The sequence below is a fragment of the Chaetura pelagica genome, unplaced genomic scaffold (genome assembly GCF_000747805.2).
Source record: "Chaetura pelagica isolate M959 unplaced genomic scaffold, ChaPel_1.0 scaffold222, whole genome shotgun sequence".
NCBI classification, from domain to species: Eukaryota; Metazoa; Chordata; class Aves; order Apodiformes; family Apodidae; genus Chaetura; species Chaetura pelagica.
Genome location: NW_009952711.1, coordinates 4,306,138 through 4,367,416, shown reverse-complemented (window position 1 = coordinate 4,367,416; position 61,279 = coordinate 4,306,138). Strand labels below are relative to the sequence as shown.

The window sequence follows — 61,279 nt, the reverse complement described above, 5'->3', positions numbered from 1 at the left end:
CTCCGCGGGCTTGCCAGCGCCGGGAGCCGCCGGGTAGGGACACGGGAGAGGGAGGGAGAGATGGGGATAGGGCAGCAAACTCCTTCAAGGCACTTAAATGATAGCTGCTTCAGGGTAGACACTATGATGGCTTTTTGCGGGGGAGAGTTCAGGACTAGAAAATAAGAGGGAAGAGGAATGTCCGTCTGGAGGGGGGCCGGGGAGGGCTGGCATCCAGAGGACCTGTTCCTTCCCTGACCCAGATTTCCTTCCATTCAGAAATTGCCTCTGTCCCTGGTCTACTCTGGTCCACCCAAGTGGACGTGCTCCCTTCTACCTCCCTAGAAAAACGGCAGAATAAAAACCCTTCCTGGACTTGAGGTGTAAAATGGACAGAAATCCCTGAATATTGTCACACATATTAATGCAGTGCCTACCCTCTCTGCCAGGAACCCCACACCCTGCTTTACTGGTAGCTGCATGAACACAGAATGAAGCAGAGTACTTGTCCCAAAGAGTTCTCAGTCTGAAGCAGTCTGAGAGCAGGACTCAGTCTAACCTGTGGCCATTTTTCTCCCATTGTCTTGCTGATGCCCTCCCCCATATCCATGTTCTGCTTTTCTGGTTATAGCTTTCCCAGGACAGGTGTCAAAATACAGGTGCTGTATTTCCTCTTCATCACTTCTTGCCTCTGGGCCAAAGGGTGCATGTGTTGACAAAGCATCATTAGCATTTAAAATTTATCACTCCTGGCCAGCCAAGAAATGATCAAAGAGGGAATCTCCCTTACAGACTCGGACGAAAAGGAAGTGATACATTTGTGGTAAGATTTTTGCTGTAGTAGCTAATGAACTATATTACTGTAGTCCATCACAGTGAAATTACAGTGACATTTTTCTGGGAATGCAGCAGGTAAAATAATAGGTATGTAATATCTGATAGCAGGAAAAGAGTATCTGTCCTAGCTTTACTTATCTATTTATTCCTGTGCTTAAAGAGTCCCTGCAAGGAGAGTTCCAAAGGAAGCTTTATAAAGAACTGCTGAAAAATTACAACCCTCTGGAGCGACCAGTTGCAAATGATTCCCAGCCGCTCACCGTCTATTTCACTCTCAGCCTCATGCAGATCATGGATGTGGTGAGTCTGTAACCTTCTAGGAAAGTATTTCTCTAAAAGGGTAAATTTTCTAAAAGAAGATTACAAGATACTGGAAAGCACAAATAATTTACGACCCAACACCAAACTTAGACTGCCTTTTTAAAGAAGTAAACTTAAAAGTAAAGTTACCTCTTTCTTAGATCTCACGTCAATATTTCCCAACCCTCTTAGAGGTATGAAATATTTAAAGTGAAGCTCAAACTGCAGACTTTGCCTTTTGAATCTTTAACTAAGAGCCAAGAATAAGTGTAGTTGAGGAGTTGGGGGGAGGGATTTGCAAACCCAAAGTTCTTGATTTCTGGTGGTAACTAAAGAACTTCTTATTTTTGGAGATGAGGGGGATGGAGAGAAAGGGGGTGTCCTGGCCAAAATCCAAGTTACATTATTTCTTATCTTACTTTTAAACAAGATGGCTACATTCTATATACTTAAATTTTAGCTGCTCTATTTGCAACCACAGTTGCTTGGTGTATCAATAGATACTCCTGTCCAGTGCTTGGCAGGCTTGTAAAATGTGCCATAGAATCTTTTGAGTTTGAATAAAAGTAATTTAAGCTTCACTCTGTCACAGAGATCAAACTCTACATATAAATAGGTTTAAAGTATTAATTTTTACTGAATTAAAATAGCTATGGCCACTAATAAAGAAGTTAATTACTTATAACTAGTGGTTAACCTCAAAATGCCATTATCTTTCCATCAGATCCTTAAAGTACAAGGCACAACAAAATTTAAAAAAATGAAAGATGGATTATTCCTGACAAATGGCTTGCTTCCTCTTCCCTTACAAGATGCTGAGTGCCAAAATCCAGACACTGTTATGTAGTATCTAAAGGTCAGCACACCACACACAGAACTCTGCAGGTTTAAATACTCATAGTTTCTGTGCACATTTTTGCAAGTTTTAGATTTATTAGACCTCAGGTGAAAATGGGTATGTGTATTAAACAGTGTGGTATTTACTGTTGGCTAATGTGAGAGCACGCAGTCATAGTCAGTGAGCTGTTTCAGTGTCAGTGCCAGTAAAGCCAACAGGCAAAATCTGTCAGCTCTATCCTTAAAGAACAACACAAAAGGAAGAAATTATACTGTGTTAATAAGGGGTATATTAATTTCATTATTAATTTTCTAATTTGATTCCTTTAGAATTTGTCAAGGTAACACTTAAAGAAAGAGGCATTCAAAGGGCAGTGGGGGTCACGAGGACAGAGCAGGTCAGATGAAAGTAAGAGAAGGAAGCTGTACTGAAGAGAATGAAGGACAGCATGGGACAGACAGTGTTTCAAAGGTCAACTGCCTGCAGGTCCCCACCTGGGCTACTGCTGCAGCAATTCTCTCTGGCTCAGATCTTCATGGGTTTCTTGCCATGTACGGCAGGGAATGTGGAGGACAGGGCAGAAATAACCACTCTGTTCTCTTGGCTCTGTATCATTTGTGCTGGCTGGAGTCTCTAGTTGTAGCTATCCATCCTGGGTATCTGGTTTTAATTAGATTTTTATCTTTGGTAGTAATAGGCCAGTATGTTCAGGAAAACCTAGCCAGTCTGCTCAGGGCCTGTTCAAACTGAGCACCTGAACAAAACTCCATATTGTAATTTATCTCGGCAGAACTTGGCACAGTACATGGTACTTGAACTGAATCTTAAACCAGGCTTCAGTAAAAGCATTTCCCAAACATGGACTTAGTTTACAAGTCCTTCTTCTGTACCTCCCTGTTGGGAAACAACCTCCTGCTGCCTACGTGCCTTCTCACAGCTTCTGGAGAAACTTTTGTTTTGCTACAGGACAGCACAGTCCCCTTCAAAGGATTTTTGTACAACTGTATGTACAGGAAACATTTCTCTAGTGCTTGGTTTATTTTGATAACCAGAATAAAAACCCTGATGCTGTGGGGGTTTTTGTAATTTGATTGCTTTTGTTACTGTTAGCACTACACTATATACAATTAATTTCAGAATTATTTCAGAACAGGAGAGCTCAAAAAAGCACTTTGATCCAAAATGAAACAGGGCGGTGAACAGACCAATTTTTTCCCTGGCTTTCAGAAACTGCACTTTTGGTGTCATTCAAGACAAACACATTTGGCCTGAATACGTTAAACTAATACATTTTTAAATATTAACCACTCTGGAAAAGGTTTGTTGTATGGCCAAACCCTTCTAGCGATGATGCAGCTTACAGAAGCCTTCTTTATGTCATAAAAATATATCCTGGATAGAGTAAGCTGAATGCCCATGAGACTTTTTTCCTACTATACCTAATCTATACTATAAAGCTTTCCTTGGTAATTCAAAGAGGTAATAGTCAGGCTCTCTCCTCCTCACACTCCTGACATAGCTGTAACCATGTCCTTGACTACTGTATGAACAGTTGGTTGTGGGAGATACAAATGGCTAAAGGCCAGCAGGCAGTCAGCGTCGAAGAGTTGGTTTCTTCCAGGGTTGTCAAGTTTAATTAAAAAAAAACCATACAAATTGAAGCGCAAAATATCCACAGATCACTAACTGGTCTAGGTATAGTCACTGACTGGTGGTCTTGGCTAATACAGTTCAAAAGGGAGTTTTTGATCCTGTGCCTTTTGAAAAAAATCCCTTCAGCATAAACAATAATAATAATCAGCAGCAGCAGCAGCAAGAAGCCATAGTTTTCATATTGGCAGTTTAGTTACAACTCATTCTGCTTGCTATGAAACTCACTGCGTTGCTTTCTCAGAGATCTGGGATTGACAGGCCAAGAAAGAAACCAACCATGAAGTAAATTAAGCTTCACACTATAAAACAAACAAGTTTTCTTCATTGTCAACAAGAAGCAAATGCTGGTGGGAATGAGCTATTTGTAATAACAATTAGTGGTTTAACAAGCTAGAAACAAACCATGTCACCATGATACTTTCCTGTAGTTTATATATTCACTTTAATGGCTTCTCTGCTGATACAAGCTGTACTGGGAGTTAGACCTATCCAGAGCAGATCTGTCAAATCCCTGCCAGAACAGACTGAGCCAGCTGGATCCTGGCTGCTGCTGTTTCTTACTTGAAATCTCTTCCATTCCACTCTGACTTTGCTGATAGGAAAGGGAAGACAGTACATGAAACCTTTTCCAAATACAGTGGATGCTTCCTACCTTACATTTTTAGTTTAACCCTTTCCTTCTAAAATTAGCAATTATTTCTATCCTATGCTTGCAGATAGGATTTTCTTTCTATCGGTATTGCATATTAATATGCAGGCCTACATATTAATATCAGGACTACATAATGAGGGATTTATAAGTGCTGACAGCCCAAAATTAGTTTAGTCCAGTAGAAAATAGAGTTAATGAACTGTCTAATGAGAACGCAAGCTGGCATAATAAATTATAGGAAGTGTTGCTAAATGGGGAGGGAAAAGATGCACTTTGGGGACACATGAATGAAGAGGAGAGCTAGGAAAGTGAAGGAGTGCTTAGAGAAGTGGGAGTGCATGTAAGACCCCAGAGACAGCAAAGGAATTCGGAAGAAAGGTGGAAGTTAGGTGGAAGAGGATGGGGGGCAAAGTGGAAAGAAATAGGTTTGAAAGGGGCAGATTTTTAAAAAGCTTCTGTGTCAAGAACTTTAAAGAGAGAGATCCGAGGTATCTTTCAGTTCACGTTATTCCTGTATTCCTTAGTAGAAAAGTCACTGCTCATAAACCTTTGCAAACAATCTTGCAATTAAATCATCCAAAAGTGAAAGTAAAGTGGAGACAGCCCACTGGCCAGAAGTGCTCTTCAAGGACACTTGAGTTGCTATAATACCAGAAGATGGAATAAGAGGTTTATTTTGCTTTTTATAGATATTTATTTCAATTTTTTTGAAATGAGAAATGCCAAACAATTTGATGAAATAAATGAAAAAACCTACATCTCTCTGATTTGCTGAAATCTTGTTTCAAAACTTCTTGCAGGAAAACAGTGTCTACTGAATGAGTAGGCTGATGCTAAACATCTCCCTGGATCTGAATCAGAAAATGTTTAGAAATATCTGACTTGAAAAAACTAAGCAAAGTTTAAGAATAAGCACAAAATGTTCACTGTCAAAATGGTGAATTTAGTTACATCATGAGATTCCCCAGGAATCTCTCTTTCAATTTCATTTCACCTGGAAGCCAGAATAAGTAATATTTTCATTAAACTTGCAGATGACATAATTATGAGAGGGGCTTAAAGAATTCTGAGAGCAAAACTAGAATTTAACATTATGTTGTTAAAGGACTCGTTTGACCCAATTTGATGCATGTTTTTTTCAAAGCCTGAATTACATTAAATTTTGGGTACAGTATTTTAAGAACTATTTGGATGCACTGGAAATAATGCACCCACTGGATGCTTTAGTTGAATGAGTTTGATTTTATGCCTAAGTGCTTTTTTTAAACTGGAACCAAAGACAGGTTAGTACTGCCTCTGTGTGAGGACAGGTAATTATATTTTTTTTTATCATTCCATCAACTATAACTGATGTCCAGTCCAGACTATCCCTGTGGTAGATGATATGTAAAGACAGCTGAAAATATAATTTTTGTTCCAAAAACTTTTACAAATTAATTATGTTTTGATAGACTAGATTATTTTAACATCAGAATTGTTGATATCATAACTATTAAAGTATCCAAAACAGTGTTAAAATGCTGAAGTTAAGACTAGAAGAATTATTGCATTGGGATATGCATCAGAAATGGCTTTCTGATAGTGATTTTTGTTAATATGTCTTCTTAGATTTTTCTAAGAAGGTTCAACAATTTTACTCTGCAACTGTTGAAAACATTACTGTGTTCTGGGGCTTTCTGGTATGAATCTAGAACTTTATATGTGGACCACAAAACACCATTTGTGAGTCTCCTAAGCTGATCTCCACACTGCTGGCCACCTGTTCCCAACCCAGGGGCTTGCACCAGTCCCCCTGGGACTGAACTGGCTGGGCCTATTTTTTGAGTAGTTATTTTTCTAGATGACCTGTACTTAGTTTGTATTTAGATTAGCTTAAGCTGCTCACAAACCTCTACCCATGGTTCTTTGTTTAAAATCTGACACATACTTAGCAAAATCCCAAGCCAATTCCATCTCTATCTGACCCTCTTTGCTAGAAATGGGGAAAATGCTGGATCAATACTATCTTAGCTTGTGAATTCTGTAGCAAGACTTGCAGAGACAAACATTTTGGTGGGTATGAAAGTGTCCATTTTGGTCAACTCTGATCATAAATTATTTTATTTTCTTTCTAATAGGAGAATAATAAATATTTAATAATTTCAGTTGCATTTAGTCATTCACCTATGTGCATATTCAAGTTCTTACTCCTGATGTGTAACATCATCTGGACAGGAATCTTGCATGGTTCCTCTAGACATTTGCTAGCTAATTAAATAATTTACTGCAGAATGATTTTTGCATATTTTCCAGTTTCTCCTGTTCCTTTCTTTTTTTTAAATTTCTAGTTAAGAAAAAGAAAAGTGCTGAATAGTTGTTTGAATGCAGTGAGCAGCAGCAGAATCTCAAGAGAAATCCTGTTTCTTTAGGCTATCCAACTCACTTGTGCAGACCAAAGGAAGTATGAAACCATGCAAACTTTTTTATGTTTATCTGAACTCAGTCAAAGTTTGCTCATCCTACATTGCCCTTGGTTACTTGTATGACTTGACAAAAGCCTTGGATATATAAAGCTTTGTTTCATTTTACACAGTCTAAGTTACACAGTTAACTTCAATGACTTACATACAGTGCTTAGCAAAGCCTCTGCAACTCACTATTTGCAACCAAATACTCTGGACCCACTGGGCAAGACAGTAATGTGAAATACTCTTAAATTTTAAAAAAGAAAAATATGCTGTCATTCAAAGGAGCAGAACAGCTTCTGTAAAGAAACAGATTATAAAACAAACATCACCCCTGCCAAAAAAAACCCCCAACAAACACCCAAATAATATGTTTATATCTGGAAAGACAAGTAAAACAATCAAATCCAGAGGCTTGTTGTAGAATGGTGCTAAAGAAGTTCCTAAGCTGTTTATCAAACCTCAGCAGCCTCTTGGCAAACAATGGTTGTGGCAGAAGCCTCAAATCTGCATTATTATTTTAATTTTTAGCATTCATTTGTGTACATTAGAAAAAGTCTCTCCAAGCTTTATTTTCCTCTCACTTAGCTGCTTGATCTTTATTCCCTCCAAGCTAAACGGAGAACTATTTTCACTTTCATCTTGCAGGCATTTCCATTCTACCATGATTTATTCCTGAGAGTTTAGAAAACTGGAACAGTGCTGGAATATGCTTTCTGGTATTTTTGTTAGTTTAATATCTGTAAAAGTTACTGGATTTGAACAGAAACCAGAGTATTCTGCTACCCCATGAAATACAAGAAATAGATAATTTCAAATAACCATCTAAAATATTCTAATAATCGATCTATTTAAACAAGCAAACAACACCTCTACCTTACTGTGGTGAGCATAGCAGGTTACCAGAGGTGGTTTATAATTTTTAAATGGCTTTCCTGATGGGCTGTGGCTCCTGAACAAGGGCGTAGGTGGTGGTGTGTTTCTGTTCTCTGTTTCATTTGAGGGCTGTATTCTCAGATCTGTGCAGATACAGTGCCTGCTTTCCTCTCAGAAAAGCACACACTAAAAAGTTTTCAGTAATTTACAAATGGAATAGTGCTGACAGCAGTTGAACAAAGTATTGCCAATGGATTCCAAGCAAATGCTTTTCTATCTACGAACACCATATTAACATAGAAACATTCAGATGTTAATTACTTCAAATTTAGATGATACCAAGTTGAATTCTTCAGTTTCCCCATAACTCCTCACCACGTTTGCCTGAATGGACTACTAAACAATCCAACTGTTCCCAGTCTAAATATATCTGTGAGTTACAAAAAAGGCAAAGAAAAAAAAGGAAGATCTCACAATGGGTTGGCAGCAGGGAGCACATATGTACAAACACTTATATAGAAAAAGAAATCTTTTAAAGTTCAATTACTTAAATAATTTATTTTTAATGTGCTAACTATTTTTAATTTTTAATTCATTAAAAATTAAAAGAATTATTTTCCAAGAATAACCAGAAGAAGTCTGAAGTAAATTTATGGTCAGATTTAACCTTCATCTGTGCTTCTATGTCTATGCCTGTTATCTGAAACTGGAATTTGATTTGTAAAAGGAAAGGCTGTTAACAGTGGCCTCAGCAACAGCCAACTGGAAAGTGTGAAAAGCATGGGATGAAGCTACAAGAATATGATATTTATCCAGTTCCTTTTCTATAAAATCCTCTTGTAGTGATGTGAAGCTGTATTTGCATAGCCTGTTATCCCATCTCGATATTGCTTCTATGATCCTCATAATGGAGTAGCCTGAAAGGAAGACAGTTGGTAACTACATGCAGAGCTGGGGGACCCAACACATGTTTAATTATACAGCACTACTATCCTGGACTTGTTTTTTGTGTTCATCCCTGAGTACTATATTTCTGTGGCTGGCATCTCCATAATTACTCTCAAGAACTACACAGTTGTATCAGTTAAGTATTTGAGAGGAAAGAAGGAGGCCTTTTATTCACTACCACCAATGCCATGAAATGCAAGACTGAAGACCAAAAAAATAATGAGCACTGGAAGGTTGACAGAACCAGTCACTGAACTCAAGAAATTAAAATTAGCATTTTTTTCTGGATTTTGGAGTGTTCACTCCATCTCTGACTCCACCAGACAGAAGTACAGAAGTGCTCTGTTCACAGGAGAGTTTGCCCTTTTGTGTTGCAGAAAACAGCAGCCTGAAGGGTTCTGTAGGTGGTCTGACATTTCAATCATGACTCTTGTTGCATTTGTGAGGAGACACACAGTTGATTTTCAACAATATATTCCTCTCAGCCAAGCTCCGTTTCTCAGTACCTTTGTCAGAGATTCTTTACAGGCATTAAAGAGAAGTGGGGACCATATTAATTTTTAGGGAAAGTTGAAAATGAAGAACATGTAAAAGAGGACTCAAACCTCTCCCTCAGAGGATGTAAAGAATAACTAGAATTTCTGTTATACTGATTCATCTTCTCTTCCTGAGTTACTAAGGTGTCTTTGTAATACATCTGTGCTGTATCCTAGATTGAATGGAAACCCAAGACATCAAGGATAATGGATTATCTCACATATCATAGGAATTTTGGAGCTACTCCTTCTTGCTTAATTTGCCTATGCTTGGAAAGATAGAGATAAGATAGAACAGTTACAAAGACTGTCTGGGATGAGTAATGGTACTTTGCTAACTGATCCTGTGAAGCCAGCTCTAACTATGTCCATTTGTAGTGGACAGAACTATTCCTTGTGGTTGTGTCCTAGTCAGATGCCTCTATCTCTGCAGCTCTCATGTTCCTCAACAGTTATGCAGTTTCAGCATGTGAACTGATGCTAAACCATGGAAAACGTGCTTTGGTCAGGTGTGGAAATTTCTGCTGCTGATACTCGAAAAATGAAAAAATGCCAGCAGCAGGTGCTGTAGCTGTGTGCTCTGATCACACAAAGGGAGAGGAAGAGACAGCGCCTTGTGTTCAGCTCCTTGTTCTCCCATAATTTTCTCTTGTCTCCTTGAAGAAATCACCTGCTTTCGTCCCACTTTAGCTTGCAAAATGTACATGCTATAACAGTATTTCCATATGACATATTGAGAAAGGCTAAATAAAAAGTCAAATATGTCTTAAAGGTGATTAACAAGAATAAAAATAGAGTCAAATCCTTTGATATAATGCTGTCCTGGGATTACACCTGGGTGTAACAACCTGACCTTTCAACTTCTACATTTTGCATCTAACCTCTAGGAAAATAAATCAACTTTCAAAGTGCTGATTCCCTCTTGTTTTAATGCTGTCTAAGGAGTGGGCTACAAGGGCTCTATTATTCCATTTTAGCCTGTCGAACGGTTGGTAGTTCCCAGATCTCAGCATGTGTTCAGAGCTGGGATGCCTATGTGTGTCAGACTGACAGTGATAATCAGCACCTAGAGCCAGTATTTAATACTAAGTCAGGGTTCAGACCTCTCAATGGAAGACTACCATGGAATATAATGGAATCAAGAATGATTTGGAAATAAAGCAACAGAACACAGTTATTAGTTTGCCCTCTTGTGATGTATGTAACTGCACTTTATAATCTATGCTATATTTAATAATTCAACTGAAGCCTGCAATGAATCACAGGAATTAATAAGATAAATTGAAAAAATGCAACCTCCCCCTCTTGCTCTTCAAAAGAATATTTTTTTCACATAAGATATGTGAAAGTACGTTATTAGCTATGCTGTACTCTGTTTATTTCATATGCCTGCTCCTGGCTTGTCTTCTCAAAGATGAATGAGTTCAAATCAAATGCAATCTCTTGTTAACAATGATGTACCAAAACAACAACAAAAAAAGACTGCTATTACAATTATGTCCCCATGGTAACAGAAATGGTACACCATGAGGCTCTTAAATATATAATCTCTGCTTCTTCTCTGTGAAACTCAATGAAAATACATCTCAAGCCCACTGCCAGGACAAAGCCCTGTTACAGTCAATGGCAAGCATGACTATCATACCTTGTCAGAGTGTACATGGAACAGAAACACATTCCCATATTTTTGGGAGGCTTCTTGCACAAATACTCTGCCCAGAGTTAAAATAGCTCTTCTATGCTTTCTCCAGCAGCTTTTCTGCTGTGAAGATTTGCATCCATCTGGGAAGTTCAGTGTATGTTTTCAGCAAACTCGTCCTTTCTTTTAAAGCAAGATAAAAGTAGCTGGGGAGAGAGCAAATGCTTCTTGCAAAAGCATGTGAGGTTAGTTGGTGTGGAGAAACAAAGGGAGTTTTTCAGACTTGCAAAACAGAGCACTCATGACACAATTAATAAACAAGCAACTTCATAGCTGTACTGAAATCTGTAATGCTATGTAATACTGTGCAGCAGTACTGTATTAATTTGACACTGTTGCGTTGTTATTTGTAGCTAGGCACCACTTTCCATGTGTTTAATCTGCTGAATATAATGTGCTTGTAGATTAGGAGAAAGATTTAAAAGTCATTTTTTAAAAGGCCTTTGTAGATGTTCTACTGATTTAATCACATTTATAATAATTAGCTTAAAAAAACCCAACCCAACATGGTAAGTAGTCTGAATAGTTTTGCATGTTCCTGATGGAAGGAACACACAAATGGTGTGACAGGAAAATGCTATACAAATCCTAAGTATCATATGCTAAAGGAGTAACACCCAGAAGTTAGGCCCAGCACAGCATGGCTGGCCAGCTTCAAGTGCTGCTGGCGCTGCTTTACTCCATAGCCCAGTTAATACAGAAAATGGCATTACTCATATATACATAAGCCAGCCTGGATGTGTGCATTTCAAAGGAAGATGACAGAAGTAGATACTGCTTTGAAATAAATCTTCTGTAACTTAAACTTTAAACATTACACTCTAATTAAGTAAATATTTATGAAAATAGGTCGTATTTTGAAGGTGAGAAGCTGCAGAGAATTGAAGGAATAGCAAGATGAGTTCTTGGCTGTCACAGAACACTATCTGCTAAAGAGAGGCATCTTGAGCCAGAATGTTTGCATTTCCCAGCATTATTTCTACTAAGTGTGGCCCCCCTCTATTTTGTTAATGAGATAGTTCTAGTAAATGTAGTCAGACAGAGGAATCACTGAATGTAGGTCATGGTTCAAAAACAAAACAAGAACAGTAAATAAATAGAATAAGAGTGCAACATCAGATTTTAATCCCACCTGTCTCATGCAGGATTACTGGATTAGCAGTGGCCCTCTCCTACAAATATTTATAAACTTGTTTATAAAATTGGACCAATATATACAATAGGTTTTCTTTTAAAATGTAACTTTAGTAATTACTCACATTTGGTTTGCCTTAAGATTTTAATTCCTTTATTTAAAATAAAAGCAAAAAAAAAGCTACAAGAAGCTAAATCAAAGATCAAGAAGCACACAAAGCAAAGAAGAAATTTTCAGGCTGGATCTCAGAGATTTAACTGCAAAGCTTATCTTAATGCTACAGGAGATATTTAGCTAAATCCCAAGCACAGCTGCAACACCTTATCCCTAAAGGTCTGAAAGAACCTGAGGAGAGACTCAAAATTGGAAAGTGAGAAAGACACCGTCAGGTATCACCCTTGCAGTGAAGATACCTTGGGACTGAATTTGGCTTTGAAGTGGAATGTGGAAAAGAAGAAAGGGTGATGTTCTGAATAACTTTCAGCTTTCACTAAGGTCACTAGAAGCCTGGGGTGGCTGAGTAAAAAATAATGAAGACAACCTTCAGGAGGCTTTTAGCACCAACAGAATCCAGGCAAAGTAGCAACTGATGTAAAGGGAGCTGGCCTAAGGCAAGCACAAGGCCAGGGCTAAATCATGCAGAACTGGCATGCTGTGCTGACTGTGTAGTAAATACACACTATCATAAACTCTATTTAAACTGTTTGCAACAGGTGCTGTAATTTTGAAGGAACCTTGCTTCCCAGCAAGATTAAGTCATAGATGTCAGAGCTCTATTTTTATATAAAAATCTTACTGATGTAGCAAAAGTCAGAACACCAAATATAAATGTGTGTTGAAGTTTGAAGTGGACTTTAGAAAAACACAGTGAAATGGTGAAAATTTGTATTTTCCACTTCTGACATTTATTGAATAATTTTGCACTTTTTGCATCTACTTTCAAGAAATCAGAAACACTCTGTGGCCTGTTCCTGGTGTTAAGCTGGAGATCACAGAATATTCTTAATATTATTTACGCATTGGTAATGCCTGTTTATACATAATCTTCTGCAAAATTGGAAATACATGGTGTTAGCTGAGTCAAAAACATTTTACTCTGATAAAAAGGTGTATTGCTGACTACTGGAGAAGTAAAAGGTAATAGCACTAATCTATTCCTTTTGTGGAAAAAGGGAAGTCAGGTGAGGAAGAGGCATCAGGAGTTCAGATCTCTTTCATCTCATATATCCTGTACACTGCCTTTGTCTTTATGTTGCCTAAAAAACCTGTTTCACATTGCTAACTATATGTGTAGCTTTTTATTCCTATGCAAAACCCCCACACATTCCTTCATTCCACCTAAATTTGCTTTTTAATTAATCTTGCCTTTTGGCAGGTGCAATGTAGGTGATGCCTTAGGCTTCAGGGCTAATGAATGTGCAGCTATCATGAGGCAGGTGTCTCTGCATCCTCTACCACATTCTTCAAGATCAAGACTTGCTGCAGCTATAGCCCCTACATACGGGGGCTACTACAGGGTAGTCCTTGGCAAGCAGCTGTAGTTTTCACTTCAGTGTCCTTGCAGAAGCATCAGGCTGTTTTTTTCAAGGTTTTCGTCCTCACCCTGAGGATAGCAAAATTCAGTTTTGCCTGCACTATTAAGAAGTTTTGAGTCACCCTTAATACAAAAGTTTACTATTAACCTTGGCACGTGGGGAGAGGCTAATTGCAGTGGTCCCCCATGTTGACTTAGAGTTACAAAGAATATGAGGTCACTATGGTGTTTCCAGATGGGCTCCAGGTGTGTGAAGCTGGACCAGGAGACAATGAGTTAAGAGCTAATAGACTGATTAACATACTGGTTTCAGAAGGATGACATTCAAGCAAACAAAAGTAAAAATCTACATAGGGAATGCCCTACCTGTGTCTCACCGGCTGTCAGCCCATTTTTAACTTCAAACTACAATTATTAACTTCAGGCTTGCTATGAGGTCCCAATCAGGAACCTAGCATTATTGCTATAACAAGAGATGTCTTAAAATGTTTCTACAAACTCTTTTATTAGGTTCCTAGCAACTGAAGCCCAGTTCAAAGAGGCATTACTTTTTCTGTAATTTAGCTGAGATTCAACCACATTCAAAAAAAAAAAAAAAAAGAATCTGGATTTGAAGTGCAAGAATTACATCTGATAGATTTAAGTCAGGACATCACTTTATGCAACTCTTCTAGGAAGTATGTGTTTCCCACTAAGTGCTGCACATCCCTGTCTGCCCTGCCAATCTACAGGCATACATGCTTATTTTACTTCTTTTTCCCCATGTTTTTTGCTGCATAGCTTTTCTAGTGTGGATACTGGATATGCTGACATCCCATCGAAAATCAGCAGATAATCTGCCTTACAAAGTCTGTAATGTCCAGTCTAGTGCCCTTCACAAAGCACTGTCAAATGTTCATCTCATGTTGAACACAGAGTTAAAGAAGGATAATGTAAGAATCTGATACTGTGTTTCCAGAGATGATTGGTCTGACAGATTGTTTAAATTGAAAAGACAAACAAAACCAGTGACACGAACGTGGAGAATTAAGACGGTGCGATTCCCATCAAAACTTCCAGAAATTCTTACCTCTACCTTCAAAAATGACTAAAGGACCATTCACATCTTCCTGATGTCAGCTACTTTTCCTTCATTAGCTACGCTGCCATAAGAAATGTGATGGACAGTCCAGTAGCAATTTACTCTCTGCCCTCACAGACCATGACTATAGTTATGAATCAAGCAGACCAAAGTGGCCTCTCACCCACCTCCCACTGCGTGAATGGAACCAAACTCTTCATTAGCTGCACTACTTGGCCAGCACTGTCTGAACAGCAAGTAACCTAAAGTAGCTGGTACAAGCAAACCCTACACCAATCCAGCCAACATGATATAGCTTCTGGTCTCATTCTCTGACTAATTTTCCAAGCTTCTCAGAAGATACTGTTAAGTCCTTTTTCTTTGCTCCTTAATAGTTTAAGGTGTTTGCAATGTGAGCTGCCTTCCCTTTGTGTTCAGCACTTTTCTGAATGTGTTTACAAAATACTGAAAAGTGAAAAAACAGGTGAAGTTCTGCAAAGCATTTCAAGCCCATCCATCATTTTATGGGGAAGTACTGCATGATTCTGATGAAAAAGTGTTACAGCAGTTTGCTGTAAAGCTTTTGAAACAGTGAAGAGCTGAGAGAAACACTGCAGGATGTCTTCTGCCCCACCTCTCACCAGCTTCACTTGGGACCATGGAGAAGGACAAGCCCTCTAAAATCAGAACCTTTCCTGTAGTGAGTCAATCCCATAATGACTAAAACATTGGAAACCATTTGCTCCAACAAACACTATAAAAAACCTACAACTATAAACCAAGACTCAGCATGCGGCAAAGTTTTTCTAGCTCAGGAGCAATGATGGGATTTACAATTCAGACAATGATGTAACCTTAAATATAGTGATCCAAGTGGGAGTTATTTTGTTCAAATATACTGTTTTAGGCTCTAAATGCTTAAAGTAAGAAAAGAAACAGCAGGAAAACAGCATGGTCCATCTTCACTGAGACTAACACTGTACAAGTGACTTTTGAGTTAATACTCTCAGGATACCCTCTTTGAGTTAGGTTTGTGTGAAAGATCAGACCTCAGAATAACTCTTGGCTTTCAGAATATGTCTGCAGACTCTCCTGCGGGCATCCTGTGGTGGCTGTGCCATGTGCCTACTCTGCCTGGCAGAGTGGCAGGCAGCTGAGTCATTCTGCCAGCAGCACAGCTGGATTAAAACTCTCCCGTTCCCCTCAGCTCTGCTGGTTTGACTTCTCATTGATGGTTCCAGCCTGATTCTATGATTTGTGCTTGTTGATAGTAGAGCTTCTTTCTGGTACTCCTAAAATAGTTCATCTGACTATGCTGTGGGCTCAGGGCTTTAAAATAAATCCCCATGGTCTATCATTAGCTTAAGCATCAGCAGCACTCCAGCTTTTGTAAAATATTTTTCTGCTACTGAAAAGGGGATTTTTGAAACAGCACTGTCTAAGGCTGGGACATTTATGTGTAGAAAGAGATCACACTGGGAATGTGAGTTTAACTCAGAATTTAACCACACAGGAGTACATGCCATTCAGCTAAGTCAGGAAACAACATAATGGCTCTGAATTACTCTGCACCTTTGAGTGGTCAGTTATGCCTGTGCAAAGCAGCACAACTACTCTCTGCCCTGCAGAGAAACCACACAGCAATGGTGCTCTCAGCTTCGCTCAAACACAACAGATGGGACATTGCGTTAGAGGAACTTGTGTTCATATGGCACACAGAGCTTAGAGAAAAAGCTGTCAAATTAATGATAAGTTATCATTGGTGGTATTTACATCTGACCTAAAAATGGCTATGAGGAATAGAAACATATATAGGTTTTTCATGTCCTTAATTTGCAGCCCTTGTCTATAGACTTCAGTCCATGGTAATATGAGTGATCTCTTAAGGATTGTTTCTTCATTCATGAATTAAAGATCCCAGGTAAACTAGTTTTCTTGTGCTTTTATACTATAAGCAGGTTTTGAGAGAGGCACCAAACTAATTTTTATATGGCTAGAGAATAACAACTGCTATTGCAAATTACTGCTTTCTCTGGCTGCCACCTTTAGAGATGCTTTCAGCATCCTAATTCAATGCAGCTTAACAAAGTACTCCTGAAACAAAAAGGCTAGAGAGACCTGTTTCCCCATAATGCCATTTAAATGAGTTGTTCACTTGAGATAGTTTTGAAAAGTAAGGTTCATGGAAGGGATGAAGCAGAAAATAGAGGAAAAGTGCTGAACCACTACCTGTGTGTTCTGTGCTTCCTTATACTTTCCTATTTTACTTTTCATTTTACAGGATGGTAGGAAGGTGCAGACTTTATTCATACACAATACCAATCTTTACCTAAAACCTTTTCATTTGTCTGTATGTTGTATGTTTAATAGTGATTATACATGACCTAGTAACACTGGTATACTGATGCTGCTCTTCATAAGGCTTCATTTGCTTTACAAATACCATTGTCCCTTGCACTATATTTGATTTTACGTGCTGTGCAACTTTTTACTATTGTGCTGCTCTAAAATGGCTTCAATGAAAGGTCTCTCAGGACACCCCTGTTCAGTTAGAAGTCCACCAAACAACAACAAAAGAGTAAGGAGTATTGGCCTTTAGTAAAGAGTAGAATCAAAAAAAGAAATATTTTTTTGTATGAAATTATTAAACTTTTTTTAAAAAAGTTGAGCTTTTAGGAACAGTATTTCAGTTCAAGAGTGACAGGTTTAAGTTCAGAAGTCTGTATGTACGAGCAACTCTGACAGTTGCTGCTGTACAAGTGACTGAAACTTGCTATGATACATCCTTAGACTGCAGATGAAACTTTGACTGGTGCTGGTACAGGGATTGTGTACTCAGTTCAGAGAACATGTAATACTGACAGTAAAGATAGTATTTTCCATTAACTTCACACAATCCAGGTGGATACTGATACAGTAGCTCCACAGAATTAAGGTCACCCACATTTTCCTGGGTCTGAGGAGTGAAGAATTAAGCTCTTAATTAACTGCAGGAGTAAGATGCCTATTGTGTCACCTGAAGTTACATCAAGCAGTCACAGGAGGCAGGGAGGAAGGTCTTCAAATTGGAACTCTTCCCAGACAGAATAATAATATTCTGCTCTGATGACTGTTTACTGATAATGCTGACCAACACTTTTTGCATAGTTCCACTGATATCAGTGGTGCTACTTGCTTGTTAAGAAGCTGCTCAGTACAGCCTCAGCACACATAATCTGAGCTCAGTCACACTTTTATTGTTCAATAACTTCTTCTACTACCTGCCTGCATCTGCTGTGTAAGGTTAATTAGTGAGAGGGCTGCTCGTAGTGAAGGTGAAACAAGCAACCCCTACTGTAATCTGCTTTGCCTTTTGAGATCCTTTATTAAAGGAGGAGCCCCAGGGAAGAGTCTGGCAGAAGGACACCCTCAGGAAACAATAGGTTCGACTGTGGTAGTATGAAAGATATTAAAAAGTACCTGTGAAAACTTCTGTTGCAATAAGTTCAAGACACTGATTCCCTTTGCTACCCTAACCCTAACCTTAGCACCTGGCTATTTGGCTATTTCATAATAATCAAATATATTTACTGGTGTTGTTTTAACTATATGGTACTAAGCTGTGGTTTGTTTTTTCTTCTTACTCCCTTTCTCCTTTTTCCTAGGATGAAAAAAATCAAGTATTAACAACAAATATCTGGCTACAAATGGTGAGTTTTGAAACAAAGTATGTGTTTTTCCCCTTTGATCTTTTAGTGTATTCTGGCAAGGGGGTTGAATTTTAGGAAACTTTCAAGCGTCTGTTCTATACTTGCTACATAGTAGACGAAGTTGAACTAACTGGAAAATTGTTAGGCTGAGATTTAAATCTTGATATTGTTTCAGGTATTTCTGAAAACTTGTAAGAATTTGAGTCACTACATATACGTTAGTTACCAACTCACTCTACTCTTGATCATCGTAAGATACTGCTGTCTTAAGATTCCCAGGCAGTGTAAGTGCCTTATCACCCATTCCAACAAATCCATTATGCTGTGGTAAATTATTTGAAAGATGATTATACATGGAAGTTTCATCTGTAATCACCGTTCTGATCAGCACTCTAAAAATTGGCCAATGGTTCTTCTGATACAGGGAAAAAATTGTTCTAAAGAGGCTCATTATCTCCTGAGAGCTGCTGCCACTCTCCTAACTTAATATCTCTGTCATCCTACTTGCTTTGCCGTCTACCTGCATAAGAAATTGTAAGAGGATTTTAATTAAAATGGCCATACTATTCCCATGTTGTTCAAATTGTTGTTTAAACATAGATCATCATCAGAAGTTAATTATGAACATGAGAGATTTTTTTATGCCACTTCTCCAAATTTTGTATCTGTTAAATGACTAAAATGCATGTTGGAACATCAGTTCAGTTACTTGATGTTCAGCTGGGAACAGTCTACTTTTTCTGGCTTCCCAGTTTGTTTTGCCCTCGTAGGGTGTTCACTTTTCAAATAATACCTTTATTTTATTTTTTGTTGCAATGTTTAATTCTTATAGTTGACACACAACTTCGCATCCTCTCCTACTAGTTAACCATAACTATTGCTACCACTAGATACCACAGCAGAGAACTTTGCCCCCATTAACTCATTGCAGGCATTGCTGGGCAGGAGTAAGTTTCACTCTCTTTTTAATAAATGGAACAGATAATAGACCATTTGAGAACTTTGTGGGATTATTTCAAATTTATTTTCTCTTTAAGGTTAACTAGTGAGAGAGTTGCTTCTAAGCAAAGAAGCCCACACTGATTTATTCTGACTTGGTTATTCTTTTGCATTAGTTTAATACTAAAAGTTAAGAATTAACAAGATGCTTCCTTACCATGCTACTACTGTGGGCTCATAATGCTTCCACAAAACATTTCTACCATAAGTTTGTGCTTTACAAAGATGGGATGCTACAGGGAGCTTTCTCTGTACTATAGCAGCTAGACTGAGAATTTGCCATTGGTTTAATTCCCATCTGTATTATGGAAACTGAATTGTTTGGGTTAAGTCAAGGTTTACAGACCAGTTGTATTATTCAAGGTGAGCATGTTGCTACCACAGACACTTTACACTTTTCAGTGTCTTCAGCAGTTCATTCAGTTTAAAGGTATTCTTTTTTATTTTATTGTAACAGTTTTTTATAGAGTACTTCTCTTGCACTGTGGTAGGCCTTAGGAAACATACAAAAGACTGTCTTGGTGACCTACAAAGGGTATCATGGTTATTCCATTTATTCACAAAGAAAAGTTGGTATGGAAGAAAGAGTCAACTCATGTTATTTTACAGGCTTTTACAAGCTGTCAAATATAGTACATTTTTGGCTTTGAGCTACAATGACAATAGTTGCTATGATTTCTTACCAGGAAAACAGATGACAATTCATACTCAAGAAACTATCCTTATTTTCCTTCTCTTTTATCCCACAGCATCCTAATAATTTTCAAGATTTGTTTTCTTTTCCCCCTAAAGAAATTCCTGATTCTTTTATATATTTTATTATTTCTTTTGATTTATTTACCTTAGCATGTACTGTATGTGCAGCATGTTAAGACTGCAATGAGCAGATCACTTGCTACAAAAACTGTAGCCACTCTTCATGGCCTGTGCAAAGATTTAAAAAAGTAAGTTTGTGTATTAACTGTCTATTAATGATATATGAGATCAATTCAAAGCACATTTAAGGCCAGCAATACATAATTTTATTATGCTAAATAGTCTGAAGGAAGTTTTTCCCTAATTTTCTTTCTCTCTTCTACCTTTATTGATATATATGCATGTATAATCAGAGTTGTGTCATAAATATATTTTATCTAGCCATCACTGAAATACTTAAAAATAACCCAAAAAAACCAACAAAAAACCTAACCGGGGAAAAAGGGAAATATAAATTTAGTATTCATACATGTGGACTTTTTGATCCTGACCACTGTCTCTATGGAATACTGTTCAGTAACAAAATCTGGAACTAGATCTAAGTTATAGCAGAAGCCTCGCCTAGTCGCACAGATTAATACTAACTCAAGTACCCTGAGCAGTTTGCTATTCTAATCTGCATCTAATGTACTTCAGCTACAGTGAAGATGGTAGCTCTAAAGTTAAAACAAAATGAGGCAGCTCTTCTCCAGCTGGATGGGTAGGCACTTTGTAGACACAGCCAAACAGGGCAACCGTACAATCTACTTAACACTATCTCTAATACAGACTTGAATAGTAAGTTCTCTGTCACCCTTTGACTGTCTTCATACAGTGTCATCCTGTGCTACATTGTATCAACTGTGATAACTCCTAAAAGAAGTTAGAAAAATAAATCATTGGATATATTGATATAAATTATTGTAATGCAATTCAGATGTTGGTTTGACTGGGACAGACTCCCTGCCTGTCCTGGCAGTGAAGACCAGGTTGAAAGGAGCACAGCTAGCCCCCAGGGCAGATGCCCCCAGGAAGAAAGCTGGTAGGGCAGTGCTGTGCTGCTGGGCATCTGCCCCCATTGCTGCCCAGCTTAAGGGCACTGGAGTTGCTAAGACCTTCTATGCTTGTGTTAATCATTCTGCCATTTCAGTTGGTTTTCCTCTCAGCAGGGTCTGTTGGCTGCTCTCTCTCATGTCTGTAATCAAGTTATTACACCTGAGAATTTCCAACAGCTGAAAATAAAGTATTCTATGAAGATAAACATAACTGAAGTTAATGTATAAATTATAGAAGAAAATATATTCTGTCCCGAACTGGCACCTGAGGCAGCAGGAACAATAAAATACAAGCACCCCAAATATTCTTCTATGGGCTGTTATGTGCACTGCAGTGGGAATTGAAAATCAGATATTTATGCTTTTCATTGGGCTCTAGGTGGTCTAATTCACCCTTTTCAAACATTTCTCTGCCTGAACATAACAGTATCACTTTAACAAGAGAACAGCTATTGTTTCAGGCTATCCAGTCCCTAGAGTAAACCAGTGGCTGAAATTATATAACTTACTTTTTGTGTGTATGTCTTAGTACTGGACAGATCATTATCTACAGTGGAATGTGTCAGAATACCCGGGAGTGAAGAATGTCCGTTTTCCTGATGGACTGATTTGGAAGCCAGATATTCTGCTCTACAACAGGTAGAGACTTTTTTGTTGTTGTTGTGGTTTGGTTTTCTTTGTGTGGGTTTGTTGTTTGTTTTTTTTTTATTTTGTGGTTTGGTTTTGGGTTTTTTGTTTGTGTGTTTTTGGGTTTTGGTTTTTTTGCACAAGGGAAGGAGAGATCAGAGATTTCTAGAACCACCAAACAGTCTGGTTTGGCAGGGACTTGGAGAGAGCAACTGATCCAACCTTTAGTGGGAAAGGGGACCTAGATGAGATTATCTAGCACCCTTGCTAGATAAAGCAAGGTAAACGACAATTCTCTCATCAAAATGCCTCGGGTTTTAAATACTTTTCCAAGACATTAGAGGTCTGGAAAATTACCAGTCTCCTGTTCACACAACAGGAGGCCATAATTGCAAATACTTCATAAACAATGATGTTCTCCTTACCACCAATTCTAATTAGGTTTTGAGAGGTTATTAGAAAACGTAACTTTTCCAGCTTTGTTTAATGGCACAGGTAGTGATAATTTTGTCTTAAATTATTTGTTTGGTCTAAATGTTTACCAGTGAAATCAAATCTGAGTTTTGACTGCTCATCAGTTTTAGTTTGGATTTCACTAGAGGCAGGATAGGTAAATACTGTAAGTATGTTTGCATTTTCCCATGTCCACTTCTGGTATCACTCTTTCTTCCTGCTACAAAAGTAATTAAAACGTTTGCTGCTTTCCTTCAAACTATCTGTTCTGAGTTGAGCTTATTTTAGATTGCCATCAATCCACTGCAGAACCTTTGGCTGACATTGAGAGATTCTTTGGCTGCACCATTATATGCTATTTCCCAATGAAATTTATTTAGTTTATAAAGATAAAGCATTGAGAGCTCTCTGCTTTCTAATAGCTTGCCTTCTGCAGTTGGTGGAGGCCTGTGTACTGTTGCTCAGATACAGGAAGGACCTTGCATCTGCTTTGTGCATGTTACACTGTCTCTTTTGGGGTAGCCAGGGTATGTCCTTTTTTCTTTGCCTGTGCAGATGACATGAACGTATTGTCTTCCTGAGGGCTTTTTTCCTTTGTGTCTCTGCCATATGTCTGCAAAGACAACCATGTTGTGTTTTTCAATCTGATTCCCCCTCCCCACTTCAGGAGCTGCTTTGTGTGTTTCGACAAGACCTAGATAATAGCTGTACCCAATATGTCAGCTGCAGGGATGCTCCCCTTTATCATTTGATGACCACCTTTATGATCAATGTCACTGTCGCATGTATTGTTGAATGGCAATGATGAGACAACAGCCCCCAGTGACAGCATTTGCCAGCCACTTGGTACTTCTCTCCAGGGCCTAGGTTACTCCTTTGCTCGCAGCATGCAGCAATGCTTCTCTCAAAGGTACCGCTAACACTAAATCATTTGAGGTGATCTCCACTAGAGTTCACCATAATTATTAACTGCATTATTAACTGCCTGTCAAGATTACTTCTTGTTTCTGGTTTAAGGATTGCAATTAGCTCTTCAGTTGTCCTTATACCAGCCTAAAAAAAACTTTCAAATGCTCAGCACATGAAATGGAGCAACATACAACCTGGACAGGTATTTTTTGCAAAATTAATCTTGATTAATGTGTTTTTCAAACCAAATTTGTTCTTTTGAGCATTTATTCTGTAAATTACAGCATTCTAGGGAGAATCCAGCAAATCATGCATTCATTTCCATTTGGCTGAATAACACAGTGTATGCCATGAAATGGGTACTCTACAACAGCAGTTTAGAGGATTCCAAAATAATTAATTATGACTCTGAGGGCAAGTTTCAATGTATCTGAAGATTTATCCTTAAATATTTAAGTTATCCAAAATGAAAGGGTAATTTTTTTACAAGTTAGTAATATTAGTATATCCATGGTAACTGTAGCTGAAGTGCATCATAGAATGAGAAGAGTAACTTAACCTGAAAAACTGAAAAACCTATATTAACAGAAAACTATTGTTTTCAATTTTGGGACAGTTAATTATGGCACAGTCATGAGGCAATTATTCTACATTGTTTCTATTTCAAACACATATTTAATTCAAAATCTTATTCAGAATTTAGTTAGAGAACAAAGCTATTTAAAACAAATTCTTATTCCTGTATGAAATTGCATTGGGAATGTTATGATATTCTCTTAGAGTGACATGGTATTTTGAGATTGATGCTTTCAATTTCTATATGCTTAACTAGGGACATGCATCTGCAGTTACAAAGAAATTAATGAACTATAAATTCATTTTTCATTTTAATGAATGCATGTCTCCCTGTGTCTTGAGTCCTTACACATCTTGCTGCAGCCTAGTACAGAGAAACTCGTGGCAGCTGTATTAAATTTTACAACCAGCCTATTGTGAAAGGACTGGGGCCAGTTCATCTGTAGCTTTTTTGAGGGAAGAAAATGTTGGCCTATGTACAAATTGCAGGATTGATTATGTCAGTGACATGCACGGCTCTCTTCCACTTTGTTAATTTATTGAAACTGCTCATTTCTGGTGGTATTAATTTCCAAATGGACACACAGTATTCGGTACTTCATAAAATAACAAAAATTCTGGTAGTTATGTCTCATTTCTCTGGTTTTATAAACCTGAGACTTCCAGATAGGTTCCAGTGCTATTATATATGCTAGGTAGAGCATCATCATCTCAATGTACTGCAGTCAGTATCTACTTTCAAGTGGTTATATCCTGAAGAAGAAACGTAACAGAAATGTTTTTCTGTCATTACATTTGAGTGCAAATTCTCATCAAGAAAAAGCTTGCTGCATTCCCAACTTGGTGCATTCCCAGCTGAAGCAGTGCATTAAAAAAACAGTTAGAAGCAGCGTATAAAACCACCAATGCTCCTTTTTCAGAAAAAGAATCATATTTGAGTCTCATTACCTCTTGATACTCTTACGAAAGGCAGTCAGATGGCAGTGAAACCTAGGTTCCTTGATCACTTGTGTCCTTTTGAAATTTTTCTTTTTGTCAATTACCAGAAACAGCAGGAAGGTCTTAGAAGCAACCCTTTGGTGCTTGACTGTTAAGAATTGTATTTCTATTAATAGATATTTTTACATCCTGAATTTGACTTCTTGTTTGAGTTTCATCATGTAGCCCATATTAATTTCAAGTCAAAGCAAGTATTTGTCTATGTCTAATATGGAAATCTGTTGCAGAACTTTTAAGTCTGATTTTCTAAGGAAATAAGACATGCATGTGAGTGCACACCTGTGTGAATAAATGTTTGTGTATGATCTTTCTTGCTGTCCCTTTCCTCAATGTCCTCTGAGTCCACTTCTGCCAAATTTAGCAGTGCAATCAGTAGAGATCTTAGTAGTACAAGATGAGGAAAGAGAACAGTAAGGGCTACACACCTGGAAGAGAAGCTTCAACATGAACTCAGAGAATCCAGCCACGAGCTGAGAAGCTGAAGGAGAGCAGTCTATGTTAGTTCTAATGCCTTAGAATTGAATTGCCTTTTCCCCTAAAAGTACTAGAATCCATTCTTGCTGCATACACAATATTTAGACTTTTCTGCTTGTCTTAGACTTCAAATTAAATAGTTGCAAATATTTTCAACACTGTGAGAGCCTCCTGCTCATCACAAGAAAAAGTTCAGCTCCTGATGGGCAAGTGCATGTTTGGATTTAGTTTTTTCTTGTCTGCATATTTCACAGACCAGTCCAGAACTTTTAAAAATGTAATTTCTTCTAATACTGTCCTGGTTTGAGCCAGGATACATAAGGGGAAAATAAAATGCAAAGTAACTATGGCCAAAATAATGATGGCTGTACTGCAGCTTTTGAGATACAAAATTTGCATCAGAATAGATAAAATATTAAAGTCTCCCCTTTTTTAAAAAACAAAGAATATTTCAATACAAGTTTTCCTGCTGGAAAAAGGTACCATTTATTATACCCTGTTTTCTCCTAGAATTATGAATATTTCACTTCCCCCATCTCAAATTATTACTGTTTTCATTTTTTTCAGTGATGTTTTAGAAGGTAATTAGAAAATTATGGACACTAAATCACTAACAGGCAAAGAGACATCAGAGACTTGTCATGTTCATATCAACATAGAGACAACACAGGGTTTTATATCAATAAGAACAAACTGCAGCAAGAGACCAGACCTCAAAGCGTGTGCAACCTCTCTTGCTCTGCCCCCAAGCGGCTGGGCCTGTATTTGCCATGTGTGCCAACCCCACCCCTCAAGGCGACTGGAAAGTACAGACAATACATGGAAGTACGCTGGCCTGTGTCTCATTTTGCTTATCGACCCACAAATCAAAGCCCAAGCAAGGAGCCTACATCTATAACCAGGGCCAACAGCCATCAGATGGGAACACAACACAGCAGCTACTGAAAAGATCTGTGATGCAAAAATGATTCACTGCTAGTACCCTCCCACTACATTCTGTGCAATTTAATCTAGGCACCAGTTTAAATTAACTGTGACAATCTCTTGAATACCTTTACATCCCCTAAGGATGTATAGAGCAGAATCTGTAATACCTAATCAAAAAACCTGCAGTAGTAAATGGAACCATGAAATAGGGCACAATACTACATAAGGATATATCCATTGCAAGGCTAAATAATCTAAACATCTTCCATAAAGTGATTTAAGTTAGCAAACTTACTGAACTTCAAGAGTTAAACTTAGAATGCTTGTTTCATCTAAATATTTGAAAATAGGTTGCTTCTCAGCTAGAAGTTCTTAAAATTTTAATGCCTAGTAAATTCCTCTGTAAAATTGTCAGATGTGGCTGAGATATTCCTTGGCAGTAGCTGCCAATTCATAATTGGAAGCACTGTCCAAGTAACATTATGATTCTTTTCTAGAGACTTGTAAGAGTGGCACATGAGGGCAGTCCTGGTCAGCACCACTACACTGACATCTCTACTATGGTTTCTGTTTTTTGCTGGATCCAGTTTTTGGGTTACCAAGTAGATAATGAAAGCTGGAGCTGTATTAAACACTCTTATGTGAGATGTAAAATAACATTCAGCCATGAAAAGGGGTAAGATGAGACACTGGAGCATCCATCTCCTCTGTATTTATTAGCTGCTGTTAATGTAGATAGCACAGGAATAGCTTTCCCTGTACAGTTGCTTGAGAAGTTGTTACAAAGTGCTTACTTTCCAAATGGAAATCAATAGAGCCAAGGCACTGCAATGAATGCAGGTAAGCAGGAAGAATGAGGTGGCTCAACTTCACTTAAAATTGTTGATCAGGAGCAAATCCAATAGTACCAGGCCCTTTACTCAGAGCCACAGAAAAATGGCAACAAGAGAAAAGCTGTGAAGTTTGGGGGGAGAAGTAATTCTTTTATGAAGAACAGATTTGTCTCAGATATTCTTCAGCCAGTCTAATAGCATATAAGCCTTTTTTTTTTTTTTCTTCCCTATTCTAGTGCTGATGAAAGATTTGATGCGACATTTCACACAAATGTTTTAGTCAATTCCTCAGGACATTGCCAATATCTGCCACCAGGTAGGCTGTTTTCATGTCATAAATTTTGATAACTCAGACTACTTATATATGGTGTGGTTTCAAATTGACAAATTCTGTGGCATTTTCTTTATTTAACTAGCATAATCTGATAGATTTAAGCCCACATGCATAATGAATTACATCACTATCATTTTTGTATGTATGAAAACCATCATACAATATGAATTTTTAAATTCCAATTATGGAAATTCTTCTACCATAATGCACTATTTCAGTGTGGAAGTATAAAAGAAGAAAAATATAAAAGCCCTGAAGAGAAAAAGATACTGTTTATTAAGGCCATCGTAATGCCTCTACGTAAAACTGTATTTCATTAATTCAGCTGTTTCTTCTATTAATACTTTACCTTTACAATAAGATGCTTAGTAACATCCTGGATGTATCTTCTATTTGAAATTATTCACTGGATGCTTCATCAAAATAATTTCTAGTCTGAGAGGATAATAGTCTGTGTTTGATACTTATTTGATATCAGACTTATATCACTGACTCTCTGGATTTATAGCAGTGGAGTACTGTTTCTGTTCCCAGTCTCAATTAGCATAATCCTTAGAATTAACTCTTCCTAGAATCTGAATTTTAGAAACTACAGCAATAGAGCCAAGTGCTTTCCAGATAAATTAGTTTTTCCATCTCCAGAGGTTTCAAGGGTTTGCCTGATGTTCTTTTGATTTAAGATGCTCCATTTGGTGGAGGTTTTTCAATTCAATTCTGAAAGCTGCTAAACGACAGGGCCTGACTCAACAAGTGAAAAGTAAGAAGCTGGCCTTTCTGAATAAATCAAGGTCATGTAAATCTAGTAAGACAGCAAATAATCTTTCAGGATTTCTTATCCTATTCAGTAAAAGAAATAAATAAAAGAAACAGATTGCATATTCTGTGTAATTTCTTTCTGAAATACAGTATCTATAAATCTCTAAATATTCTCCCACTATGTGCCAAAATGGAAATGTAGTTCAAAAATAGTTTATAACGTCAACACATTAATGGTGCAGTTCTTTCCCTTTTCTCTGACTGATTTTTCCATTTACATGTTATGACATAACTGAGATTAAATATGACTTATGAGTGAAAAACAGGGGACACAATGTAGAACGAAGTCTGATTACAAAATGTATATGAAATTATGTGGAACAAGCATTTAAATTAAGTGTTCTTGTTTAAAATCTAGGCATATTTAAAAGTTCATGCTACATAGACGTGCGCTGGTTTCCCTTTGATGTACAGAAGTGTAACCTGAAGTTTGGATCTTGGACTTATGGAGGCTGGTCCTTGGACTTACAAATGCAAGAAGCAGACATATCTGGCTATATTTCAAATGGAGAGTGGGATTTAGTAGGTAAGCTCTTGATTACTTATTTACACTGTGAACTCGCAGTTTTGTCTCCATTGCTGAAATGGATGGAGTAATGATTGGGAAATAAAGATGGAAATTAAATTAATAAATTATTTAGCTAGTGGCATTTGAAACTCTGAGAACAGGTATAGGATGAAAACACATGTTTAAAAGTAGGTAAAATATTGCTGCTTGAATGCAGTATCTTTTTCTGATTTTTCTTTATTATCCAACAAAAAATGACTTAATTGGAAATTCAGCTTAAAGTAGGAGTTTTACCTATAGCAAAACTTAGAAAGCTATATTTATCCTTTTTAAAAACAATCACTACATACAGTGTATTCATATTAATTTCTGGTTTTCTTCCTCTTCCCTCCTATACAGGAGTTCCTGGGAAGAGAACAGAGAGCTTTTATGAATGTTGTAAAGAACCCTACCCAGATGTAACGTTCACTGTAACTATGAGACGTAGGACCCTCTATTATGGACTCAACCTTCTTATTCCTTGTGTACTGATATCAGCACTTGCTTTGTTAGTTTTTCTGCTTCCAGCAGACTCGGGAGAAAAGATCTCACTTGGTAAATGCTTAACAAGATATTGTAAATGTGACCAAACCAAAAGAAGTTGCTACTGATCTAATTTCATACTTAATGGTTATCTTTCAGGTATAACAGTTTTATTGTCTCTCACTGTCTTCATGTTACTTGTGGCTGAAATTATGCCAGCAACATCTGATTCTGTGCCCTTAATTGGTAAGCTAACTATGGCTTTTCTTCACTTTGATTTTTTGTGAAATGAGGTGCAGTGACTTTTGCAGTAAGGCAAATCACCACCTGTCCAATGGCCAACAGCAATTGAATTAGAAGAATGTTGCCAACTGATGAGAGGCCCTGATGGGTGTTATCCCCATACAACTTCTGTGCTCCCTGCTCTTAAGAAAATACAGAACCTATGTATGTTGGGAAATAATAAAGAAGTTACTTTTCCATGGAAAAAGTATTGACAAAATTGGTCAGACAAAGTTAATTATGATCAAGTCTTCCCATTGTAATTCCTCTGGCAGAAAGATAAACTTTTCAGAAGTACTGGCCACTCTCTACAATACTGGTGAAAGAAAATTAGAGGACAGTTCTTCTCAGGGTTGCTTAGAAAAGGTCAGTTCCACAGAGACAATTACTAAAGGCTGGCAATCCTCTCAAAATAAAAGCTGCTCTTTCTGCTTTTGAGAAATCTTTCACAAGTATCTAAAGCAGCACATGTATCACTACACAGGAAAAAGAACACCATGTATGCATGTATTTAAACACTCCTTACAATAGCTACAAAGCAATATCAGCCAAAGTATATTGCTGTAATTATCTGTTTATTTTGCAGCTCAGTATTTTGCCAGCACTATGATTATTGTTGGTCTCTCTGTTGTTGTCACTGTTATTGTTCTACAATACCATCATCATGATCCAGATGGGGGGAAAATGCCTAAATGGGTAAGGCTTGATTTTCATTCATTATCTATTTCACAAATGTTCAGATCAGGGATGTAATAGAGTAACTAGTGAGCCATGTTTACTACTTACTGTTAAAAACATATAAATCCTTTATAAATGTTTTGTTTTGAGAAGTAGTTTCACCATAAATGAGATGTTCAGATACCTTTTGTGTGGTTAGCCTCTTAGGGACTGTGCCTCTGTGAGAGAGAATATGAATACACCTCAACTTGCTTCTGTACTCAGACTCTCCTTCACAACAGCTAGACGCAACTTACGATTTTGCTAAAACCTAAATATATAAATGAAGGGAATTTTCAAATAAGCTGCAGATGTCAAAAGCGAATGAGGTAGAAGGAAAGAGTAAGGTGCTGATGGAGATTATAAATGCATGAATTACACTGCCCTCAAGGTGCAACTGTGCAGCTGCTACATATTTAGCTGCTGTGCACACAGAGACATCAATAACCTAAAAAAAGCACCTGTTAAAGATGGCTGTTAAAGGAAATGAAGTTTTCTGAAAGTCCTCATCCTTACACCTCTGGTCAAAAACATCTGTAAAGAGCAAAGAAAATTACTTTTCTAAGCACATAAGACTTTCTTGATAATGTACTTTTATGAGTGGTTGTTTTTACGAGAACATTACACTGATATTGGATTGCTAAATATTAATGAGTATCATCAGCTAACTGTCCACTCTTCCTGCCTTCACCCAGCTCGTGGCAGCAGCTGGCATTACCAAAGACAGAAAGACCTTTTCCTTCAGAACAATGAGTTATTTTTATCCTTACTAGCCAAGAAGAATGTGCATACAGCAGTGCCCTGCAGACAAGAGATAATGAGATAATCCCTGGCCTATTCTGGGATAGTGACTTTGAAATAAATTTCAATGAAGATAATAAAAGGTATCTATCTTCAGAAGCATGTTTGAGGACTGAAAGGGGATAAATGTTTAGTACTGAGCCAAACATCCTCAAAAACAGAGTTTTTGAGGTTGAGGAATGAGCTTTAGCATTGAAAAGCTGAAGTCTGTTATTTGGATGCCGGTGAATTTTGTATCAGGCCCTCAGTTAATGGAATACTATCCTCCTTGGTGAAGTTTGGTAGTGTAAATACAAAAGCAGGTTGTCTCTGGTTGGGATGTTTGCCTGGATATATCACCTACTCAGAGTGGCAACCCACAGTCAGAATAAATGGAACAAATGTAATATTAATTATGGTGTAAGACTTATGTATTAGATGAGACCACAATATTTCATTAGTGCTCTGGAAAAGAAACACTGGAATGATCTCTTAAAATCTAATTGCAATAGATTACAGAAGCTTGCATTTGAACTGGAGCAGTCTCTGGCTTGCCTGCACCTTCTGTAAGGCTGGAATAAGGCAACATGGAAAACAATAAAATGATACACAGAATTACAGAATCACAGGATTGTCAGCATTGGAAGGGACCTCTAGACATCATCTAGTCCAACTCCCCCACTAAAGCAGGATGGCCTGGAGCACATCACACAGGGCTGCATCCAGGCATCCCTTCCTATTTAGTATCATGAACACAGTGATTAAATTTGCAAAGTACTTTTTAAAAAAAAAATAATAATTCTGTCTTTCTTCCATTCCATGTCCAGCTCTGTTTTCCAAAATCTGCAATCAATTGTCATGAAAGAAACATAAGAACAGAGACAAAACATTGTAAAGCTTGGTGGTACCCAGTCCAGACCAGCCTAGCATCCATTTTAGCAGTCCCTTCCAAACAGTAATGTCATGTGAATTTAATATTAGAGCACAAATATGAAGGAAAGAATTGTAATGTATTGACTACAATCCAAAGCAGTGCTATTCAGACTATTAAAAAGTAAGCCTTCTTCAGTAAGTGGGTTTTTGTGTTTTTTTTTGTGTTGATCTGTTTGATTTTTTTAATTAATTGTTTCTAGTAAAGGTGGAAAAGGCTGACATAATGCTGTACAAGTGTAAGGAAAACTCAGTGCTACAGAGATTCCCACCAGAGGAGGGGGGACTCTCAATAGTTATAGTCAGCCTTGAGGCAATCAATAGTCCCCCAAGGCTGCAAGAATACTGATAGCACCCAAAGACAGTGGCTTGTGGGAAGAGATGCTTATTCTTAATCATTTTCTTTCAGACAAGAGTCATCCTTCTCAACTGGTGTGCTTGGTTTCTGAGGATGAAAAGACCAGGGGAAGATAAAGTGCGTCCTGCCTGTCAACATAAACAGCGTCGATGTAGCCTGTCAAGTGTGGAGATGAACACTGTGAGCGGACAGCAGTCCAGTAATGGGAACATGCTGTACATTGGGTTTAGGGGGCTGGAAGGGGTTCACTGCACACCCACCACTGATTCAGGGGTGATCTGTGGGAGGATGACCTGCTCACCAACAGATGAAGAAAATCTGCTGCACAGTGGCCACCCCTCTGAAGGTGACCCAGATTTGGCTAAGATCTTGGAAGAGGTCAGGTACATTGCAAACCGATTCAGAGACCAAGATGAAGATGAAGCCATCTGCAATGAATGGAAGTTTGCAGCCTCTGTAGTGGATCGGCTCTGCTTGATGGCTTTTTCAGTCTTCACAATCATTTGTACAATTGGTATTTTAATGTCAGCACCAAACTTTGTAGAAGCTGTCTCTAAAGATTTTGCTTAACTCCTAACTAGAATCTGATTCTCTGAAGTATGATATGTAGCAAACAAGAGTGTTTTTTGTTTGATGGCTTGTTTTTATTGAGTCTACTGCTTCTCATGTCTGCTTTCTTTTGACCCACTCTCTGGTCCTGAGTTCCTTTAGGAAGACTGGCACCATTTCAGAAGGGAAGACAAGGATCTCCTTGGGCTACCTGTGTGGCTCCTCTGAGCACTCTTGAGAGAGATGCAAAGTGGCTGCAGGTCCCTTCAGAATGACAGGATATTGCACCACCATCTCTTACAGATTTTTGAACTGCCTATTACAAAATAGCAGACGGGCAATGCCAGAAGTGTCACTTCTTTTATTATTTTGTTATAAAAGATAGAAGGTGGTCCATCTTAACTAAGTGATCATAAACATGTTTAGGAGAGAATCAAATCCAAAAACATGGAAGTTCAAACAGCAGACAGAAAAGGGAGAAACAGTTCATTTTTCAGTTACTGCTTCTTACTGAGTTGTAGCATATAGCTTTCCAGCTCACTCATAATCCATCAGACCCACAATTCCCTCCATGCACTTTACATAAAGCATGTGACTTCACAGGATTCTGGATTTGTCTTAAATACCAGAAACCTGAAAGTTAATACACCATATAATTTATTCTTCTATAGCTATCTGGATTTGACTTGAATGTGGCCTGCACTCTAAAACAGACTTCACAGTAATTTTTGCAGTGCTTATTACTTCTTCCTTCTCCCCAGAGAGATATTCTTTCATTTATCTTTTTAACTATCAAAGATTTATTATGCCTTTATCCTCACTTCTTTAAAAATCAAAACCAACACATACTTGTCTATTTACTGTTAACCAGACTCCAGTATGGAAAAAGTAACTAGGTGTCTTGTACAGGCTTAAGCATAAATGAAGAATCTAAAGCAAAATGAAGCCACTAAGTGCTGAGATCAAGGTTTTAATTTAAAAATTAAATGTTTGATCTGTAGTATGCATGGCCTTTTATAGACCATTTTCTGTTAAGTCACAATGTCTTTACAATAAAACTGCATCTTTTCTGCTCAGTTTATCATCCAAAGAGCACTAATGAATAATAAAGCTTTCTTGGGCCTGATATAAACTATAAGCTGTACAGATATGTCTTCATATACACACTGCATATACATCCCAGGAAAGGTTAAGACTTAAATACAAGTTCTCTGAAGTCCAGACAGATATTTGCAAGGGTAAACCTAATAGTTTAAATAGTTCTGATTATGAAATTCTCCTGTCAAAATATGCTTAGCTTTCATGTGACTTTGATGTCTTAGTGAAAAGGCCTGAGCTGAGAATACCAGGACCTGAAACTTCATGTGTACAAAACAGCTGAGGATTTGTCTCTTGCTGGCATACCAGTATTGCTGACCAGTGATATACATAGTAAAAGATGTGGGGGAGGATTACTTTAGCAATGACTGCTTGCTTTATCCTACAGAATCTCCACCTTTTGGCTGAGATCTTTAGAGACACAAATGGAGGCCTCTTGTTCTACCACATTTTTATTGTGAAATAAAGTGACTAAAATGTTTATTCTCCCTCGGTAACGGTTTCCTTTTCAGGGTCAGTTCCTCTGGAAGCAGGAGAACCAAATTTCTTATAGCCCAGAGTCAACAAAAGTACAGTCCATCACCTGAGTAGACATCGGGTTTAAGCACCATCATGCCAGAGAAAATGGCAGGAGGTGTAAAAGGAAGACAGGATATTTTTCAAAGTTTTTGCATTCTGTCTTCCTGAGGGTTCATGCAGAATCTCACACCACAAAGACATAAGCAAAGCATTCAAATCCTTCTTGAAAGCTCATCTTGAAACTGTGACTCAGTTTTATCCGTGAAAAACTTGTATTTTCAGGAACAATTATTAAAAATTAGCCATACAGTAATTCCTTCAAGTAGTTTCTAGGTTGTAGATTGCATATGAATGGGAAGATGTGAGTCCAAAATCTGAAATGTGCGTTTTGTTCATTTGTAAATAACTACACATATCATGTGGTATGTGCTGCTCTTCTGAGTAATGTTTCTAGACTAGGCTTCCTGATGTGAATGTTGATTTGATTTGAATGTTTGATATTTTTTCTTTCTGCAAGTATCCCTAAGTACCTACATCAAGTATTCCATTTACTCCTTGTAAAATTTTTGAGATCCTCTCGGAGATTTTTTCAGGAAGAAATGCAGACTTTTGGGGACTATCTTGTAGAATGGGACACAACTATTGTAATCATAATACAAGACGCATGCAATGTAGGAAGCATGAGTACCCATCTTTCCACCAGAATCCATTTCCTGTAGAATTATCTGTATATGTTATCTGTAGAAATCATCTTGCTAAATACAGGAGTTCTTTACAGAAGGAGAAAGCAATTTACAATTTGACAGTAAACTTCATTATCAATGAGAGACATGTCTATGCTTGAAAACTGGAGACTAGTATTTGGCCTTTAGTGACATCCTGCCGAAGTCTGTAACACTGTCAAAGTTTGTCATACTGTCAGCGAATACCAGGTGATAGACAAGGCAGCTGTAAGACACCAGCATCATGCTCACACTACTGCCTTTATCCTTGGTAGGGTTAAGGAAAATGCACCAAAAGGACAAGCAAATCCTAATTTTCCTACTGTTAACACAACCTGTAAACGTTTGGTAATACGATTTAAGATAAGATTATTATAAATTTTAAATACAACAGTGACAACTTCTCAGTTCTGTTCTTTTATATCTGTGAACTGAATTTCTCTATAACCGAGCTGAGCAAAATTGTATGTTTCTTGTCATCTTGTGTGTGTCTTAAATATATTTGTGTATGTGCTAAACAATATTTTGATCTAAATGCTGGGAATAAAATATTTATTTACAATTCTGGGCATAGAGATGAAAATTAAATACTACATACAGTACGTATATATAACATTAAAGACTCCATATTGATATTAAGGATCTGCTGTAATCTTAAGAGTCCAGATAACGGTTAAGCAAGTTGTTCATCACAACTAAGCTATGACTTGTCTGACAAATTCAAAAGCTCACCCTAGAGCTCTGCTGTCATGTACAGTACTATGTGTGAACAATGCATATTACTTTTTCTGTTTTTATATTGAATTGTACTGAATATTTAAAAGACTTTTTAATGTTAAAAAAAATTGTGTTAATGCCAAAAAAGTTCCAAACAAAGTTTTAAAGCGTTAGTTTTAAATGCAGATAAACTATTTAAACAGTACTTAAAATATTATTTTATATGAGAATTAATAACAATATGTAAGACTATTTTTAAACATTTAAATTCTCTTTACATTATCTCTAGCTGCAAGATGTCTCAGTTCACCTGAGACAATTCAACTTGTCACCTTCTCTAACAAGAAGAGCGGGTAAACCAAAGTCCCAGATTTTCTTTCTGTTTGTTACATTATTTTTTACATTAAGAAACATTGCATAAAGGGCATTAGAAAGAGATGTTACATCTGTCAGGTACTGATTGTCATATAAGCAATTCAATACCTTTTCTGTCCAGTACAAATAAAAGGTTTAGATCAAGAGACTTTTGATTATTTCTCACTATGCTAAGATGGAAACAAACTGAGCCATAAAAGAAAGAAAAATGGCTTTGGCCATAGCAATATGGGATGACAAAGGTCTTTGTTAATGAAAAAAACATTCATATCTTCCTAGCAAACCAGTTTCACACCAAACATATATTACTTAAGTTTTATAGAACTGTTCAAAACCATTTTTCTATAGAAAAGGAAGCAACTTAAAAATTAGTATTATGCTTTATATACGTGAGCAGATCCAATATCATTGCCCTGTGGGTGCCAATGGGCACCAGAGGACTGGGGCTTACGGCTACAGAGGGTAGCAGTATCAGCAGTCCACTTTTAATCCGGTAAGAACAACCGGAGTTTATTTTCTCTTTCTCTTCAACACTTAGCCTAACCTCCTGCCTCCTTTTAAAAGCTTGTGAACAGAATCTGAACGTTACAGCAAATCTAATCTGACAATCAAAAAGAATCTGAACAGGACTACAAGCACAAATGAAAGTCATTCACTATTACATTTTGTTACATTGCTGCCGCATAAAAGAAAACAATGTTTAGGTAACAGTTATTTGTGCTATTAAGCAATTTGCAGATGATGGTATATAGAGAGAATAAACATCCCTCACACTCCAACGACCACATTCAAAACTGCAATTTGTTAACAAAACATGAAAGTATTCAAGTCTGACGTTTAGCATTGGTGTCTTATCTATACCCTCACTGTAAAGCTATCACTAGTAAATCCCTAGGTTTTCAGAGCTGCAATGACTTGTCCCTATAATAAAGCTATACAGGAATAGCAGTTTGAACTCCAAAACAATTTGAACTATCTCCATGTTCTTACCTTAAAAAAAACCCCAAAACAAAGACGAACAAAAATTTAACTGCCGTGACATGATATAATGATACTTTGGAATATGCATACATGAGAATTATGTCCACAGAGGTTTTCCTCTCATCTAAACAATTCAGTATATAATCCTGGGCCTCAGTGTCTGTAAAAGGCAGAGAAATGTTTCTACTGAGTCCAGAGGTCTGGAATCAGAACCATATTCAGCCCAAAAAAACGCACAGTTGTCATTTACATACTAATCTGGTTCATGGCAGACATGCAAATGAATTACTAATAAGCCAAATATTAAATATTGATATTAAAATTGCTTTAGGCTTTGAAACAAAAAAAATCTGCATCCCAGAGTGAGATATATATGCACAACATAGCTCAGACAAGATTATTTTACCTCTCAGTATACAAGGATTACAGACAGCTGTGAAACATTCCCATAATAACTTTGTTACTATATAATAATTCCTGTTTCAGACTGCTTTTGCTGACACAGCACATTCACTGCTCCCTGTCCTTTCTCCAACTTCTGGCCAAGTGAAACTTAATTAGCAGACTATTTTAATCAGAAGACATGTTACAGGACCAACATTCAGGAAGCGTGTCTAAGTTCAACCTTTGACTCAAGAGAGGTTGCAGTGACAAAATTTGACACTGTTGTGCCAAACTGCCCCCTAGAAAGAACATTCTCCAGTGAAGCATTCACACTACCAGCGCAACACACAGACACCTGTCACAGAGGAGGCCTTCACAGAGGGCAGCAACACGCTTGCAGGGCAAAGCAGGCTTGCCAGCTCCACTGTGCTGTATGAAAAGTGAGTGAGTTCTCCTGGTTATTCCAATTATGCTGTCTACATGGGTACAATGAGAATACGCTGCCTTCACTGGTTAGTGCTTAGCTCAGCTTGAAAGATATGTCTTTCTTTTGATGAGATATCAAGAGAGATTTGGAAGTGATGGATAGCAATATGCAGCCCAACTGGTCTTTTCCTGACTATCAGAAACTGTCTTAAACTGAACTGAGCCAAAACCAGGTTAACAATATGCGTGGTTGTAGTTCCTTCTTCACTAAGAAGTTTTAAACTCTATTGAAGTTAACCTGCTACATTATTCTCTGCAGTTGATGTTAACACTCATTCATTATCCTGCCTGAAGTTAGCAAAGACCTGTTGTAACATTGCTTAGTGATACTTTACACACTATCAGTGTCGTTTAGAATTCGAACTATTGTGCAGTGAAGGTTCTAGAACCAAGGACAAGCTGCCAGAGTATTGAATTTTTTAAAACAAGCTGTAAAAGGTAAAAAGGACATATGAAGGACTGGCAGAGAAAAGGGAGAGGAAGGTTTGATATCATCAAGAGAGAGCTGTGACATGTCATCAGTACCAGATCTGTCCGCCAAAGCCCAGAAGCCATAGAAGAGTTTCTTTGACTGCCAGCAGCTGAGCAACAGCCTGTGCTGCTGGTTCCAGATAGGGGCAGAGAGGACAGGTCCACGCTTACTGTGGACAGACCAGACACAGATGGCCACACTTCAGTTTGGGTCCTTAACACACACGTACAGAGCCTCATTTGTGACAACTGATCTGAACCACACTTCATTTGATGACATACATGTGCAAAAGTCTACAGCTGGTCATAGCTTGAAATACTCTTGTCCCTTTTATCTGATTTGGAGACATTTCACTACCCTCCTCCAATTCCTACACATACAAAGTCTGCTGCTTCAGGGAGACCGAGTTAAATCAACACACACTCAAATATGTAATTAAGTATTTGCTAAATATTCTGAATAATATATACAGAGAAAATTTATATGTTAGCTTAAACCCCACAGGGCTTCTTTTGCTAGAAATATACTGGATTTCACATGTTTTCAGCAGTTTTTAAGTTGCAGTAATATGCCATGGCTTTTAGCGTGCCAGCTGATAAATGGGATGGTGGTAACATCCTTCTTTCTTGCTGAAATTTTGCAGAAATCTGTGCGGGTTGAATGGGATGTAAGTGAAAACTCCTACATCCAACACAGCTTTTAGTCCCAGCACACTATAGCCTGTCTTTTAAAAAAGCTCATTCTTCATTTGCAATCATTTAATGGATTGTTCTGTGCACCCAAGCAAAGCCAACCCATAATGAATGGCACTGCAGAGATCTGAAGTGTCCAATCTCAGTTCTGAAAGACTGGATTCATGCCCACTAAATACAGTAATAAAAGCCCATTTATATTCTCATGCACTTTCCCTAGTGCACTGGAAAATATCCTATCTACTTGCAGCAATATAAAACTTGCACAGTGCGAATTCTGAGATTTGTCTCTCCAGGCATTGACTTTATCATATTTTAATAGTAACCCTACATCATTGTTAATAACAGGATATTTGGGCCAATATTATATGCAAAACACACCTTCATTCTGCAACTTCTGCAAGTTCAAACTCTTCTGCTCCTTGCTTCAAAAGCCCCAAGGATAGTGGTGTCATGTCTTTGGACAGCATGCAGAATAGTAACAGCAACAGAAAGGTGTTTTCTCAGAGCTAAACAATGTCAGGGCTTCTTGCATAAAATCACAGCACTTTCTGAATTGCAGTATTTGTCACCTCCAATACATACACCTAATTTAGACCATTTGGGCTCAAATATAACTTAATTTATTCTCCAGTTCTTTGAGATACAAGACAGTGTTTTTCATGTCTCAGTTTTTTCATTAGTATGCAGTGTGTTTGGTCAAAGAGCTTTCATTACTCACAATTTTCATAAGGGGCCTTCACCTCCAGTGAAGGTGCAAAATGTTTTCTCTTGAATAGAGTTAGCATGGAAACATCAATAGTCTTTCCATAATGGCACAACTGCATAACTGAGTTGGAAATATGATCTGTGTGAGGAAGTGGCCAGAGGTTACAAGTACTTCATATTACTTTCCTCCAGAGAACAGAAGCCTTGATTTTTCTATTCACTTGACAAACATGTAACACTTCAGGAAAGAAAATCCCCCTTCATGTTACCTGATACACACACCTATGCCCCAAGGACATTTTCTTTGCGTAACTTTGGTAACATGACTGGATGCAATAGATTATAGCCCAAAGTGTAACTAATATTACAGCAGTTTTTTCTTTATTTTTAAATTCTCCTTTAGCTTAAATGATGAAATCACAGAGTAGCTAGAACCCAACATATGTGATTGTAGAGCAAAGCTAGAAAAGCAGATGTATTTAAGAAGCTGGTGAAGCAAGATGTATTTTTCATCACAAGAGTGGTTCAAAGGAAACTGTAAGGCAGTAAATTTTCAGTTCCCACACTGCAGAGGACTCAGTCTGCTATTCTGTGACAGAGCACACAGCACGAGCTCTTGCTGAGTCAGAAAGCTGCTGAAGATGTGTGAGTGTGGAAATGTTGGTCTGCAAGCAGGCAAAGTAATTTATACTGCTATTTGATACAAGCGAATGAGCTGCAAGGAAAAGTTGAGGCAGAAGATACAGGGAAGAAGTCCCCCAAGAGTTGTTCTTATTTGCCTATCCAGCTAACAAGACTGCCAACATGGATGGAGAATACTCAAAGATATTGTATTTGGAAAGCTTTACATACAAAACTAGCTGGTCAAGAAAAGTATGGGCATGTTTTACTTTGACAAAAGAGGCAAGAGGGAAATGGGGTGGTGCTCGCTGGGAAAGAGAAATTACTTCACAGGGGACATGAAGAATGACCTAGAAGTCCTCAGAAATTGGAAGTATGAGAAAAACTAACTACAGTGGGGACAGTCTGCCCTTAGAGAGACAGAAGAAGTACCCTGTATGATGTGTAGAATCTATTAAGTTCTATATCCATGTAAGTGATACATGGTTTCTATCAAAAGTTCAGAATACTGTAAGACCGCAAGTTTAATAAAACTATCATATTAGGTGTCAAATTTTCAAGTGCATGTGATGGATTTCAAGATGTCAATAAATTTCTAAGAGTTGCTTTAGTAGGAAGGAGAAGGGGAGAAATTTAATGAAGGAGTAAAGAGCTGAAAATGAGAGTTTTTAGAAACAGGTATGAAACCTCCAGAAAAATGGTATTAGCAAAAAGATTCAGCCAGCAATCTCAATCACAACTTGCTAAAGAGTTACAAATGAGCTTGGAAATAGGATGATAGGAAAACCCCAAGAAAACAAGCCCAACCCTTTGGGGGAAAAGAATCCCTGAAACTATTAGAAATCCTTTTTGCTTTTTATTTGCAACATTAGTTTTAAGTATTGCCCATATGTCAGTGCCTACAACTCGCTAAACAAGTTATTCTTCCTTATTTTACTGAAAAGCTTGTCTAACTTTCAAGGCAAACTGACAAGCTGCTGACCCTGCAGAGGCAACAAATCAGTATCAAGAAAGATGTTCTCCTGGAGGATATGCCTAGGGAGCAAAAGCCTGAGCAACACTTGCTATCAGTTTGTCAAGAATTACTGTCAGTGCTTGTGTTGGTGGGTTTTGGGGAAGAAATTATCCTGTCCCTCATAGCCCTGCAGTAAGCACAGATAAGCTCTTTTTCATATGTGATAGTGATTCATTCAACCTGGTGTGTCTCCTATTCCTCCTGGGGCTTCACAGCAACTGAGAGCCTTATATGGCCGAATACAATTGGTACTTGCAGATTTCTAAGCAACCCACAAACAGTTCCTGGTGCTATTTATTAGCTCCTTATATTGTCTGCACAAGTTACTGGCATCTATATTTAAAATGACAGCTGCTGGGCTATCAAACTCCCACCTTCTCTCTGGAAAAATATTTTTAATCTCTGATGAAAATAGCCTAACGAAATATACTACTGATAAACCAGAGTGTCTATACCATCATATAAAAGAAAGTGACTGAGTTTGACTTCATGTAAGGCTCTTTTCTCAGCACATTGTTTACAGGAAGAGCAAGTGAGTAGGAGTGTCCCTGCTTCCAGAGAAGAAATACAGTATAACATATTTAGCAGAGAACCACTACTGACTGGCTTCCAGATGCTACTGCATTATAAATAACCATCTTTATGATAGCAATTTATTACTGCAAGCTAAATTGACATATGCCTAAAGAGAAATGTACTCAGTTAAAAAAAAATGTAGGGGGATCTGGCTGAATTCACTAGAAAAGGATGAAGGTTGAGAGTATTTTGAAATATCTCAAAGTTGAAATATAGACTGTGCATTAAAAAGTGCTGTGAGTGTACCATTTTTGAGTAGAATATCACACACTGCACACAGCAGTGACATCACAAGGGTGGAACAGCGTGGCACAAATACAGTGTTATTAACGTGAAAATGTCTGTGAACCATGTATGTGAAATATTAGTAACAAGAAGATAATAAAAAATATATATAAGCTTTTTTTGGTCAATAAATGAATAATTAATAGTATAGAAAAAGTTATTATGCATATACAAATTTTATTTGGACATTAATTATTACTTTACTGCTCTGCTTAAAATTCTGCCTGTGCCTACATCCGCATTATCCATGCTTATGATTCACAGCTGCCAGCAGTCCTTGTTGAAGTAACACACCCTTGAAGCACCCCCAGTACTGAAGCAACTGAAATGGCAGATTCAGCTTTCAGCTCTCAGTAAAGAATTGCACAACCAAACAGGCAGCATATAACAAAACATGCCTGGAGTTTGTGTGCTGAAGTTAGGAAGGAAGTTAAAAAGAAAGGCTAGGAAAGTAGATGAATATCAAAATAAACATTAGACTAAACACTACAGTATGACCAAATCTGCTCTCATAATTCTCCTTTTCCTTATTTTATCACCACAGGAATTTTATGACTTAGCTGAGTCCTATTATTATATTTAGCCTTGTGCCTTCCAAGAAAACACTTAGGTCCTCTACTAAATTTAATTGCTAAACTTCAACTGTAAAAGAACTGTGGAGCAAGACTAAGATGTCAGTACAGATTTTAAAAACTTTACCACAAGACGTCAAACATCAAGATTGAGAGATACCACTTAAGGGAGACAATCTTCTCAATTTAACCATCCTTATTTTTCTCATGTAAGAAAAAGTGAACCTTTCTGACGTACAAATCTATTAACATAATTCTATAGTTTAAAGAAGCAGTTTAAATGACCCTGAACAAGTTTTGTATGTTTTACAAGCTTCTAACCTACTCCTCTTGTATTGATAACTGTAGTATTTACTGCACAGTACTGCACAGTAAAACCTTGATTTTATAACTAGTAAAATGTAAAATTCCTTAGATGTAAAACACTATCCCTTCCAAAATTTGTCTCTTTTCAAGTTCAGATTTATCAGCTTGTAATTACCCAATGCCTGCAATTTAACATGTTCCCATCCTCAGGGTCTATTCAAGAATTCAGAATTTATTCCAAAACTCAGTGAAAACACTATGGACTTCAACTTCTTTCAGATTTCTGAGAAGTTCTGCTTCTGAAGCTTTCCAAGCAATTGGAAAAGAAGGGATATATAGTTACATCAGTTTAGAAGTGCCTTAAAAGGAAAAGTCCTAAGCTTGGAAATGGTCTGCATGTAGGAAATGGAAAAAGTAAGGTAGTGATGCAGGTTTGTAGTTTCTTTAAAAATCAGTATTATATTAGGCACAAGGAAATACATTAAAAAGAACCGTTACAATCTTCTCTGTAAATGTTTAAATACAGTTCTGAAAATTAATTCAATTCACTTTATATCTTATATACTGACCAACTACAGCTATATTCATATGCATTTTCCCATTAAAAAGGCAACATTTAATGATATTTTCAGTAACACGGTATTATCACAGGAACTTTCTAGACAAAATTCTTACCTTCTTTCAAACCCATGATGGCAGTATAATAGTACTATAATCTCAAGACTTCCTTGAAAATTTATTTTCTAGCAACCCACCATGAAGTTTATATTGGTGACCCCATTCTGTCTTCCAAAACGGTTTTCCTCTGAAAAATTGCAAGCCAAGTAAAAATCTTTGGAGCAATTCAGCCTTAGACTATTCTAATTAAAAATTTTGCAAGCAGTTCAAAGAAAACATATAGTGACTCTCAACTGGCAGGCCCACTGTGAAGAAGGAACTTGGTTCAAAGATGAGGAATAAGACTGGTAAAAGGATCACAGGGCACAAGACAGAACACTTAAACTGCAGTATGATTATAAAATTGAGCTTGAGATTAAGTTTGCTAAAGCCATTAATGCTGAATATTCCCACTGAGTCCAACGAGTTTGAATCCGTCTCTGTGTAACTTTTTACACAACAGCTTCATTCCAAGTACGTGCAATGGTTCAAAATATTGAGTCATTTGAAAGAAGGGAAAAGTCGGCTCATAATGCCTGCTCATGTCACAGTTTCCATTGAGAACATAAACAAGAAAGTATACAATTTGATCAGATGTTTATGTTTGGTAGGCAGAAAAATTTTAGTTCAATTGCACATCTATTGTGGAGATCCTATGAATGACTAAACACAGGCTTAATGCTTTCCATTGCTATCTTCCTATTACACCCATGTGCCAGGTAATGTCTTCCCTTTCCTTGCTACTTCTCTTTCTGTCAGTCTTCAGAGCTAGGTTGATGATTCTGACAGAGAGTCCTGAAAAGAGGTCATATGAAGGAGTAGTCTATTTAGACTCTTATTTCTACACTAATGAACTGAAACCAGGAAGCATGAGCAAAAGAGCAAATAGGAAGAAACCCCAGGATCTGAATTCTGCAGATCTACAGAAATCTAAATGAGGCTTACTACTGAATGAAAAAAAAAAAAAGGTAACTTAACAGACATCTACACCTAGCAAGCCTTCAGGAAAATAACCTTCAAATATCACAGAATCACAGAATGTTAGGGGTTGGAAGAGAACCTCTGGAGATCATAAAGTCCAACCCTCTGTCAGAGCAAGACCACCTAGGGCAGGCCACACGGAAATGCATCCAGACAGATCTTGAAAGTCTCCAGAGAAGGAGAGTCCACAACTTCTCTTGGCAGCCTGTCCCAGTAAAGTTATGATGATGTAATATCACCTTCATTTTATAGTTATTCCATGGAAGGTTAGGGAGACTGATTATTTGCAGAATAATTACATGAAGGTGTATACCCATGTATGTGACTTTTTTTTTTTTGTCAGATGCTTCATATGAAGCTATTTCATCAGACAGAAATGGATAAGAAGACTGCCTGTGCCTACTCCTTTCCTATTGCTGTATTTACTCTCTTGCTAATCCAAACACATAAATGGGGCATGGTAAACCAGCCAACAGTTACCATTGGAGACTTGGCATTCACACTGTGCGCTACTGGGTCACACTTGTTTTCTCCTTCTACAAGCAAAATCAACAGCTTGTGAAGACCCAGAGTCCACATAAATGAAGAAAAGACCTTACCTTTTTGTTTACTTAACATAGATGAGTATCTTATGGAGACTCATGGTTAAGTTCATTTAGTAAATATATTCAAAGGACTGAGAAAGAAACACTAAGAATAACCATACACTTTAAATTATCACATCCTTTTATCTGAATCAACACAGCTGAATCAGGGATAATAAAAGACACCACAGTAACAGGTTCTGCTTCCCTCTTTGTATACCTTTTGGTTGTGGAAAACATCTTACAGCTCTCAAGATCCAGATCCAGCGTGTCTGTATCTGTCCTGAGCAGAAGCAAAAGTAGTTAATGCTTTCTTCCAAATTCCTACTCATACATGGATGATGGAGTCCTACTATGAAGTCTGTTTGGAAGACACAGAGGACCAGGTGAAGGCAGGCTGTATTATAGCAGACATGATGATGTGGCCATCTCCTAAGCACAGATATGCTATGTTGCAGTTACTGTTTAAAAATAAAACACACACACATTCTAAACCTTTTTCCACTGCAGGTGTTTCTTTCCTAAAGAACTGATACATCAGCAGAGGTCATCAGAAGTGTTTCAAGAGTAAATGGGATACTGAACTCTGCCTCTCAGCACCTCACAAGAACAGCACTTTCTGAGCTCAAGGCACAACATGTGGACTTTCCTTTCAACAGACTATTCCTACAGAGCTAAAGTGCTGATATTTTTTAATCTACTATGCTACTTTCTTTTAAATCTCAAGTATCTTCAATAAAAAATGACAGGAATCTGTTGCATGATTGCTTCTTATTATGGAAAATTAAAAATACACATTTTAAAGGCATTGAATATTTTTCAGCAAAAATATTATTTTCAGGTACTTAAATATTTATCAGAGTAACTCCTCTCTGCAGCAGCTGTTTAGTAAGCTCCATTTTTTTGTAATTGGAAAGATAAACATATGGTTGATATTAATGGATTTTCAGCATTACTAACAAGTTTGCTGGCATTTTGCATTTTCCTTTTAGAGATAGATAAGGGAACTATATTCAAGATGGTATGTTTGTGGTGTACTTTAATTTAATATTTTTTTTAACCACACATGATTCATATCAAATCTGCTAAAAACACAACCTAGAATTTTAACAGTAGCATGAGAGTGATAGGCTCCAAGGCAATCAATCAGACTTACCTTCTGGGTGTCACAGTCCATTAGTATCTTGTCCAGGAACATTTGGATTGAAAACTATAATTTGTGTTTGGGTAAGATATATCTAGAAAATTGAGTGCTTCCCATATGGGTAAATGAAGTGCAAGGAAAATTTGTTACTCTGTACAGTTTTGCTATTGTGAGCTCTTATGAACTGCAGAAACTGGCTTATGTTTGCCTTTGGTTATGGACAATATGCCACATAGCTTAATGTGCAGGAAGGAAAAGATGGGAGGGCACAAGGTCTAAGTATCAAATCCACAGCTTGCTTTTTTAAAATAAAACTTCCTCACTGATATCTTAGGTTGGAAATGCATTTAATTCTTGCAATAGCTTGTTGTAAACTTATTTTTGTATCTGCTTAAAAGAATTAAAGTGCTTCTCTGCTACTGAAGGTTAATGAATTTTTGGTGTCTGCCTTACTTATGTATTTTTCAAAAATGCTACCTAAGCACACTATTCACAGTGCAAAATAATAAAGACACAGTGTTCCTGATCATTTCAATGGTGGGTTACACTAATTACCTTCTTCAAGTCTAAATGCATGTTTCCATGAACTGAGGTCTATCTGAACACAGCACTTCAGACCATGTTAATCTCAAACAACAAAAGCTATCTGGATATTCAAGCTATTTATTCAATGGGTATCAACAATCAGAGTACTCTTATCACCCTATCACTATAGTAAACACCTTCCCTGCACCCACTGCTGTATGTACAAGAATAAACAAGAAAGGATCTCCCTCAAGGAAAGGTTGAGGTCATTAAGACATAATGACTGATTAATTTATTTCTGACCCAAAGCACCATGCTGCACTTACTTTTCCACATAAAGATCCCCATATATTAACCAGAAATATTTCAACAGCTAAAACAGTTGCATTGACCTTCAGGATTAGTTTTGGGCAAACTCAGCAAGGAATGAGAAACGGATTTAAATTAAGACTAGTTGATCACAACAGAAGGCAAAGCCCAAACTGCTGCTATGTCTGCCTGCCTAACATTCCTTATGAGAGAAGAAAAAAGAAAAAAAAGTCAGATCTGTCTGCCTTTTAATAAGCCAGTTGTTTTTGACCAGCAGAGTAAGATCTAATCTACTGTAGAGATGAATAAAAAAAAAACAAAACCAAAACCAAAACCACAAACAAACAAAAACAACAGAAAAGTGAAATTGGACAAATTAGATCTCATTTTTTCAGGAGGTAAAAGCCCCAGAACAAATGAATAAAATGATGCCCTTACAATGTAACTCCTACTTACAGCATTAAGCTGTCAGGTTTTTTGTCATTTGGGTAATACTGAAATTGACTGGAAATGAGTTTTGGGTGAGCTCACAAGAATATTTGTAAACAAAAGATTTTTATTTCATTATAGACCTGTTAGACCTGGAACACTGGACAAATTACAATTTGTGTAATTACATTCTGTCTACTGAAATTCTCTCTGCAGCCTTAATTGGAAATGATGTTTTTCTTCATTTCCTCTCCTACATTATGGCTCCCCCACAGAAGTGTCTTCACTTGAATGAAATTAGTTTTTCTAGACAGCATACAGGACAATCTGGGTTGCAGGGGAAGAACACAATTGTTACCAATGCAAAAGTGACGGAAAAATTTCCAATTGGTCATTTTAAGGACCTTTAGATGCCTCTCTGCTGAATCATAGAATCCTAGGGGTTGGAAGGGACCTCAAAAGATCATCTAGTCCAACCCCCCTGCCAGAGCAGGGTCACCTAGAGTACAGGAACGCATCTAGGTGGGTTTTTAATGTCTCCAGTGAAGGAGACTCCACAACCTCCCTGGGCAGCCTGTTCCAGGGCTCTGTCACTCTCACAGTAAAAATTTTTTTTTGGATATTCACCTTGAACCTCCTATGAGGTTCTTTTTTGTACTATACAGTGAAACCACAGATTTCTCAAAAATCATAAAGCTAAATGCTTTATCCTACATTATTGACAGATCTGTGCATGTCTATACATATATAAAAGAACACACGAATATAAAAAAGGTTGCCACTGTTAGTGGAATTTATGTAACTGAAATGTTCAGAATAAGCACAGAAATTTTAATATTTGTCTAATTTAACCTCCATACTACAATGTAACTAAATAGCAAAAAGATTCAAGCTTTCTTCACTTAGCATTCAAAACTCTTCATAAAACAGGATGAGACAGTTTCTTCCTTTAATTATGTTAAAGAGCTGATTTGCTAGCCAGGTCTGGAATTTCATCTTTCATGGGTACTTAAATCTTGCATAATTCTCACAGAGACTAAACAGACAACATGAGTACAAGGAGTTTTCTGTTTACAAAGTGAAACAAATTGATCTGACTGCAAGGTACTGCAAAATCTGTCATTGGTTACATTAATCTATGGAAGAAAGAAAAGGACACGTAAAAAACAATATAGAAGGAAATAGGAAAAATGAAACATAGGACACTTCAGCTTCAAATTGATTTATTGCCTTTAAGAAACATACAAATCAAATGCAGGAGGCTCAGCAAATGCAGAAGTTCAAGAACAACTTAATTTTTGTTTTCAAATGAAAAAATATGTTTTCACATCAGTTTTCTTAATTGATTAACAAACACAGGGATTTGAATACCCAATTATCTGTAAATACACTGGAATAAAAAGACTAAATAATGAAACTATAAATAATTATGTTTAATGTGACACAGTATGATTTCCAGCACTGCAGGATGGTAGTGTCTCACAAAAATGAATACATTCCTACTCACAACTTCACTAAAGTGTTCTCATACCTCATAAGCTCATCACTACACTTCTGGGAATTTCACCATATAATTAAAACATGATTAAAGTCAGCCAACCTGTGAATTATTCCTTACTCAAAATGCCTGCCATCAGCCATAACCACTAAGGGGGCAGAAGAAAGGTAGGTGGTCACTCTTTTTTTGCCAGCATTTCTAAAGATGAAGCTGGCCTTAATCAGGATGATTAACAACTCTCTTTAAAATGGTGGGAAAACGTAGCAAATATTCCCCAACGTTCTCCTCAGTCCTCTTGGCTAGAAAGTGGTTAGGACACAGGAACCCAAGGAATAGCTCTGCAGCTAGATGAACACAGGGGGGAAAGAAAAGCCTAAGGATATTCAGGACACAGTGAAGAAGGCAGGAAACCACAGAGCATAGACAGCTGCAACCCATCCCACTCTAACAGAACTGATGAGCCAGATGGCAACTGTAACTACCAATGAATTTTAGAGAGAATAAAATTCCACTGCAGTTGAAAGCAGGTTTACAGAAAACTAGCGTGAAGGCCAAGGGGACAGTGAAAGGTATTGTTCTCATGAGGAGAAAAAAATATCTTTGTTACAGTAAGCTACTCAGCATTTAACTCGGCTCTATTTTTAGTCTCCTCCAAAAAATCAAACTCCTTGGCAGTCCTTCCATATGAGAGGTAGCTTCCTACTTAGCCTACTTAATTTAAAAAGCTGATAAAGAATAACACAAAGGAGTAGAAAATATATGCTGCATTTTTAAGTGACAGTGAAAGGTACAAACTTCAAGCTTAAATTATGCAGAACAGTGAACAAATCCAGAACAGTGCTGGCTTCATCAGTAATGACATTAGCATCCTGCTACTTTAGACACAGCCACTGCAAGCACATTAAGAGTCTCCATGTTTGCTGTCACAGTCATCTGCTCAGAACAGCTACTTTTCACAAAATATAAAACCAGTATATCCAAAGAGACAACTAGGGTATAATTCTGTAAAAGAAGAGAGAGCACTGATACCAGAGACTTCCTTCGCTTTCAAATATCAAGTGGCTGTTACAGTCTCTAAAGGATTCCAGAAGTAAGTGTTACTATGGAGGCCTCCAAATCAGTCTGAATTATGTTAAATGTCTTTTAACAGTCTTGTAACCATAAAACCAGTCCTTTCACTCAAAGTCCTAGCTTCTCACACCTAGCTAAAGATCCAGTTCTCCATAATTTTTGCATTTTCCTGTCTTATCTTTAAACTATCACTGTCTAAAGAACAAGATGACAATTAATGCAGTTCTACATTTATAACACAACTTCAACAGAATAAGCAGCTGAAGTTGGAGTAGAAATGAAAGTTATAAAACCTGTATTAATGATTTCTGCCCTTAATCTGAAATATTGTTCTGAGACAGTGGTCAGTGTAATGACATTGACAATTAATAAAACTATCAGGGATTATAATAACCAAGAGAGTTGACTCTGATGCCAGATGTCAGAGCCTACAGCTGTAAGATGTGCTGCCTATCAGCTGCCTGGACAGTCAGCCTTCTAGCACTAGATGCAGCAGATGCAGCCCATGATACGTGAATACAAAGAACTTGCTGTGGGGTACATGGCAGTCAGTAGTGCTTAACCACTGCAAACTTTTCACTTTCCTCTATCAATAAGAGACTGTAGCAAGTCTTTAAACAGTCTCACCTCCAAAAAAAAAATAAGTACTAGTCATGACAAACATGGCACTCAAGCAGGAAATAGAACTCTTAGCCTTGTTCTCCAGTGCTGCCAGTAGTGTGTGTTAAGTGGCTTTGGATGCACCACTGTAATTTTCAGGTGTTTCCAGCTTCTGTCTTCCCTGATTATACCATATACACTACAGCACTAGAACAAGGATGGTGTTCAAATATTAGCTTACCCTGACAACATGTTTAATGGAAACCGGTCATAGTCAGCGTCACAAGATACCATCATGCACATCATGCAAGTCACTAAAATGAGTAAGAATTCAACATTAAAATTGCACATCTTTTACAAGGCTTTGAAGGCATGTTTCTTTCAAATATGTCAAACCAGCTCAGTGAAATGACATTTAATTCATTCTGCCTCTGGTTCAGTAATTCAAAGATTATTTTAAGGAATACCAGGAAACAAAAAATTTGAGTGTCTTCTCTAGAACACATACCTCTTATATCTAGACAAAGTACCCAAAAACAGATGGGTTAATGAACAATATCAATATTAGAACATTTGAGTCACAGAGCTCTCTCTTTGATCTTTCATTCATTTTGCTTTTGAAAACGTAACTACCTCACCCTATGCAAGATAAAAATGAAAGGGAATTCAACTTAATATTAGAAAGGATTCAGTTTAGTTTGATGCAATTTGTTATTAGAGCTGCAAGCCATGATCTACAATGCTGCAAATGAAGAGAAATCAACTTTAAAGATTATTCCCTTATAACTGATTTCTAGCAGCTAAGTTCTCCAAGCCAGCATCCTGCTTACTGCAAATTAATCTGGAGATATGGATCCAAGGTCATCACGTTCTTTTAATGACCTGAACTCACCAAATATTAAACATTATATGAAGCAACATAAGATGCTGCTATAATAAATGACCAGATTATTCCACTTCAATCAGCATGGGATCTCATATAATTATCAAGGAGCTTAAGCTTGTTTACAGGATTACATTAATATAAATCACAACTTCTCAGCTATGTTGACACACTGCAGCACCACTTTTTTCTCCCACAGAATTAATTTATCAATTCCCAAATACTGTATTTTTAAGCTAGATAATTAAAATTGCCTCTTACACAGCCTCTTAAATCTCTATATCATGTTTGTTCCGTGCTGGAGATGAAATATAATCCTCTCAATTTAGGTAAGTAGGCTACAGAAAGGGCCAATCCTTTCAGGACTAGTGTACCACAAGGTCCTAAGGCCAGAATGAACATATGAGCCACGGCAATGTTGGGTGACTTCTGACTGCAGGGCCACTGCTGCCCATGAGGATGTGACAGGCAGAGAGGACTATGTATTTAGGCCTAACAGCTCCTTTTACACTAAATAATTTTACTCCAAACACCAGAAATTTGTTCTGGTGTTCAATAAGATGTAATGGAATTTGGATATGACATTTTAATAAGCAACTTGTAAAAGCATAACTGTTTGGGAATGAATAAAACCCATCTTGATTCTGTGTCATTAAAAAGACAATAAATCACTTTGATCTTGATTTGATTTAAACCCTGTAAATAGAAGTTCCTCCCATGTAATGAGTTATCTGTACATCATCAATTTCTGAGTGCCCCTTTAATGGCCTCAGATTAATCATCGGTCCTCAAAATTAAGTATAAAAGTATAGTACAACTGCATTTTTGTTCATCAATTTGATAACTGAGCTTGCAAGAATCAGGTTGATACTCTTATAGTTAAACTATTTTGTGGCCTTGAATTAAGTGGAAGCTTATCATGTGTCCTAATCAGAAGTTCTCCTTGTTTGTACACTACTAAATAAAAAACCAAAAATATTTCAAACTTGTATTAATGCTGTACTATGAAATCCATGTTTGCTAATTCTTGCCTGCAAATGGCAGCTGCCAATTAGAGGTTGCTGAGGCAGCAAACGCTCTAATATAAGAACATAAAGGTTTCATGTTCAAGCAAGACTCTTTGCTTGATCCCAGATTCAGGAATACTAAGGGAAGAATTCTTCTTTTAGATTAGAAAAAACAACCAACCAACCCTCTCAGCCCTCCAGCACACTGCCTTCCAAATGTGTTTCTTTCAGATCAGGGATCCCACATCTTTCCTTTCATGTGATGTCTGAAGACAGGCATAAAACTCTCAGAACCACTTGTTCTGAGGACTGCCACTCGCAGTATATGTATTTTATTTAAATCCCTTGTCCAATTATGATAAGTAGACAGAATGACAAAACCATGATCTATGTAACATTCAAGCACAGTCCTGACAAGTACTACTTTCAAAAGCTGTCACTGAAGTGGTTTACAAGTTGTACAGATTTGGAAGAGATACATATTTTTTTTCCCATATTCTATCCAGTGTTTCAGTTAACAGATGTGGCTATAGGTCTTTGTATCCACAGGAGAATCCTAATATGAACCAGGAAGCAATGTGCTGGTTTCACCAAATAATGGTATGGCCAAAGCTGCAGATAGTGCCTGAAGCTCTAGAGTTCTGATAGAATTAATGCAGAAAGATGAATTTATAAATTGAAAATGTATCCATGGAAATATATGGATGTGTTCACATTTTTTAAACAATTTATTAAGAAATTTATATACTAGAAAGTAAGTTCACAAATACTTGGCATTTTCAAAAATTTGCTCTTAAATGAGTTACAATTTAGCAATTACTACTATATAAAAAGTATTTAGGGTCTTTATATTCTTGTTTTATATATATTTAGTCTGTACCTACAGCATTCCCATGTGATAATACTTCAAAGAGCATTTATTTATCATTCTCCAAATTAATAAAGCTAGTCCAGATTCTTTTTTTTCTGAAAAAAATACAGTTCATGTCCATTTCCACCATTACAGAATAAATCCATCCATCTACCATTTAATATATTATCTGACTCCCATAATCAAAATTTAAAATGCCAACAGAGAAGACATATTCCTCACTACTACTCTGGAAAGAAAGTATGTAACCTGAATTTCTGCGTGATAATTCTAAAATTGGCTGTTTGTGAACAGCAGATAATTTTAATTAACTCCCAATACTAAAAGAAGCTGAATTCTTCACTACTTCTGCATTTCTAAATAGGTCTGATTTACAGCCTCAAAAACAAGAAGTGTGATTGGAAATCTGATATCAGCTCCTTAAAGAACAGAACCAGCTACTTAATATTTTGGTGCTCCTGCAGATTGATCTAATCCTCAATGAACTGTAAGAATGACAAAATATTAACCATGGACACATTGGCTTCATAATTTACACTTAATCCAAAGGTAATATTTAAGAAACAAACCCCTCATGCTCAATTCTCTGTCATTTTTTTGCTGATTATCACAGCAGGAGGAATGTACATTTAAACCAGACCAGCTGACTCCTACTGTTTGTAGCCTCTCAAACATGTAAGCTGTACTTTAAAGCAGGTCAAAAGGTCATATTTACACAAACTCACCCCCTTAACACTGAAATATTTTATTATTTTTAGTTTCAATTACAACCTCTCTCTCATCTGGATTTAACTTCATTATATGAAGTCTGTGCCGCAGGCTCAATGGAAAATCTTTCAATATCCTTCTCTGCAGAAGAATCCAACCACAGTATCTTTGTTTATTTATTTATTGGATGGATTAGTCCACAGACACATAATTCAGGGAGATGCAATTGCAGTGGAAAGCTGAACTTCTCCAAGGAAACATCAACAGAGGAGACTGACTCAGCAAGCTACTTATAAATGTTATTTGGAGAAGTCTTTCTCTCATGTTTCTAAAGGATGCTGAAGACCAGCTTCAGAGGACAGAACAATAAAACATCCTCAATCTGCTATGTCTTCTATGCATTCCTACATCCATAGCTGGGGACAAAGACTCTGCACTGAAGGAACTATCCATCAAGTGAATGTAACTATTCAGTTAGGTCCGAAGGATATTAAATCTGATCAGAAATGGATATAAATATTCATATAGACAGCAATGACCTGAATGACCTCCTAGCACTTATCATTAAGCTACTTATACCAAATTTTTTTCCTCTCATTTGAGAGCCAAAGTGATAGGCCACAATTTTAGAAATGAACAAAGAGGCACACACCGCATAATTCATCCTATATTAACTCCTTTCTAGAGGGAACAAGAAAGCATCAAAACAATGACCTAGCAATATGTCAGAAACATGAACAGCATCACATCATTTTAACACAATTGCAGTACATCTTAATTGGTCATTAATTTACAGTTGAAACATTAATGCTTTTGTCCCCCACTGATGTAAAACATAATAAAAATGATTTGTTTCTTCCCCTCTTAAAAATATTCTCTCTACCTTTTTAATCAAACAATTGACCTAACTATATCTTTACAGGGACATTTAATGACAAAAGTCTGTTTCATTCACAGCTACCTGAAAAAAACAAATAAGAAATGAAGGTTTAATTTTTTTTCTCCTTTCTGCTCAGGTTAAAACAATCATTGCTGTAACTTTGAACAGTACTGTAGCTTCTTTATGTTAAACTGTTTACAAATAGTTGGCGGAGACCTGTCAAAATAATGCTCTTGGTGACTTAAGTATTTTAAATAATTGAAGTCAGACAGTATAACACACAAAGAATTTGTTCCATAAGTGGCTATCCTGCCTCTGTGCTACTGCCAAGCAAGGAGGAGAATCTTTCAAGAAACTTAGCAGCTACAATGAACTATCTCACAGCCCAAGACAAAGCTAATGAAGTCTTTTTCCAAGCAACAGAATTAAAAAAAACAACACAACACACAAAACCCAAAACACCACACCAGTTCTTCCCCAGAGCATCTGGCTGTGAAGACAGACATGAAGATTGAAACAAAATTAATTACTTCTAAACAATTAAGCACAAAGAAGCCCCATGATGTAGTCAGCTCTTGAAGAATGACAGTTTTACATCAAAGTGTTACGCAATTATTCCTGTTGAAGACTATGAGCTAAATCTTTGGCTGATATTGATGCCTACATGAGCAGAATTTATAAATTTCCCTTGAAAATCCAAAAGAATTCCATTTAGTTGCTTAAGAAATATACTCTGGAGCTTTAAACTTTACACTGTGACAGCAAAGAACATATTTGTACATCAACATGTGTATGTGAGTATTTCTGCATGCTTTTATCACAGAATGGTAGGGGTTTGGAAGGAACCTCGAACAATCATCTACTCCATATATATGTATAAAAAATATAAACACATAAAAAAACACCGGACATTACCTTTAATTGTCCTTATTTGTATGTCTGCATTTAAACACATTGCTTGTATCCAAGCCTCTTATTGTAATAATTCTTTTAATGAAAGAAACTACAGACTTGGAGAGGTAGATTCATATTGATAAGCCCCTCAAGCAACCAGCCAAAACAGGCACACACGGAACACTTCACCATTCTGCTACAGATGTGCATTAGGGGAACACACTACCAGTGAAATGCATTATTTTTCTTTCCTACTACACAAATTAGTGTCTCAATATTCTACAAGTTTCTACTAAAACCATTACTAGCAGCATTAGTATTACTACATCTAGAGAAAAAAATATTATAACCTATTTATTCCAATTCAATCCTTTCTTTTTTATATTCAGATCTTTCAATTTGAACACCAAACAACCACAACCATACAACTGACCAGAAAAAGGGCCTGGATGAAAAACAGCATTGTTGTTGTTGTTAATGTTACAGTGGTCCTACAGTTGCTTGTCTTCTAATATACACATACGCATATTTTTGCCCTATTCTGCCTAATAGCCATATGCTATAGGTATAGAAAACCAGGTATATTTAGGAAACAAGGATGCTTAGCACTGACAGTCTCTCCATCAGTAGACTACATAAACTATGTCACAGGTTTGTAATCTCTCCTGGTGAGATGTTGGGAACTGTGCTGATGGCCCAGGATTACAGAGCACAAACATCCCAGGAGCAGCCTTTGAAGGATAAGGCTACACATCACTATTGTTGCAAAATGGAAAAAACAAATTAAATTGCTACATCACAAAGGAAGTCTGGCATGAAAAAGTGTCTTTTACTCCTGGGCCACCCCCATTAACTTGGGATCTCTGGTAACTCTGCTCATGTCATCTGTGTCTACTCCATCTTTGCCTTATAGAAGATGTGTATTGGTTTATTTCCTTCTCAGCCTAAGCAGAAGCAGGAAGAAAAACTCTGGAGATAACTCCCTCCACTTCTAAGCCATAAGAACCCTACATGATCTAGCAACATTTTAATTTACAGTATCATTCACTTTTTCAAGAGAGTTTCACTGAGTAAAATAAGCTTCCAAACACTCTACAGACATTTGCTGTAAAAAGCTCCCAGTCATTCAAATTTAGTCCTATTTTCTGCTATTACTCTGGATGAATAATAATAAAACACATATCTGTAATGTATGTTCCATTTAATCCTCTGCAGAACATGGTTATAAAGGTTATATAAACATGGTTATATATAGTTAAATAGAGTTATATAAATAGGCTGTATTTATCCATTATAAATCAACAGACAGTACTGCACAGTGGAAGAAAATTAAATTATCACAGGGGATGCGTTCTTATTTTACACTTGAATAATTAGTACCATTTAAGCCATGAATAACATAATCAAAAGCTGTTAAGTGCAAGTAGGAAAATGGCTTTGCAGCTCTATGGGAATAGAATACCATTTTAGGCAAACAAAAGAGGGTCCTCCTGTCTTGCAGAGCATAAAAAAAAAAGTTTAGGGAAACACTACACTGGTAATAAGTTACTTAAGTAATTGCCACATTCTGATGCATTTAAAAGAGTGCTGCCATGTCCAACCTTGCTTAAATAAAAAAAATAATAAAAAAAACCCCAAAACAACAAAGATAGCAGGAATCATCCCTTTGGTTGGAAAAGACCTTCAAGATCATTGTGTCCAACCATTAACCCTGCTCTACCAAGTCCACCACTGAGCCATATCCCCAAGCACCACATCTCAACGAATTTTAAACACAACCAGGGATGGTGACTCAACCAGCTCCCTGGGCATCCTGTTTCCGTGTCTGACAACCCTTTCAGTGAAAAAGTTCTTCCTCATGTCTAGTCTAAACTTACCCTGACACAGCTTGAGCTCATTTCCTCTTGTTCTATCACCAATTACTTGTGAGAAGAGACCAGTGCCAACCTCTTTACAATGTCCTTTCAGGTGGCTGTAAAGGGTGATGAAGTCTCCCCTCTGCCTCCTTTTCTTCAGACAGCCCCAGTTCCCTCAGCTGCTCCTCATAAGACTTGTTCTCAAGGCCTTCACCAGCTTTGTTGCCCTTCTTTGAACATGCTCCAGCATGTTGATACCTTTCCTGTATTGAGGTACACAAAACTGGACACAGTATTCAAGGTGTGGCCTCACCAATGACAAGTACAGAGGGACAATCACCTCCCTGGTCCTGCTTGCCACACAATGGCAAGGCAGCATGCCATTGGCTTTCTTGGCCACCTGAGCACAATTCTGGCTCATATTCAGCTGCCTATCAATCAGAACCCCCAGGTACCTTTCTGCTGGACAGCTCTCCAGACACTCTTCCCCAAGCCTGTAGCATTGCATTGCATTGTTCTGGCTCATGTGCAAGACCCAACACTTGGCTTTGTTGAAGCTCATACAATTGACCTCAGCCCATTGATCCAGTCTGGCCAAGTCTCTCTGAAGAGCCTTCCTACCCTCAGACAGACCAACACTCCCTCCCAAACTGGTGTCATCTTTCATTGCAAAAGCAGTGATGATTCCATCATCGTCATCACTCAAAGCCTCATTTATTGGGAACTAAGAAAAAAGTAAGTGAAAGCAATGAGACATTTATTAAGAGTGCATCATAAAAGTGACAGAATCTATAAATTAAAGCAAGCTTTATTTTTATTTTCAAGCTATTTTAATAATTGTTTCAAGTTGTTTCTTTTTTGGAATGAACAAAAGGAAATTGAAGACATTGGCAAAGTGAGACTGGCAAATGAAGAGTCTTATTTGTTTACTGTGATAAGATATAAATCTCTTTCAATGACTACCAAACTGGAATTGGCAAGAAAAATGCATATTTGCCAGAGTATGATTATGTTATTTATTAATCCAATAAAGACTAACTGATCACTACTATGAAAAAGCTGATGTATCGCTAAAGCTCCCTCTAATTTTCTTTTCAGCCACTTGGTTTAACTGAAGCAGGTTAGACAGGGTTTGAGCAGCTGAGCTTACAGATCTGATGAGTCACAAGTATCTGGGAGAGAAAACTCTCTCAGTGGGGAGAAACACTGCAGTCAGAAGCAAATTTATGAACAAGTTCTGAATGAAATTAAGCAGAGAAAACAGCATTCTTCCTATTTTATTTGCCATGACAAAAAAAGGATGGTGATTTTCAACATTGCTTACTGTTGCACTGACACCCGTGGACAGAGTGTGCATTCTAAAAAAAACTCCTCAATTCTTTAGGACCTAAGCATCAGTTAACACTCCTGGAAAGATCGTGAAGCCATCAGTCAAATACTTCACTCTGAAGGTGGCTGGAAGTCCTGTCAATCACTCAGATGCAAACTACTCCATTATCTCCTCTATGCAGACAATGAAACAGTAAGCTCCTGCACCCCTGGATAGCCAACGAATGGTTTGCATTTACATGCACACAGGCACAGTCCCGATATTCTGTTACAACACTATTATAATTATAGAACAAACTTAACTTTCCTTCTTACAGCTCAAATTCCACAGCTCTTGCTACACTTCCTACCTCCAGTTCCTACTGATTTTAGTAAGAGCTCTGGAGATCTGACTGTCAAAAAGCCTCACAGAGAGATCATTCAGTACATTCTCATTCGAAAAATAACCACTGTGTGAAGTATCCAATCTTTTAAGCTACAAGATAACATGATAAGATGCATATACTTCCCTTAAGACTTGCTACATTGTGAATGACCTTGATTCTGGATACTAAAATAAACAGTTTAGAGAAATAATCAGTGTTCCATCAGCCACAGAATAAATACAAGGGACTAATGTAAAAGAGACTATTTTGCTTGTGCTGACATCACAACTCCCACCCCAGCTGAAAAAAAAAAAGAGGAAAAACAATGCTCCCTAGAAAAAAAAGTTACAGGTTCTCAGAAGATGAAGAATCTATACATTATACCTAGGGAACGCAACATTGTGCTTTCCAACACTTTTTTTAGGTTAGGAGAAATATAAGTAGCAGCTTCTTCTTTGAGTTTAATGGCATAGCTGTGCTCCTCAATCAAAAAGCCACTCAAACTCACTGGGCCACTGATGATTAAACCATGTCACAAAACTGCTGGTTCTGCTCTCCAGTAAAGCAGATATTTAGTTTGGATATATTTCAGTTCTTGACCAGAAAACGTAAGGTATTTGCCTACCCACCCGCTTTTCCTCAAGGGTTGCAGACTGACACACATGACATTTAATAGAAATGTTTCTAATCATACTCAGAGTACTTCAAAACACTGAAAATAAACCTGTCCTTTCTTCAGGCTCTTAGGTGTTAGAAGGCAAAATGCTGCTGACTGCAAATGAAGGGCTTGATATTGATCTCTTTTACCTATCAGAACTATAAACCTCTTGACATGAACAGAATTAATATGATTTATTTTAATATGCAGAAGAAAAAAGCCAGTCCCTACAAGTTACTGAGCATACACAGAATGCAAAACACATCCAGGGGAGCTGGGTACTAAAGACATCACCCTCAAGGAGTCCTGATAACATTTAAAGACAAACGAAGCCTTAAATTTGCATTTCCTTGTGTGGATTAGATGATATTACCAGCCCTGAAGATAGCCTAATTGCAGTATACTGCATTTTAATTAAAGATATAGAAATGCAAATTATAAATGAAATTTAAAATTATAGAGTAATTAATATCCACCAGGAACATTTAATATTCTAATTCACTTGTTATCTGAGAAATATTAAAAATGAAAAGCTATGGAGCCTTGCAGGGTAAAAATACCACAATCACATTTTTAACTAATTTAGCTAATTTCTTATTTGTTATTCAGAAAGCAATAAATTCCGTGCATTAGGTTTCATGCTTATGGGGCATCTTTCTTGTAAAATCTGCAGCAGCTTGTGATGACATGCTGATCCATTGTGACATGCTGCTTCAGCTTGAAAGATGCTTAATAGAAGAAATTGGAATGGCAAAACATAATACTTTAGTCCCACTCACAGAATTATTAAATCACTAGAAAAAGTGGAACTCACTTCAGATAGATATTGAAAGGGATATTTCTTTGAAAAAAGAAAACAGAAAATAACTCTTTGTAAGTGCAAGGAAGAACTGAGTAGTCTGTACTTACTCTGTAGATACCTTCCTGAGTGAGAAGGC

The 61,279-nt window shown here is 37.3% G+C and overlaps 1 protein-coding gene across 1 annotated transcript; it reads left to right on the top strand.

Annotated features, from left to right (window-relative positions):
- The first annotated feature begins 743 nt into the window (after window positions 1-743).
- On the top strand, window positions 744-32,957 carry CHRFAM7A (CHRNA7 (cholinergic receptor, nicotinic, alpha 7, exons 5-10) and FAM7A (family with sequence similarity 7A, exons A-E) fusion). Its single transcript, XM_009994527.1, has 10 exons — window positions 744-802; window positions 945-1,116; window positions 18,136-18,180; window positions 21,499-21,608; window positions 27,004-27,083; window positions 28,276-28,443; window positions 28,825-29,019; window positions 29,107-29,193; window positions 29,816-29,925; window positions 32,066-32,957. The coding sequence occupies exons 1-10, from the start codon at window positions 744-746 to the stop codon at window positions 32,582-32,584; spliced, it is 1,545 nt and encodes a 514-aa protein (XP_009992829.1). The 3' UTR covers window positions 32,585-32,957.
- Window positions 32,958-61,279: the final 28,322 nt, after the last annotated feature.

Bases quoted from the DNA above. Each gene is read 5' to 3' on its own strand.
- CHRFAM7A (XM_009994527.1), top strand. From the start codon at position 744: ATGATCAAAGAGGGAATCTCCCTTACAGACTCGGACGAAAAGGAAGTG. The intron at 803-944 runs GTAAGATTTTTG...TATCTGTCCTAG, and splicing joins AAGGAAGTGATACATTTGTG to CTTTACTTATCTATTTATTC. The intron at 29,926-32,065 runs GTAAGGCTTGAT...ATTTTCTTTCAG, and splicing joins GGGGGAAAATGCCTAAATGG to ACAAGAGTCATCCTTCTCAA.